The sequence below is a fragment of the Ylistrum balloti genome, unplaced genomic scaffold (genome assembly GCF_031769215.1).
Source record: "Ylistrum balloti isolate Yb309-2 unplaced genomic scaffold, AGI_CSIRO_Ybal_v1 Utg370598, whole genome shotgun sequence".
Taxonomy (NCBI): Eukaryota; Metazoa; Mollusca; class Bivalvia; order Pectinida; family Pectinidae; genus Ylistrum; species Ylistrum balloti.
Genome location: NW_026782370.1, coordinates 1,086,417 through 1,158,505, shown reverse-complemented (window position 1 = coordinate 1,158,505; position 72,089 = coordinate 1,086,417). Strand labels below are relative to the sequence as shown.

General features: G+C 34.9%; 1 protein-coding gene and 1 pseudogene across 1 annotated transcript; one reads left to right on the top strand and one right to left on the bottom strand.

The window, feature by feature from the left end:
• Window positions 1–31,462: 31,462 nt before the first annotated feature.
• Window positions 31,463–32,892, top strand: LOC132556887 (serine/arginine repetitive matrix protein 2-like; annotated as a pseudogene).
• An 11,056-nt stretch (window positions 32,893–43,948) lies between these two features.
• LOC132556866 (SH3 domain-binding protein 5-like) lies at window positions 43,949–63,928 on the bottom strand. The gene is made up of 7 exons (XM_060221307.1): window positions 63,851–63,928; window positions 61,612–61,674; window positions 59,988–60,116; window positions 59,543–59,704; window positions 58,112–58,242; window positions 48,156–48,198; window positions 43,949–47,730 (listed from the first exon to the last, which is right to left on the bottom strand). The coding sequence occupies exons 1-7, from the start codon at window positions 63,926–63,928 to the stop codon at window positions 46,408–46,410; spliced, it is 1,929 nt and encodes a 642-aa protein (XP_060077290.1). The 3' UTR covers window positions 43,949–46,407.
• Window positions 63,929–72,089: the final 8,161 nt, after the last annotated feature.

Genomic DNA, 72,089 nt, shown 5'->3' with positions numbered 1-72,089 from the left:
ATTCCTGTATCCCCAACCTATGTTAACATGTCGCAGTTGATTCTTTCTTCAAGGGCGTGTACCCATTATCACGATTTCCGTGCAAGTCGCCAATTAACGAACAAACTCGTAACACTGGTTGATGAAATTTATGGGGAAGTTTTACGGTCATCATAGTGTTCTCATTCAAAAATATTTCTTTGTGCGATATGAAGCTAGACGTGTTTGATACTCGTAAGTATGCCTGTCGGTTCCGTTGTTGTATACCTTGTTCTCATTTAAGAAAGTGACATTACTTACTTGGATAGACCAATGTTGAAATGGCGGGTGTCGTTGAAGCAGTAGGCGCTTACTCTTCCGGGACACCTGGTCTAATTATCTCTATGTTAATCGTACACAATTCCTTTGGTATTGAGAACTTAATGGTAAACTACCTCTTTATCAAAACAACAATCGAAATTATATAACAAGTATACTGATTAAAAATAGTGTAGATAGAAATAACACACTTTTGAATTATTTATTATCTCGTATTCATGTTCTTTTGAACATAAATTTGATAAATGATCAAACTTTGCTACAAGAATATGTATTCCATGTGTTATCAAATCGTATATTCGTGATAGATAAAACGGAAATGTGTGCAAATTATGTTTTCGTTATCATAAATATAAAGATTCCTTATGATAGAGAGTTTCATGAAACGGAATGAATTGCCTTTCTGCCTTTGGATGTAAAGAAATGATTTCGGTATACTTCCGATAAAATTTTGAGTCTTTAGGCATTGCATGATTCAAGAAGTTGACAGACATGCAACAAAATAGCATCGTGTAAATTTAGTAATCTTTAAAGGTGCCTGCTAAATTATTGACCTGAAACAATACATGTCACGTAATGAATAAAACTACAACACATTGCTTTTTGTCTTTCTACGCTCATCAGTAATTTGGTATTTTATTTAATTTGTTTATATATACATATAAACTGTTCTCCTGAACAGGCTTTAAAGAAAATGTATGTGCTCTAGTCTTTTACTGCTTCAAAGTGTAAGATGATGGTAAGTTTCGGACACAGAAAATTCCACCAACAGAAGCTTTGTACATATAAGAAAGGGATTGTTCTAAAGACACCAATATGAATAAAATCTTTAACTAGAATTTTAGTTTTGCTTGGTTTAATATCACTTCTCATGTTTCACCCACGTTGAATATCCGTGTTTTGTATAAACGACTAACATGGCACTAATTTAATCTTGCTCTAAATTTTAATATCGAGCTAAGCTATTAACATTGTTTGTCATACGCTAATTGTTAATCATTACAGTCAGGCCTGTCATATCGATCCAACAATTTCACTTTGAGATATTCCGGCAAAGAAATCAATATTCTGTCAGCACTATATGTACGATATGTTATGAATTCATAAATAAAATATCACAGCATATTTTTTAATTAAAAAGATATCTTTCAAAGCTTAACATATTAGCATGAGATTGACCTAATTTAAGTCATGATTCATTCTCGGATTATTGTAATCGATTTGGACTTACTGACAACACTAAATCACTAAATGTTGCGTGTTTCGTTTGCCAACAAATCGGACCGATTAACATTGCCCATACGTATGGAATTGTATCTTCGAACACATCAACTAACATTTATCCTTACAGAAATGGGATTATTTGGATGTATTCATCAATATAGCAAAAATAATATGTAAACTGACTCTATCATTGTCATCTAAGATATATTGAGAATCATTTGGGTCGCTAGAAATGACCATTCACTGATTGCATGTTTGAGTAGATTTCAACAATCTCAAGTTTAATTAAAAAATAGAAGCATCGAGGAGGATGAATCCAATTTACGTGAAACAATCTGGGAACATTGTTCGTTCATACGGAATTATCTCCATGTTTTAGATTAGTGAAGTTTCATCATGTATTTCAAACTTAGAGATTTTAAAGTTTGTATAGAGGATTGTATCTACTGATATGATGAATGTTTACCGAAGGTTTTCACTATTTTACGGTATTATAAAAACTCAATGTACTCGAACTAACGAGGTTCCACTACACTTTTTGTGAATATTCTTTTTGTAAATAATCTTCTGCAAAACCAAAAAACTCGATACAATCATAGTCCTTGTTTTCTGTTTGTATTACGTATGAAACAGCTATATGTGTGGAATATCTACCGATGTGAAATTAGAGGAGAATACTATATATAAAATATTTACCAGTGTATTAGTGACGCTTGTGTAAGTTGATATACTTAATGTTTACCATTCATACCAAGCTCCTGGCAACTTTCACATCTTTTGTTCGAACATTTGTGTGGCGTTTCGATAACTAATCAGGATGAACCGTATTGCACAACGGTATACAATGTGGAGAGTGGTGTGACAAGTTGGCGATCAGTAAAAACAGTCGAAATAGTGATAAGTGTACCATCCCATAATAGTCAAATAGACAATGCTATAGTCCATTGTTACATTGTTTCATGTTTCCAACCATCCGTGACATATTATGAATGACGTGTTACACGCCTGTAAATATTTCATCTTTTAATGAAAAACCGAATATAGGTAAAATTTTTTTCATTTTTTTTTCATTCATATACTCTGAAATAATTAGCCATTTTATAACTTGTTTCTAACTGATTCGTTCGTGTCAAGTCCCAATCTATCGACTTAACTACCAAGTCATAAACATGTCCTATCCCAATCAGCAGACTTTCGTGTCACCTGTTAATGTTTTCTGCTATCAATATAATCCGCTGATGTATCCGGTAACTCTACATATCAGTGACAGATCGCTTCACTAGAATATTACGGAAATTATTGTTTCTTGATACGGCTGTGCCAAAGTCGGTCTACCCGACATGCAACGGTGTTATTGTGGGTCTTAATAGGAATTAATTACGGGGTCTGTCTATGGAAACTGGTTCAATTGTCAACATGTTTGTTAAAAGGAACTGTTTTAAAACACATATTTCACGATAGCTTGTACATAGCGAACTATCAAAAAATGTGATGTCAGATTGCTGAATGACCATATGACGAGAAAGGCTTGATAAAACGGTTTTTTCCTGTTATTATTATCATCATTTAAGGGCAGTGGCGACTTCCTGTTTGTGATCTCTAGAACATTTTTCTTTACAAATTTAGAAAAAAAAAACTTTGACCTTTCACACTTACAAAATAATATCAGTTTTATTTTCCCGGTGTTTTGTATAGATATCTAATACCAGGTACTTTCACGATTTAAATCAGTCATTTGTACCGATAATTCTAGATATCGCTGACCAACTGCATCGTCAAACGCTGTAGACCGCACTTGCAAATACTTCTGTAAAAGGTTTAACGTAGACTTCACGGTAGACAAGTACAATTAAACATTTTTGACCGTTCGGTGCTGTCATTCTGTCACACAACCTTTACAAGCTAGAACCCATACTAACAAATTTGCCGGACGCTATCGGATGGGTGGGACGACTAATAATTCATCATTGACAACAGAAAATAAACTAAACAATTCAACGACATGCATTAGAAATTAAGTAGGATCATGATCCCAAAATGATTGGTTATACATCAAATGTACAGTTATGTAGGGCATGCTGCTTGAATGCACGTCAGTTAAAAGAACAGTGCCGATAAAATGTGAAAAGTACAGTAATATTTTACCTTTCGTTTAGATAGTCAAATTACTGGTATGTTTAGGTATCGGACATTGATTTGTCAAATTTATCAGATGGTTTGTGTTCTTTCTTTTCATTGGTGTAAGCCTGCAAATCGATGAGATATTTTTCTATATTTCACTGACAAAAATACATAATACGTTTTGTTTAGTTTTGTATTTTCATTGTGTATGTCATTATTCACGTATTTAGTTTGTTTAGAAGAGTATCCTACTTATGTCTTAATGAGAGTCTCCGTCTTCAACATTTCAACATTTCTTTGTAGATTTCCTTCGTTTGATCGATTCTAAGTTGTAGATTAGTTGATAAGATAGCATATGCCCCATTTTTTTAAATGTATTTTTTTTTAATTTTTAATGTATGTGTTTTATTTATTTGTGTATTTTGTATATGTACTTATGTTTATCTTGTACTGCTTTCAGCAACTTTGTCCGCCGGCTTTATTATGAATATTTAAAAAAAAAAAGAGATATGCATGTTCAGCACCAGTATATATGCACTTCTTGTGATTTACTAGATGGCCTAGGTTTTATCAGTGACAATTTTCTTATCTTTATGGCACAAAACCACGACCATAGCTACAGGGAAATATTTCATCAGCAACATGTAACATATCTAGAGTGCAGTGTAAGCCAAATACTGATAAAATTCCCCTTTTGTATCATAAAATTTCACCTTTCATGCAAGCATTATACTGAGTATGCTGTTCTGATATACGCTCTCGGTGTGTGCAAGTTGATGCAGACTTTGGAAAGGTGTTACGGTCGACTCTAATATATCAGGAAACGTTCTTTTTCCTTATGCAATTATAAACTTATCTTATGAGTATGGTTCTATTGGCATAAATCATTTTGTCCTGTGAGAACATGACCGTCCTTTTACATGGCAAATGTAGTCAATAAAGCAGAGGAAGCTTACCCTTCTGGAACATATGGTCGCACTCACAATATACTTTTTCAATGGTGTCTATGTGTAAATTCTTACTTTGTTCCTGCGTTAACCCGCTTCAACAATTTTTGGTTTAAAGTAAAGTGTTGTTGAAATTTCAATATTATATATACTTATTATGTATTGCATTACGGTTCTAACACCATTTTAAACTGGTTAACAGTGTCATACGATATGATACGGAGACTAGCTGAATGATGATATTGCACGAATTGGGGAAAATGTCTTAACGACTTTTGGGAATGTTGAAACACTTGACTCAAACAATGGCATTACATAATATTTATCTGAAACGGTGTAAATGTCCTAGTAGAGGATTTCGGAGACATGCCCTGTTAAGATACAGAAAATTTGCCATGCCTTCGTTTCCTGTGTGAAGACATTGGATCAAGTCTCTGTTAGGACAATCTCATCGTTAAGCTCTTTGGGATTCTGGTAGTAAAGACATTTTATGGCATTTGATTGTTGTTAGGAGTGATAACGTCTTTAGCCTTGAGTGCCTCATTAATTCAGAGCTGAAATCAATGATAGAATAAGGAAATGAGATATTCTCGAAAATTCTAACGTTTTTGTTAAGACCTTTTCATACAGAAAACATGATGACAATGATCTGCTCTGTAGAAATAAGATGAAATCAATGATGTACCTTAAGTGTTGGTTGGTTATTGTCGGCTCGGTAGCCAGGGAGGGTATTTGATAAAACCATTGAAGGTAGAGTTAGTGTTCAGGAAATCAAGTGATCGATATAAATGCTGGCTGCGTATGAAATTCATGATCAAGCATATATATCTTAGAAAACGGTTAATCATTTGAATATAAAGATATCAAACGGAAGTGCTGATAAATACACCCCGGAATAAAATTTCCACGATGAATAATTCCCGGAACAGAATGTCAAGCTAACTAACATTCTGGTAATTCACTGTATGGCTCACCTCCCGTAGAGCGTTCATGGGTTACCTAGCTAGAAGGATTATGATAAATAAGTTCTGTGTATCCAAGGCTGAAACAGACTCTGCTACAATATTATCACAGTCGATATCACAATAGCGAACAATGGTCCTAATATTTTACCAGGCAGTAATGGTCGATTGAAGTGTACATATGTTAAAATATAACCATTGAGGTAATTGATTTTCTTTTTCGAATTGTCTCGGTCTGTTACATTGTGCGTATGTCAGATAAACTGCCATAACTTTTAATTTTATACTGTAAGATTTTTTCCGAGACTTGTTTTAAATGATAGGAACAAAACAATTCTATGACTTACCATCTATCATTAATATGACATTATGGTGCCACTCTGGCAGATATTTATGTTATAGTCAGAGTTTTGTTTTACATCCTTTTCAGCACTCCTGTAAATAGTGTTGACCACCACGACCAGATACATCACGTTCTGGATCGTGTTAATTATTACTGATCAGATAATTGTAAAAGATAAGATATATCGCGTTTAATGAGTGTCACATGTGACCCAATAAAACATTGCAATTTTGTTATCTTTTTTTTATCAGCTTTGAGTATGGGGATTGCTCTTGCTTGCTGACGTTAATGTTTGGAAAGCTTTTTATCATTGAAAGTCTCCTCAAAACTATATTCACGCTAGTGTGATCCGCATCTTAATTCACTTAAGTAATTAAAAGGATCAGAATATACACCGTCGTCACATTTAAAATGATGCAATGTTGGATGTTTTTAGATTAATGATCTCGTCGCTGTCTGCTAGGATTCGAAGTTTAAACCCTTATCATCACTAAACCAGTTGTATAGTACATGTTACTTCATTATGTGGATTTGCTGTATTGGATTTCATTTCTTATGAAAATATGTTATAATCACTTGTATGTCTTTCGTAAACCTTTAAATTGTACTGAAAATGTACTTTTACGGGCACGTGCTACATTCAATTAATCTCTTATGGCAGTGGCATCTGAGGCAAGAGAACCATTTAAAAGCACACCAATGTCTGATTATTGTTTTTGTCTTGTCCATACAGATTGGTAATTAGAATAAAGTTACAGGGTGTGGGTTCAGATTGTTTTTGTCTTGTCCACACAGATTGGTAATTAGAATAAAGTTACAGGGTGTGGGTTCAGATTGTTTTTGTCTTGTCCATACAGATTGGTAATTAGAATAAAGTTACAGGGTGTGGGTTCAGATTGTTTTTGTCTTGTCCACACAGATTGGTAATTAGAATAAAGTTACAGGGTGTGGGTTCAGATTGTTTTTGTCTTGTCCACACAGATTGGTAATTAGAATAAAGTTACAGGGTGTGGGTTCAGATTGTTTTTGTCTTGTCCACACAGATTGGTAATTAGAATAAAGTTACAGGGTGTGGGTTCAGATTGTTTTTGTCTTGTCCATACAGATTGGTAATTAGAATAAAGTTACAGGGTGTGGGTTCAGATTGTTTTTGTCTTGTCCATACAGATTGGTAATTAGAATAAAGTTACAGGGTGTGGGTTCAGATTGTTTTTGTCTTGTCCACACAGATTGGTAATTAGAATAAAGTTACAGGGTGTGGGTTCAGATTGTTTTTGTCTTGTCCACACAGATTGGTAATTAGAATAAAGTTACAGGGTGTGGGTTCAAATTGTTTTTGTCTTGTCCACACAGATTGGTAATTAAAATAAAGTTACAGGGTGTGGGTTCAGATTGTTTTTGTCTAGTCCATACAGAAAGTTGGTCTATATAGATTGGTGATTAAGATATAGTTACAAGTTGTGGGATCAGATATAGTGTTATGGATGAGAGTTTTTGTGCAACAGTAATGTCTTCGACATACGTTGATATAGGACAATCACAACTACTGTCTCTTTAATATTTAAACAGTTATAACAATTACGAATACTTTTTACTTTTTATAAATTTATATAATCATCAATTTTACATTGAGGGAGCTGTTCGGATATTTCCGCAACAATGTTTTATAGGGTATCAATATTGAACTGGTAAAATCTACCACTAATTAAAACTGACAGAATGACCTTACAAAGCAACGAGAATGCGGAAAGAGGATATTTTTCATTCATTCAAATATGAGATATACGTAAGAATTGAAATTAATTCTATAATACATATGATGTTAACTCACAACATTCCTTTGAAACATTCCAACAGATCCGGATGTGCTGCATGATGGAACATATTTGAATGGATCAGTTTTCACATTTATAACTCAACCTGTTTGTAAAAGCATTATACAGTATGGCTTATTCCGACTAATTACTGACATTCGTTAATAATCTGAAATATGTCATATTATTTTTGGCGTATTCGATAATTATTTTTATTTTTGTTTTAATTACAGATGTTTATAAATAGTTTTACACAGAGCCGGTTGATAACAAGCAAAAATATCCCTGCCTATTTTGCGGTTGCTTTCACTTGGAGAAATCGAGATAAGATAATAATGTTTGTTTAATATTGTTGCTTATGGTTTATAAATAGACGGTCTTATTTTGTTGTGATGGTGGCTGATATTGTCTTATTTTCCAGACGGTCGTCGACCAGTAGATGGGAATACTTTATACGACGTGTTTAACCAAGTGTACGGAATGCAGTACATGAACGCTCGTCGCGTCCTCAACAACAAATATCGGCGCCATAACCCTAATGATGGCATGACATTGGCAGAGAGGATAAAAAATCGGCGGTATGGTAGCCAGGTATGTTGTCTTTCTAGAGCTACAGAATATAAATATTGGTGTTTATATAGATATCTAATATTGTCCGTGCATATTTTAATACTGCATTGTATACTGTAATGCCAAATAGAAAAATCCCATTTTCCTTTCTGTACCGAATAATCATTTCAATATAAGCCGTATCTGGTATATACCAGGCCGGACTATTCGGGGTGTTGGTGGGAAAGCATCTTTTATGAACAGTAACGAGTTATATTTTGTGGTTAACATTAAGTCTGGTTTGACGAGTTCTTATTTTATATGATACAATCATTCGACATTCCACCGTGTTTCTCTTCTGTGGTGTAAAAATGAACATGATCAAATGTTAAAAAGTGGGTTCGGTCCTATCTTATTTGTAATTTTCACGGCACGGTGTAAGTGGGTTGGGTCCTATCTTATTTGTAATTTTCACGTCACGGTGTAAGTGGGTTGGGTCCTATCTTATTTGTAATTTTCACGGCACGGTGTAAGTGGGTTCGGTCCTATCTTATTTGTAATTTTCACGGCACGGTGTAAGTGCCTTGGGTCCTATCTTATTTGTAATTTTCACGGTATGGTTAAGTGGGTTGGGTCCTATCTTATTTGTAATTTTCACGGCATGGTGTAAGTGGGTTGGGTCCTATCTTATTTGTAATTTTCACGGCATGGTGTAAGTGGGTTCGGTCCTATCTTATTTGTAATTTTCACGGTATGGTGTAAGTGGGTTCGGTCCTATCTTATTTGTAATTTTCACGGCACGGTGTAAGTGGGTTGGGTCCTATCTTATTTGTAATTTTCACGTCACGGTGTAAGTGGGTTGGGTCCTATCTTATTTGTAATTTTCACGGCACGGTGTAAGTGGGTTCGGTCCTATCTTATTTGTAATTTTCACGGCACGGTGTAAGTGCCTTGGGTCCTATCTTATTTGTAATTTTCACGGCATGGTTAAGTGGGTTGGGTCCTATCTTATTTGTAATTTTCACGGCATGGTGTAAGTGGGTTGGGTCCTATCTTATTTGTAATTTTCACGGCATGGTGTAAGTGGGTTCGGTACTATCTTATTTGTAATTTTCACGTCACGGTGTAAGTGGGTTCGGTCCTATCTTATTTGTAATTTTCACGGCATGGTGTAGGTGGGTTGGGTCCTATCTTATTTGTAATTTTCACGGCATGGTGTAAGTGGGTTGGGTCCTATCTTATTTGTAATTTTCACGGCAAGGTGTAAGTGGGTTGGGTCCTATCTTATTTGTAATTTTCACGGCACGGTGTAAGTGCCTTGGGTCCTATCTTATTTGTAATTTTCACGGTATGGTTAAGTGGGTTGGGTCCTATCTTATTTGTAATTTTCACGGCATGGTGTAAGTGGGTTGGGTCCTATCTTATTTGTAATTTTCACGGCATGGTGTAGGTGGGTTGGGTCCTATCTTATTTGTAATTTTCACGGTATGGTGTAAGTGGGTTGGGTCCTATCTTATTTGTAATTTTCACGGCATGGTGTAAGTGGGTTGGGTCCTATCTTATTTGTAATTTTCACGGCATGGTGTAAGTGGGTTGGGTCCTATCTTATTTGTAATTTTCACGGCATGGTTAAGTGGGTTGGGTCCTATCTTATTTGTAATTTTCACGGCATGGTGTAAGTGGGTTGGGTCCTATCTTATTTGTAATTTTCACGGTATGGTGTAAGTGGGTTCGGTCCTATCTTATTTGTAATTTTCACGGTATGGTGTAAGTGGGTTGGGTCCTATCTCATTTGTAATTTTCACGGCAAGGTGTAAGTGGGTTGGGTCCTATCTTATTTGTAATTTTCACGGCACGGTGTAAGTGCCTTGGGTCCTATCTTATTTGTAATTTTCACGGCATGGTGTAAGTGGGTTGGGTCCTATCTTATTTGTAATTTTCACGGCATGGTGTAAGTGGGTTGGGTCCTATCTTATTTGTAATTTTCACGGCATGGTGTAAGTGGGTTGGGTCCTATCTTATTTGTAATTTTCACGGCAAGGTGTAAGTGGGTTGGGTCCTATCTTATTTGTAATTTTCACGGCACGGTGTAAGTGGGTTGGGTCCTATCTTATTTGTAATTTTCACGGCATGGTGTAAGTGGGTTGGGTCCTATCTTATTTGTAATTTTCACGGCATGGTGTAAGTGGGTTGGGTCCTATCTTATTTGTAATTTTCACGGCATGGTGTAAGTGGGTTCGGTCCTATCTTATTTGTAATTTTCACGGCATGGTGTAAGTGGGTTGGGTCCTATCTTATTTGTAATTTTCACGGCATGGTGTAAGTGGGTTGGGTCCTATCTTATTTGTAATTTTCACGGCATGGTGTAAGTGGGTTCGGTCCTATCTTATTTGTAATTTTCACGGTATGGTGTAAGTGGGTTGGGTCCTATCTCATTTGTAATTTTCACGGCAAGGTGTAAGTGGGTTGGGTCCTATCTTATTTGTAATTTTCACGTCATGGTGTAAGTGGGTTCGGTCCTATCTTATTTGTAATTTTCACGGCATGGTGTAAGTGGGTTGGGTACTATCTTATTTGTAATTTTCACGGCATGGTGTAAGTGGGTTGGGTCCTATCTTATTTGTAATTTTCACGGCATGGTGTAAGTGGGTTGGGTCCTATCTTATTTGTAATTTTCACGGTATGGTGTAAGTGGGTTGGGTCCTATCTTATTTGTAATTTTCACGCCATGGTGTAAGTGGGTTCGGTCCTATCTTATTTGTAATTTTCACGGCATGGTTAAGAGGGTTCGGTCCTATCTTGTTTGTAATTTTCACGGCATGGTTAAGTGGGTTCGGTCCTATCTTATTTGTAATTTTCACGGCATGGTGTAAGTAGGTTGGGTCCTATCTTATTTGTAATTTTCACGGCATGGTGTAAGTGGGTTGGGTCCTATCTTATTTGTAATTTTCACGGCATGGTGTAAGTGGGTTCGGTCCTATCTTGTTTGTAATTTTCACGGTATGGTGTAAGTGGGTTGGGTCCTATCTCATTTGTAATTTTCACGGCAAGGTGTAAGTGGGTTGGGTCCTATCTTATTTGTAATTTTCACGGCACGGTGTAAGTGGGTTGGGTCCTATCTTATTTGTAATTTTCACGGTATGGTTAAGTGGGTTGGGTCCTATCTTATTTGTAATTTTCACGTCATGGTGTAAGTGGGTTGGGTCCTATCTTATTTGTAATTTTCACGGCATGGTGTAATTGGGTTGGGTCCTATCTTATTTGTAATTTTCACGGCATGGTGTAAGTGGGTTGGGTCCTATCTTATTTGTAATTTTCACGGCATGGTTAAGTGGGTTGGGTCCTATCTTATTTGTAATTTTCACGGCATGGTGTTAGTGGGTTCGGTACTATCTTATTTGTAATTTTCACGGCACGGTGTAAGTGGGTTCGGTCCTATCTTATTTGTAATTTTCACGGCACGGTGTAAGTGGGTTGGGTCCTATCTTATTTGTAATTTTCACGGCACGGTGTAAGTGGGTTCGGTCCTATATTATTTGTAATTTTCACGGCACGGTGTAAGTGGGTTCGGTCCTATCTTATTTGTATTTTTCACGGCATGGTTAAGTGGGTTCGGTCCTATCTTGTTTGTAATTTTCACGGCACGGTGTAAGTGGGTTGGGTCCTATCTTATTTGTAATTTTCACGGCATGGTGTAAGTGGGTTCGGTCCTATCTTATTTGTAATTTTCACGGCACGGTGTAAGTGGGTTCGGTCCTATATTATTTGTAATTTTCACGGCACGGTGTAAGTGGGTTCGGTCCTATCTTATTTGTATTTTTCACGGCATGGTTAAGTGGGTTCGGTCCTATCTTGTTTGTAATTTTCACGGCACGGTGTAAGTGGGTTGGGTCCTATCTTATTTGTAATTTTCACGGCATGGTGTAGGTGGGTTGGGTCCTATCTTGTTTGTAATTTTCACGGCATGGTGTAAGTGGGTTGGGTCCTATCTTATTTGTAATTTTCACGGCATGGTGTAAGTGGGTTGGGTCCTATCTTATTTGTAATTTTCACGGCACGGTGTAAGTGGGTTCGGTCCTATCTTATTTGTAATTTTCACGGCACGGTGTAAGTGGGTTGGGTCCTATCTTATTTGTAATTTTCACGGCACGGTGTAAGTGGGTTCGGTCCTATATTATTTGTAATTTTCACGGCACGGTGTAAGTGGGTTCGGTCCTATCTTATTTGTATTTTTCACGGCATGGTTAAGTGGGTTCGGTCCTATCTTGTTTGTAATTTTCACGGCACGGTGTAAGTGGGTTGGGTCCTATCTTATTTGTAATTTTCACGGCACGGTGTAAGTGGGTTGAGTCCTATCTTATTTGTAATTTTCACGGCATGGTGTAAGTGGGTTGGGTCCTATCTTATTTGTAATTTTCACGGCACGGTGTAAGTGGGTTCGGTCCTATATTATTTGTAATTTTCACGGCACGGTGTAAGTGGGTTCGGTCCTATCTTATTTGTATTTTTCACGGCATGGTTAAGTGGGTTCGGTCCTATCTTGTTTGTAATTTTCACGGCACGGTGTAAGTGGGTTCGGTCCTATCTTATTTGTAATTTTCACGGCATGGTGTAGGTGGGTTGGGTCCTATCTTATTTGTAATTTTCACGGCATGGTGTAAGTGGGTTGGGTCCTATCTTATTTGTAATTTTCACGGCATGGTGTAAGTGGGTTCGGTCCTATCTTATTTGTAATTTTCACGTCATGGTGTAAGTGGGTTGGGTCCTATCTTATTTGTAATTTTCACGGCATGGTGTAAGTTTTTTTCCGTTTACTTCCATTCATTAGGCTATAAACTGCAGATTTTTATTAAAATACTCCAAAATGATGTTCCATGAATCACTTTAATATAGTTTACAACATAAAATATAATATCCTTGTTTAGTGAAATTTACTGTGAGTGCTGTCAGAATGGTATCAGGTGTGTGAACTAACAATGATACCGTAATCAATCCTTTATTACAGAAATTTTACCTTGTACTATTCATTGTACTGAAAAAAATCGCAAAAGTAGCCCAAAATATCCCGAGATTTTTTTAATATTCATAATATGTATTCAATTTTAGACAAATTCGACCTGTCCAACGTCACGGAATTAAAGAGAGAGAGAGAGAGAGAGAGAGAGAGAGAGAGAGAGAGAGAGAGAGAGAGAGAGAGAGAGAAATCTCACAAATTCGCTTTTAGTTATATTGCTATCAGAGCTTACTGGGATATCATTCCTGACTTTGTAACATAAGGTAGACAACTCCTACATCCTCAGCCAAACTTAAATCTCCCAATATTTACATTTTATCATTTAGTATACTGATAAACCTATTTAAACAAAGAACTATTAAACATCTTGTGGTGAAAAAAACGTACTTTATTCAAGTGAATTTTAAGTTCGAATACATACCTTGCTAATGAAAACAACACAAAGGAATCACCATTGTCACGTATTACATATATTGGTATATATATTTGTTTGAACCAACATCTTGTAATTAGGATTTTTTTCTCAAATTTCTAATAAATTAATAGCTGGAATATCAAAATAAAATCATTTTAGGTTGTATGTTTATTAAGTATAGTTTATGTAGAACTGAACACAAACTATGTAATCAGTATCCCATTGACAAGTCGATCAGCGTAATGGTCTTACATTTTGATGCTAAACATAGAAACTAGAATTATCTGTCATTTTTTTCGCTCGATAATATGAGACATTGATTGATTAATTACATAATTACAGTGATGATGATGCCATTGCTGTGTGTTTCTGTAGATAGGCGATCGTTGTGGCAATTTGATACCTAATTATTACCAATATGTTGATAGCTTTTAGTGATCTGTTTCTTTCAATTGTATAACGGGTGTTTAATCATCCATATGATGCAAGGCGTTCTGTAAAAGTAGATATTTGTGTGAAGTTGAATTTTCGTGGTTTAAGAAAACGCTATTTCGTGGACACTTCATTTCGTGTATAAACATAGCCGAATAAATCTGCTGAAGCTAATTTTAGCAGTTCGTGGACATAAGTATCCGTTGATTTTAGATTATCCATGAAATGAACAAAAATAAACCCTCACAAAAATTAAGGATTTCACAGTATATTTCGTTTGATGTCTATGTATTAAGGAAATCCTTACAACTTGGAGCTCGTATCCTTTTAACACATAATGATTTACAGATCACCATATATTCCCCTATTGATAAGCTTACCTGCACAGTGAAATAGGAAATCAATGTATGTTTCCTGTCCCTGTTTATCTTACGGTTTCCATTCGATATTTTTGAAGATCATGAAATAGGCCAATGATATAAGTACAATGGATGTAAACACGTTTTAATTAGGCACGTTTCCAAGATATTGCATCCTGGTCGCAAAATGTATCGATCGTCATCACAGGTTTGATACCCAAGTAAGTCTTTTTTACCGATAACGAAAAAGTATGATAGATTTTTCTCGAGTAAAATTTTGTAGGAATAAGAGGAAATGTTACAAGTATACAAACATGGTATACGATTTTCTCCCTTGATTTATAAGATCGATATATTCCTTACTATCCAATGGCCGATAGTTGTCCCTTCCAAAACAGGTCTCTGTATGGGACATATTGTGAATTAGACACTAAGAGCGAGGGAAATGTGATCATTTCTATGAGATGCAAATAAGCTGTTTTAGGTCCTGGAGTCAGTTCGTAAATGTTCTAAAAAATAAACACAATCTACACTTTTTTGAAACAGAAAAAAAAATATGTCTTTAAATTTTTGATGGTAAATATGGCAGTTAATTTGAAAGGAATGGTTAACGAGATGGATGCACTGATGTAATTCTCTTTTCCCTGTCTGTGAGAAATATCTTTATGTAATTTAAAATGTAAATATATTTATTTTGTATTGATTGACAATAATCTCTTGCAAAGAGGAAATAAAGAATGTCTGTCTGTCTGTCTGTTCTAGCGAGCCAGCCAGCCATTTTATATTTATCATGTTATCAGTTTGTTGTCAAGGGGAGAACTCGGTAATACTGAATTTTTTTTCTGTGGAGAACTCAGAATTTGTAATATACACACACATATATATATAAGTATATGGCGATCAACAAGAAGACACTAGCACCGTTGATCGTCGGGTTGTAAAAGACTTACTTATGGTTTACATGTAATTATATGATATAATGAAAGTCATTGATTTTAAATCCTATCAATGTTCATCGACACAAAAACTGTGACATCAATATGCCCCATACACAGACATAGGTCGTTAACATGCTAGACACATGTAAGTTCAGTGAAGCGTATCTACTGACGTCGTTTAAAACCATGACGATGCTATCAATATTTCACGAGAAATGGTCCCGTTTGGGAGTTGATAGAAAATGCATGAGCACTGTACAACATCCACTGTTCGAATAAAAACATATATTAAATATCCCATATATAACTGTCGACTTTTGGTCTTTTACAACCAAACAAGCTATATACACCGTCACTTTGGATAGAAAGGTTTCTGTCTCCGGCACATTAGCAACAGACAGAAGAGCACTCATTTGTTCAAGGAAACCAAGATGGCGGTAATTATCTTCAAAATGTTGTTACAACGTATCTGTTTCATTAGGTTTAAATTTTTAGGTTAGAGAATTTTTAATTGTTTTATAATAAAATGAAAAACTCTAGGTTTTCCAAAAGAAGGATCATATATAATATTGGTATATGGTTTAAATATATTACACAATTGTGACAGTAAATACGTCTAAGGAACAACTACATATGTTGTTGATGGAAAACTGTGATGGCGGTTAAAACGATGTCGTTAATACATTTACGGATCAATATAAATAATTGAGGCTGACAACCAAATTAAATTTAGAAATATTTAGATACGGAGATATCATTGGCATTAATATGCATATGTATGTGTCTATATTAATATTCATGTGTTTGTATTTTCTATAGAATTTAGTAGACATATGTATGTGTCTATATTAATATTCCTGTGTTTTGTGTTCTCTATAGAATTTAGTAGACATATGTTTGTGTCTATATTAATATTCATGTGTTTTGTGTTCTCTATAGAATTTAGTAGACATATGTATGTGTCTATATTAATATTCATGTGTTTGTATTTTCTATAGAATTTAGTAGACATATGTATGTGTCTATATTAATATTCATGTGTTTGTATTTTCTATAGAATTTAATATACATGTGTATGTGTCTATATTAATATTCCTGTGTTTTGTGTTCTCTATAGAATTTAGTAGACATATGTATGTGTCTATATTAATATTCATGTGTTTTGTGTTCTCTATAGAATTTAGTAGACATATGTATGTGTCTATATTAATATTCATGTGTTTTGTGTTCTCTATAGAATTTAGTAGACATATGTATGTGTCTATATTAATATTCCTGTGTTTTGTGTTCTCTATAGAATTTAATATACATATGTATGTGTCTATATTAATATTCATGTGTTTTTTAGTCTCTATAGAATTTAATATACATGTGTATGTGTCTATATTAATATTCCTGTGTTTTGTGTTCTCTATAGAATTTAGTATACATATGTATGTGTCTACATTAATATTCCTGTGTTTGTATTCGATCCAGTGCTGTTTCACACTCAGGTATTGTAAACTTGTGTTATTAGCTGATCGATCTAAAATACAACGATCAAATATTGTATCATTGGCTTTAATTGATTCTTTCACAATCACGTGACTTGTTGATATTAATTTGCTAGTCCTGTACTACGTTGCTTTATTACATTGTTTTAACGACAATCGATATCTTATTTTTTTAAAAAGCGACGTAGTGTTTAAAAGTCACGTGGTAGACATTATCTATATTACCAAAAAGAAACATTCACCTAGTGTAGATAAACACTCAAGGTTTGTAAACATTTGTTATCAGCTTATCGATAAAAAACCAATCATACAAGCTTATCATCATCATCATCATCATCATCATCATCATCATCATCATCATCATCATCGTCATCATCATCATCATCATGATCATCTTCATCAATATCATCTAAACATAGGTAACATTGTAGACACGGGGATCTTGTGTTCACCATATAAGACATTTTGTGAACTATAGACAATATCTCCTATGCTATACAAGGAATTCCTTATGATAAATAAGATATCTTACCTGTTCAACTAAGGTAACTTTTATAGTAAATCAGATCAATTTTATATGCAAAACCATATATATCATACAAGGTATGTCATATATTATATACAATTTCTAATATATGTATCCGAATAGGATTAAATAACAGAAATAGAATACGGACTGACATTTCTTATTTGATAGATTATAAGATGGGTTGTCATAAACACACGTTAAAGCCGTTCTGACCCCGATCCTTATACAAGGTATCAGACCGTATACTCTCGATCCTTATACAAGGTGTCAGACCGTATACTATCGATCCTTATACAAGGTGTCAGACCGTATACTATCGATCCTTATACAAGGTGTCAGACCGTGTACTATCGATCCTTATACAAGGTGTCAGATTCGATCCTTATACAAGGTGTCAGACCGTATACTAACGATCCTTATACAAGGTGTCAGACCGTTAACTATCGATCCTTATACAAGGTGTCAGACTGTATACTCTCGATCCTTATACAAGGTGTCTGACTGTATACTATCGATCCTTATACAAGGTGTCAGACTGTATATTCTCGATCCTAAAACAAGGTGTCAGACTCGATCCTTATACAAGGTGTCAGACTGTATATTCTCGATCCTTATACAAGGTGTCAGACTCGATCCTTATACAAGGTGTCAGACTGTATATTCTCGATCCTTATACAAGGTGTCAGACTGTATATTCTCGATCCTTAAACAAGGTGTCAGACTGTATATTCTCGATCCTTATACAAGGTGTCAGACTCGATCCTCATACAAGGTGTCAGACTGTATAGTCTCGATCCTTACACAAGGCGTGAGACTGTATACTATCGATCCCTATACAAGGAGTCAGACCGTATACTCTTGATCCTTATACAAGGTGTCAGACCGTATAGTCTCGATCCTTATACAAGGTGTCAGACTCGATCCTTATACAAGGTGTCAGACCGTTTACTCTCGATCCTTATACAAGGCGTCAGACCGTATACTCTCGATCCTTAAACAAGGTGTCAGACTGTATATTCTCGATCCTTATACAAGGTGTCAGACTTGATCCTTATACAAGGTGTCAGACTGTATAGTCTCGATCCTTATACAAGGTGTCAGACTCGATCCTTATACAAGGTGTCAGACTGTATACTATCGATCCCTATACAAGGTGTCAGACCGTATACTATCGATCCTGATACAAGGTGTCAGAATCGATCCTTATACAAGGTGTCAGACCGTATACTGTCGATCCTTATACAAGGTATCAGACCGTATACTCTCGATCCTTATACAAGGTGTCAGACAGTATACTCTCGATCCTTATACAAGGTGTCAGACCGTATACTATCGATCCTTATACAAGGTGTCAGACCGTTTACTATCGATCCTTATACAAGGTGTCAGACCGTATACTCTCGATCCTTATACAAGGTGTCAGACCGTATACTCTCGATCCTTATACAAGGTGTCAGACTGTATATTCTCGATCCTTATACAAGGTGTCAGACTTGATCCTTATACAAGGTGTCAGACTGTATAGTCTCGATCCTTATACAAGGTGTCAGACTCGATCCTTATACAAGGTGTCAGACTGTATACTATCGATCCTTATACAAGGTGTCAGACCGTATACTATCGATCCTGATACAAGGTGTCAGAATCGATCCTTATACAAGGTGTCAGACCGTATACTATCGATCCTTATACAAGGTGTCAGACCGTATACTCTCAAGATGTCAGACCGTATACTATCGATCCTTATACAAGGTGTCAGACAGTATACTCTCTCCTTATACAAGGTGTCAGATCCTTATACAAGGTGTCAGACCGTATACTCTCGATCCTTATACAATGTGTCAGACCGTATACTATCGATCCTTATACAAGGTGTCAGACCGTATACCGTATACTATCGATCCTTATACAAGGTGTCAGACCGTATACTCTCGATCCTTATACAAGGTGTCAGACCGTATACTATCGATCCTTATACAAGGTGTCAGACCGTATACTCTCGATCCTTATACAAGGTGTCAGACCGTATACTCTCGATCCTTATACAAGGTGTCAGACCGTATACTATCGATCCTTATACAAGGTGTCAGACCGTATACTCTCGATCCTTATACAAGGTGTCAGACCGTATACTATCGATCCTTATACAAGGTGTCAGACCGTATACTATCGATCCTTATACAAGGTGTCAGACCGTATACTCTCGATCCTTAAACAAGGTGTCAGATCGTATACTCTCGATCCTTATACAAGGTGTCAAACCGTATACTATCGATCCTTATACAAGGTGTCAGACCGTATACTCTCGATCCTTATACAAGATGTCAGACCGTATACTATCGATCCTTATACAAGGTGTCAGACAGTATACTCTCGATCCTTATACAAGATGTCAGACCGTATACTATCGATCCTTATACAAGGTGTCAGACAGTATACTCTCGATCCTTATACAAGGTGTCAGACCGTATACTATCGATCCTTATACAAGGTGTCAGACCGTTTACTCTCGATCCTTATACAAGGTGTCAGACCGTATACTATCGATCCTTAAACAAGGTGTCAGACCGTATACTCTCGATCCTTCTACAAGGTGTCAGACCGTATACTCTCGATCCTTATACAAGGTGTCAGACATTATGCTATCGATTTATTCCAACCAATTTTTACATACACATATGTATCGGGTATCACTGTCAGGACAATGACGCCAATCAATATTTTGAGGACGAAAGTCCATTAAAATTCTATTTGGATAACGATATAGGGTCAGCATCATCCAACGATTTCATATTTCAAATGTAGATCAATAAGTTCGCCAAGCAGGATTAATCTTATTTGAAGTGTATTCAGTGCTGTGTTTCTTCGACAGAGTAGTCCTGCCTTGTTCACTTCGACGGCAGGATGTAGTCATGCATGAATGATATCTCAGTGGTGATAAGAGTGTTGGAAAGTCTTATCTCTTTGTGATACAGCATGGTTTTGACAATATCATCTTGTAGTGTCGGTTGTCGAAACGTTTTCAAGTGTTACCTGGGTTACCGATAGAAACAAATTTTAAATTAACACAATTGTCTTCAGAACACGACAATATTGCAATTTTCTAATGAAAAGGATTTCCATTTTCAGAGCGGAAGTGATGATTCCTATGGTAACGGGGATCCAAATTACAGTGAAAGGAACGATAGTTCCTTTTCAAGTGTTGATATAGCTGATTATGCCGATATCGACGACGGAAAGAGAACCCCTACACCGGAACCTACTGCCCCGCAGCGACACCCGGCTAACAACCACAAGGTGAGACCGTTCAGAAACAATGGGATTTTACTTGGTAACTTAGTCTATTGTCATATGCTATATCTGTACAAGTGAAGTTATTATCATTTCATATTGTACAACGAGAGAATTAAATTACCTAAATATGTGTTTTAATGTTGAGCCACTGCCGAGTCCTAGAAGGAAGAAACAGCTCAAGGATTGAGTTTACATGTAATAAATATTTTGATTTAATGTCGTTCTTATGTTGAAAGGTGATATTCACTTGTGTGTCTTTTGTACAATATTGAAAGAGAGATTTTCACGAACTACTGACTTAGGTCGTAATGAGATGTAAGTTTTGACAAGAAAATTGCTGATTATCTAACTGACAGATGATAAAATGCTATGGTAATAAAACAGGAATCCATAGGTCATGTGATGACTTTCGTGAAAAGATGTAGACATAGACATGGAAACTTGAAACATCAAAGAAACAACTTTACAGTAAAGTAAAGGATTTATTGTTATCGCCACACATCAAGTTCATTACGTCGGGGAAATATTCATATTGATTGGTTTTAACAGTACTAGAGGATCATAACAATTCAATGACAGCCAATTCTACCTAGCAAATCGACCATTTGGAGCTAATAACGAATTCATATCATACGACTGCAATAATGCCGGACTTTTTTTTATTAGTGGAATATCTTAAACATAAACATACTACCTTCGTTAATAATTAAAACATGAAATTGGTTTACCAGTTCTATTTTGGATGGCAATTATCTAGTGTTGGTTTGTAAGGCTTGTATACAGACCAGTATATTACATGAATCAATTCTGATTTCATTATGGCCATTTAACAATGAATTATGTTGACGTTGATCGAAGGAAGAATACTGCTTATCAACCTTCGTCATTGGTCAATGGCATCCATGGTTTTATGAAATCATTTCAGTATGACTTTCCAGCTTTTCTACTCTCCTTCAAAAACAAAGTGTTATTCGAGGGAGAAGTTTTTTCTATGTCACTAGCCATGAAGGACCGATTGATTTTATTTATGTCAAGGTGAAACCTTTCTACGAGGTTGCATTAAACATTTATATGATATACTGTAGAGACATATTTTTGAATCGTGATGTAGGAAATGAAACAACAAAGAAAACAACGACATTGTGATGTACCTAGAGCAAAACATGAAAAAAAAACAAAACAAAAAACAAAAACAAAACATAAAGACTCCTTGAAAATTCAAGAAGAAAAATTCTTTACGACAACGGTAATCTTCATCACCCAGTATCTCTCGAACCGCTGTAGTGTAAGTTTACTCTCTATTACCGACATATCGCACGAAAATTGCGATATTGGGGACAAGTCATTGGGTATAGAATCAAATGCTACGTAAATATCATATGTTGGGGGTGCAAGGTTGGTTGTTGCTATCTAGGAATGGGAAAACCACAGTAATGACAATGAAATCAGCACGATTATCGTACAGCAAGAAAGTTGTGATCGCTAGTATAGTTGTCGGAAAATTTCCATTAGTATAACACGTGTACACAATGTACACGGCCCATCTGTACAACATGTGTACACAATGTACACGGCCCATCTGTACAACAGGTGTACACAATGTACACGGCCCATCAGTACAACAGGTGTACACAATGTACACGGCCCATCAGTACAACATGTGCACACAATGTACACGGCCCATCAGTACAACATGTGTACGCATGTACACGGTCCATCAGTACAACATGTATGTACACAATGTACACGGTCCGTCTGTAGAACATGTGTTCAAAATGTACACGGCCCATCAGTACAACATGTGTACACATAATATACACGGTCCATCAGTACAACATGTGTACACACAATGTACACGGCCCATCAGTACAACATGTGTACACAATGTACACGGTCCATCAGTACAACATGTGTACACACAATGTACACGGCCCATCAGTACAACATGTGTACACACAATGTACACGGCCATCAGTACAACATGTGTACACATAATGTACACGGCCCATCAATACAACATGTGTACACACAATGTACACGTCCCATCAGTACAACATGTGTACACACAATGTACACGTCCCATCAGTACAACATGTGTACACACAATGTACACCTCCCATCTGTACAACATGTGTACACACAATGTACACGTCCCATCAGTACAACATGTGTACACACAATGTACACGTCCCATCAGTACAACATGTGTACACAATGTACACAGCCCATCAGTACAACATGTATGCACACAATGTACACCGCCCATCAGTACAACATGTGTACACAATGTACACGGCCCATCAGTACAGCATGTGTACACATAATGTACACGGCCCATCAATACAACATGTGTACACACAATGTACACGTCCCATCAGTACAACATGTGTACACACAATGTACACCTCCCATCTGTACAACATGTGTACACACAATGTACACGGCCCATCAGTACAACATGTGTACACACAATGTACACGTCCCATCAGTACAACATGTGTACACACAATGTACACGGCCCATCAGTACAACATGTGTACACACAATGTACACGTCCCATCAGTACAACATGTGTACACACAATGTACACGTCCCATCAGTACAACATGTGTACACAATGTACACAGCCCATCAGTACAACATGTGTACACACAATGTACACGTCCCATCAGTACAACATGTGTACACAATGTACACAGCCCATCAGTACAACATGTATGCACACAATGTACACCGCCCATCAGTACAACATGTGTAAACAATGTACACGGCCCATCAGTACAGCATGTGTGTAAACAATGTACACAGCCCATCAGTACAACATTGTACATACAATGTACACGTCCCATCAGTACAACATGTGTACACAATGTACACAGCCCATCAGTACAACATTGTACATACAATGTACACGTCCCATCAGTACAACATGTGTACACAATGTACACAGCCCATCAGTACAACATGTATGTACACAATGTACACAGCCCATCAGTACAACATGTGTAAACAATGTACACGGCCCATCAGTACAGCATGTGTGTACACAATGTACACGGCCCATCAGTACAGCATGTGTGTACACAATGTACACAGCCCATCAGTACAACATGTATGTACACAATGTACACGGCCCATCAGTACAACATGTGTGTACACAATGTACACAGCCCATCAGTACAACATGTATGTACACAATGTACACGGCCCATCAGTACAACATGTGTAAACAATGTACACGGCCCATCAGTACAGCATGTGTGTACACAATGTACACAGCCCATCAGTACAACATGTGTACACACTATGTACACGGCCCATCAGTACAACATGTGTGTACACAATGTACACGGCCCATCAGTACAACATGTGTACACACAATGTACACAGCCCATCAGTACAACATTGTACATACAATGTGTAATATACATGTGGAATACAATACAAAGAAAGTGAAGAATGGAGTAAGAAATTAATTGCTGAATTTATTTGACTCAACATTACCAGGTTTATGTAATTCCTTGGTATTTTTATTTGACTCATCATTACCAGGTTTATGTAATTCCTTGGTATTTTTATTTGACTCAGCATTACCAGGTTTATATAATTCCTTGGTATTTTTATTTGACACAGCATTACCAGGTTTATGTAATTCCTTGGTATTTTTATTTGACTCAGCATTACCAGGTTTATGTAATTCCTTGGTATTTTTATTTGACTCAGCATTACCAGGTTTATGTAATTCCTTGGTATTTTTATTTGACTCAGCATTATCAGGTTTATGTAATTCCTTGGTATTTTTATTTGACACAGCATTACCAGGTTTATGTAATTCCTTGGTATTTTTATTTGACTCAGCATTACCAGGTTTATGTAATTCCTTGGTATTTTTATTTGACACAGCATTACCAGGTTTATGTAATTCCTTGGTATTTTTATTTGACTCAGCATTACCAGGTTTATGTAATTCCTTGGTATTTTTATTTGACACAGCATTACCAGGTTTATGTAATTCCTTGGTATTTTTATTTGACACAGCATTACCAGGTTTATGTAATTCCTTGGTATTTTTATTTGACTCAGCATTGCCAGGTTTATGTAATTCCTTGGTATTTTTTCACACAAAGGCTGTTGTATAGATTTAAACATAGACGGTTTTCTCCAAAAGTGTCTTTTAATGTAACGCTGTCTGAAGTTTTTGTATGCATCACAATAAAATAACATTGATCCTGAACTTTTGTAGGTGAATTACAGTTGCACAGTGTCTTTGCGCTCAATTGATATTACGGTGCCTGTGTGTCTCTATTGCTGAGGAATGTAAAGACTGACGTCATTGTGTTAAATTAATTCTAATATTCCTTTGAGTGTATTTTGTCAAACGATAGATTTTTTACATAATGCACCTAGTTAAAACATGTTCTTTTTCAATTGAAAAGTACAGAATCCATAATATCAACCAATACTTAATGATTCTATATTTTCTGCTACAATATAAAGGTAAATGAACACATGTACATTTCTTTACTTTTAGTCTCTTACAGAAATTTAAACGAACATTTTTAATATCCGACCCTTTGGAGGACCACAAAATTCACGAACATAACATGATATGCTGCTTACAGATGTATCAAACAAATGTAATATTTGTTTTACAATTTTGATTTGAACACTTTGAGAATGAAGCAGACATTGCTTTACGTCCTGGATCAGATAACTGCCTGTGGATACTGCTAATATTATTATTGTACTTTAATAAAATCCCGAGATATTTAAACTGAATAACACAAGACACTGATTTGCCATTATAAGTCAATGTTTCATCATTATAAATTTTTGTTTTATCGATATTACTATAAGTTTCAATTGCTCAGAATAGCACGCATGATTATCTAGCAACTCTCGTAAACATGTTTCTGAGAATAACACAAGGTCATCTGTGTACAACGTTATGGTTAGGCTCAATTCCTCAACATCACATTGACTATTCTATTTGAGATAAACAAATTATATATTGAAAAAAAAGTGACAGGGATAAAATTTCTCTTGCATCATGGAAAAATCTGAATAACAACTACCATTTTTATATATTGACTTGTTAACCTGCAATAGTTTGCCTATAAAACTTAATTTAGACAATCTATATCGTAAGTTAATCCTATCAAAAACGAGCATCCACACTTCTGAGGCCAGGATGAAAACTGAGCACATGTGATAATATCATATGGCTTTCATCAATTTATCAATCTTCAATGTTCTATATAGATGTGACCAATTTAGCTACACAACTGAATAATACCACTGAAACTATTGTGTCCGAGTCCGAGAATATAACGGTGTTATTACACTGTATAACAGACTGAGTATATGACGGTGTTAATACACTGTATAACACCCTGAGTATATGATGGTGTTATTACACTGTATAACAGACTGAGTATATGATGGTGTTATTACACTGTATAACAGATTGAGTATATGATGGTGTTATTACACTGTATAACAGACTGAGTATATGATGGTGTAATTACATTGTATAACAGACTGAGTATATGATGGTGTTATTACACTGTATAACAGATTGAGTATATGATGGTGTTATTACACTGTATAACAGACTGAGTATATGATGGTGTAATTACATTGTATAACAGACTGAGTATATGATGGTGTTATTACACTGTATAACAGACTGGGTATATGATGGTGTAATTACATTGTATAAAAGACTGAGTATATGATGGTGTTATTACACTGTATAACAGACTGAGTATATGATGGTGTTATTACACTGTATAACAGACTGGGTATATGATGGTGTTATTACACTGTATAACAGACTGGGTATATGATGGTGTTATTACACTGTATAACAGCTGAGTATATGATGGTGTTATTACACTGTAACAGACTGGGTATATGATGGTGTTATTACACTGTATAACAGCTGAGTATATGATGGTGTTATTACACTGTATAACAGACTGAGTATATGATGGTGTTATTACACTGTATAACAGACTGAGTATATGATGGTGTTATTACACTGTATAACAGACTGGGTATATGATGGTGTTATTACACTGTATAACAGACTGAGTATATGATGGTGTAATTACATTGTATAACAGACTGAGTATATGATGGTGTTATTACACTGTATAACAGACTGGGTGTATGATGGTGTTATTACACTGTATAACAGACTGGGTATATGATGGTGTTATTACACTGTATAACAGACTGGGTATATGATGGTGTTATTACACTGTATAACAGACTGGGTATATGATGGTGTTATTACACTGTATAACAGACTGGGTATATGATGGTGTTATTACACTGTATAACAGACTGAGTATATGATGGTGTTATTACACTGTATAACAGACTGGGTATATGATGGTGTTATTACACTGTATAACAGACTGGGTATATGATGGTGTTATTACACTGTATAACAGACTGAGTATATGATGGTGTTATTACACTGTATAACAGACTGGGTATATGATGGTGTTATTACACTGTATAACAGACTGAGTATATGATGGTGTTATTACACTGTATAACAGACTGGGTATATGATGGTGTTATTACACTGTATAACAGACTGGGTATATGATGGTGTTATTACACTGTATAACAGACTGGGTATATGATGGTGTTATTACACTGTATAACAGACTGGGTATATGATGGTGTTATTACACTGTATAACAGACTGAGTATATGATGGTGTTATTACACTGTATAACAGACTGGGTATATGATGGTGTTATTACACTGTATAACAGACTGGGTATATGATGGTGTTATTACACTGTATAACAGACTGAGTATATGATGGTGTTATTACACTGTATAACAGACTGGGTATATGATGGTGTTATTACACTGTATAACAGCATGGCTATATGATGATGTTATTACACTGTATAACAGACTGGGTATATGATGGTGTTATTACACTGTATAACAGACTAGGTATATGATGGTGTTATTACACTGTATAACACCCTGAGTATATGATGGTGTTATTACACTGTATAACAGACTGAGTATATGATGGTGTTATTACACTGTATAACACCCTGGGTATATGATGGTGTTATTACACTGTATAACAGACTGGGTATATGATGGTGCTTTATTGCATTGTAAAATAACCCGAGTATATTGATATATGTCTGTTTGTTTGATAATATACAAAGAGTACAGTACAATCAATGTTGGAAAATATTTTGTGACCTTTGAACTAATGTAAACATCATTTATATAGGTCTCTCGAAAATTCTGATCAATATTTCTTTGATTTGCTACCGACCATGATTCGTGTGAACCGAAACACATTCCTGCAAATTGTGCATAATACATAAGCGAATACATGTAGTATATTCCAATACAAATTTATGATTGGATTTAAACTGCATCATACAACTGTTTCGTCTTTCTATGACTTGTCAGTGATGCTGCATCATACAACTGTTTCGTCTTTCTATGACTTGTCAGTGATGCTGCATCATACAACTGTTTCGTCTTTCTGTGACTTGTCAGTGATGCTGCATCATACAACTGTTTCGTCTTTCTGTGACTTGTCAGTGATGCTGCATCATACAACTGTTTCGTCTTTCTATGACTTGTCAGTGATGCTGCATCATACAGCTGTTTCGTCTTTCTATGACTTGTCAGTGATGCTGCATCATACAACTGTTTCGTCTTTCTATGACTTGTCAGTGATGCTGCATCATACAGCTGTTTCGTCTTTCTATGACTTGTCAGTGATGCTGCATCATACAACTGTTTCGTGATGCTTAGAGCGTAAATTGAAAGAAGTGAAAAAAAACAAGATGTAGAGATGTACTAACCCCGAAATTCAATAAATATCAAATCTGGATATTTCAAAGAACGTCATGTGCGTGTGGACATTCTGAACAGTGCCATTATTTGAATGGATTAAAGTATGACCTCCAGGTTACAGTTAACTTTTGGTAAACGCGACACTATAACAGTATCACACAGTTCGATGACGTACGACGTAATTACTGGTAAACGTGACACTATAAAGGTATCGCACAGTTCGATGACGTACGACGTAAGTACTGGTAAACGTGACACTATAACAGTATCACACAGTTCGATGACGTACGACGTAATTACTGGTAAACGTGACACTATAAAGGTATCGCACAGTTCGATGACGTACGACGTAATTACTGGTAAACGTGACACTATAAAGGTATCGCACAGTTCGATGACGTACGACGTAATTACTGGTAAACGTGACACTATAACAGTATCACACAGTTCGATGACGTACGACGTAATTACTGGTAAACGTGACACTATAAAGGTATCGCACAGTTCGATGACGTACGACGTAAGTACTGGTAAACGTGACACTATAACAGTATCACACAGTTCGATGACGTACGACGTAATTACTTGTAAACGTGACACTATAACACTATCAATCACACAGTTCGATGACGTACGACGTTATTACTGCTAAACATGACACTATAACAGTATCACAAAGTTCGATGACGCACGACGTAATTACTGGTAAACGTGACACTATAACACTATCAATCACACAGTTCGATGACGTACGACGTAATTACTGTTTTTTTCTTTCCTTTCTCAGACCTCGCCGTCCACATCTCGTCATCAAGACATGGAAGGGACTCCTAATAACAGGGTAAGGGTATTTATGAAATGGGGGCTTAGAACCTTTGGTGGGTTGAATTATGAAAACAATGTAGATTGAAGGGGTCCTAAAAACTACGGAGGCTGATTTTTCAAAACAGGGTAATTAAGATAATAGACAGGCGTCCTACAAACAGGATGACTGTAAAGGTAAATAAATCAATGAATGAAATTCTAGAAGGAAGTTCTACAAACAGGGTAAATAAATTATAGAAGGAAGTTATACAAACAGGGTAAATAAATTATAGAAGATAGTTATACAAACAGGGTAAATAAATTATAGAAGGAAGTTCTACAAACAGGGTAAATAAATTATAGAAGGAAGTTCTACAAACAGGGTAAATAAATTATAGAAGGAAGTTCTACAAACAGGGTAAATAAATTATAGAAGGAAGTTCTACAAACAGGGTAAATAAATTATAGAAGGAAGTTCTACAAACAGGGTAAATAAATTATAGAAGGAAGTTATACAAACAGGGTAAATAAATTATAGAAGGAAGTTATACAAACAGGGTAAATAAATTATAGAAGGAAGTTATACAAACAGGGTAAATAAATTATAGAAGGAAGTTATACAAACAGGGTAAATAAATTATAGAAGGAAGTTCTACAAACAGGGTAAATAAATTATAGAAGGAAGTTCTACAAACAGGGTAAATAAATTATAGAAGGAAGTTCTACAAACAGGGTAAATAAATTATAGAAGGAAGTTATACAAACAGGGTAAATAAATTATAGAAGGAAGTTATACAAACAGGGTAAATAAATTATAGAAGGAAGTTCTACAAACAGGGTAAATAAATTATAGAAGGAAGTTCTAAATACAGTTCGGAGAAATTATAAAAGGGGCTCCTTAAATAGTGAAAATATGTAGAAGAATCTTGTAAAATAAGGTAAGTTGAATAAAGGAACAAGTGGATTTACATTGATACTTTATATTTGCAGGTTACAGTATCGAAAGTACATTTAAAACGATGACAAATTCTACATCCATTTTATTGAAAATTTCATTAGAAAACACATTCGATATCTCGTTATTGTAGCTATTAGTTTCCCTATTCTTAGAGCTAGAATTACCTTCCTATTGTCGAGAATGCAGTGGAAGTTTATCCTAAAGGAATATCTTATTTTCTTATTTCACAAAACGAATATCTTATACTGTTTTACCGAGCCTTTTAACACGTTTTACATGTATGGAAAAGCTCTGTTAGGATCCTTTATTTTCTCTTGTCATTTTCATGTATATTTATGTCCTTATTCGTAGACTTAATTGGGCGTCATAATATCAAAGACGTCGATGTGAAAATGGCAAAATTTTCAGGAAATTTCAGGAAATGAGATGCAAATATTGCACCATTATCAGCAGTGATATCATTGTGCACATTGCATTATATGTAATGCATTGTTTTATATAACTTTCTTGCGATGTTTTGTATCAAACCTCCTTCTAATACATGATAGTAATGGCAAACATATAAATTTTGTTCTTTCAGAGAAAGCCGACAAGAACAGACTCTAGACATTCTGTCTCCTCAACGCCGCCATTACCGCCTATTAGATCTGTAACTCCAAAATCCTCTCGAAGGTCCCTGTCGTCTGAGCAGAAACAGCAACGCACCGTCCTCCCTCCAATCAAATCACAGGGTTCAATACAACGGGACTATGACGATCCGTCACGTGACGGTATAATACCACCACGTGACACAAGTAATTTTGACCCAGATGTCGGAGTTGCTGTTATGGTTGTCGGAAATGAGAGACTGAAGAGTAAAACTCCTCCACCTTCACATACTGAAAAGAGGCGAAAATCGAGATCACCAAGTCCAAGGAGGAGGTCACGGTCACATTCCAGAAGACGCAGTGACGTTGATGTTCACGTGATCAACCATGTGAGACATCACAGGTCTGAATCAAGAGAAAGGCGGAAACCTGTCGATGATAAACGAAGGAGGTCCTACAGCAGAACTCGAAGGTCAAGGTCGAGATCGAGATCGAGATCGCGAAAAAAGAACGTGATTATCCATAATGTTAGAGGTAGGTCGAGGTCGAGAAGTCGAACTAGATCTCCTAGAAGGAGATCACGATCACGGTCACGGTCAAGGTCAAGATCTAGGTCAAGACGAAGGAAGTCCAGGTCAAGGTCTCGAGACGTACATGTCATCATGGCACAAAGTCATTCAAGAGGCCGAAAAAGTCGATCTCGTTCCCGTGATAGACACCGAAGTCACTCAAGGGGTCGTTCAAAAAAGAGGCATAGCCACCGGAGTCCGTCAAGGTCACGATCACGGAAGAGGTCTCATTCACGATCAAAAGTTGTGGTAGCTGCCGCTCCCACAGAGCGATCAAGACCGAAGTCACGTTCAAGGACTCCAAAACGTAGGTCGAAGAGCAGGTCTAGGTCTAAGAGCAGGCGTCACCGATCGCATTCAAGGCAAGGGAGAAAGTCTCGGTCACGTTCAAGGTCAAGATCTCGAAGTGCAAGCATAACGGTTGTTGCGGCTCCGTCGTCAAGAAGAAATCGATCTCGGTCAAGGACACCTGAGAAAAAGAGACGGAAGAGTCCAACACCTACGCGGTCTAGCAGAAGGACAAGTCCGAAAAAAAGTAGATCTCGGACTCCTGAACGACATTCGAGAAAGTCAAGCAGACGCTCGAGTTCGAGGAAAAGTAGATCTCGTACTCCTGAACGACATTCGAGAAAGTCAAGCAGACGCTCGAGTTCGAGGAAAAGTCGGTCACCAACCCCTAACAGTCGATCTCGATCACCTGAAAAAAAGACATCAAAACCCCCTCCAGCTTCTCAGCCAGCTAAAAGACGGTCACCAGATATAGCAATATCTGCGGCAACTGCGGTTGCTGCATCTGCCAATAACAGATCACCAGAAAGAAAATCAAGAACATCGAGCAGGCGGTCTAGTCCTAAAAACAGATCACCGTCACCTGCAGATTCGCCGGATCCAAGGCGATCATCTCCGAAAGAAAGCCCACGGAAAAGCAAGACTCCCAAGCCTTCTGCAAAACCGCCACCAGCGGCAAAACCTGACAAGGCTGATTCTCCTTCTGGTCCAGTGCAGGCGGCTGTTGCGGCTGCTGCTGAAGCAGGGCCTTCCCAGTCCCGCCCTCCGTCAAAGCGTCCACCGTCTGACAAAAAGAACGATGACTTACCTGAATCTTTGTCAGGCAAAACCCCAAGTGAGGTGGGTTCACCTCCTCCTGCTACGAACATGAAACAGACACCTAAACCGAAAAAGGGGAAGGCGCCACCTAAAAAATCCAAAGAAAAGGAGGACACGGAAAATATGATAGCACAACTGGACAAACTGACCGATTTCAATCTCAAAAATCTCTCTGGGAACGGCGGAGATGAAGCAGAGCCAGAGGTAGACAAGAAATATCTGGAAAAAATGAATGATCCAGATTTTCAGAAAAATCTTAATGCATTTTTGTCGTCATAAGTATAGGACATTGGTTTGACAGTGAGTGTACTCCAAGGATTAAAATTGAAATCGTGTTGAGCATGGATGGAACTATAATATTGATGTAACGGTTTGTTTTCGTGATCCGCCTGAGTACTATAGTGAACTAAGAGATATTCTGTAGGTACACCGAGTCACAGCTTATAGGCATGCGTAAGTTTTTATAACCTTTGCAGGTTACCACACTTATAACACAATGGATTTCGGCAAGTCATTGTGATAAAACATTTGGATAAAAGATTAGTTGTTGTTGTTGCTACATTGTCAAAAACATTAAGTTATATGTGTAATACGAAATCTTGATTTAAGAAATGTTTAACTACTTGTAGTAATTATGCACATGATTTCTAGTTTGTTCGATTAGAGTCCTCCACATAAAGTTCGTCTAACTTATTGAATTAGATCACCTGTATGTCTAGTGTGTTATATTTTTATCATATGATTAACAGTGTAGATATCAGTATTGGAGTATATCCGTAGTACTTATGAGATACATATATATATGTGAGTTTGTGTTGAGGTCTACCCTAAAAATGTCGTGTTTCGAAACTCGTTTGCCCTTTTGACTTGGTGTTTCGAAACACGACATTTGTCATGTTGTGTTGGTTTCATGTTTGGAAACACATTGGTCTTGTTTACTTCGAGTTTCAAAAAAACTACGTTGAACATTTGCCCTGTTGATCTCGTGTCAAAATACCTTTGTCTTGCTGACTTCGTGTTTCGAAACACATTTGGTTTGTTAACCTCGTGTTTCGAAACACAACATTCAATATTTGACATGTTGAATTCATCATTCCATCATTTCATCGATACACGAAGTTTCTACAAATTTCATTCTATATGTTATAGAAATATTCGAAGCTCAAATGCATTGGCAAAAATTAATTGATTTAAAAAAAAATTGAGCACTTTATATCTACATATCACAAACGGTCATCTTTAAATATAACAACTGCTAGTGGTGTGAAATTGCAGTATTACAATGATGACGTCATGATGATGGCCAACGAATGAGTATGTATCTTGTTAGTGATCGAATTTAATGAATTTGTGTATATATCAATTTATATGGGAATAGAAAAAGCAATGTGAAGCTGTCTTAACATATTTTTGTATATATATGTACATCTGAATGGCAATTCTCCACATACACGTGTGAGATACCTTAGTATTTTAATGAAACAACGTGATTAAAACAAGATATTACACGTGTAATATACCTTAGTATTTTAATGAAACATTGTGGGTAAAACAAGATATTACACGTGTGAGATACCTTAGTATTTTAATGAAACATTGTGGGTAAAACAATATATTACACGTGTGAGATACCTTAGTATTTTAATGAAACATTGAGGGTAAAACAAGATATTACACGTGTGAGATACCTTAGTATTTTAATGAAACATTGTGGGTAAAACAAGATATTACACGTGTGAGATACCTTAGTATTTTAATGAAACATTGTGGGTAAAACAAGATATTACACGTGTGAGATACCTTAGTATTTTAATGAAACATTGTGGGTAAAACAAGACATTACACGTGTGAGATACCTTAGTATTTTAATGAAACATTGTGGGTAAAACAAGACATTACACGTGTGAGATACCTTAGTATTTTAATGAAACATTGTGGGTAAAACAAGATATTACACGTGTGAGATACCTTAGTATTTTAATGAAACATTGTGGGTAAAACAAGATATTACACGTGTGAGATACCTTAGTATTTTAATGAAACATTGTGGGTAAAACAAGATATTACACGTGTGAGATACCTTAGTATTTTAATGAAACATTGTGGGTAAAACAAGACATTACACGTGTGAGATACCTTAGTATTTTAATGAAACATTGTGGGTAAAACAAGACATTACACGTGTGATATACCTTAGTATTTTAATGAAACATTGTGGGTAAAACAAGATATTACACGTGTGAGATACCTTAGTATTTTAATGAAACATTGTGGGTAAAACAAGACATTACACGTGTGAGATACCTTAGTATTTTAATGAAACATTGTGGGTAAAACAAGATATTACACGTGTGAGATACCTTAGTATTTTAATGAAACATTGTGGGTAAAACAAGACATTACACGTGTGAGATACCTTAGTATTTTAATGAAACATTGTGGGTAAAACAAGATATTACACGTGTGAGATACCTTAGTATTTTAATGAAACATTGTGGGTAAAACAAGATATTACACGTGTGAGATACCTTAGTATTTTAATGAAACATTGTGGGTAAAACAAGACATTACACGTGTGAGATACCTTAGTATTTTAATGAAACATTGTGGGTAAAACAAGATATTACACGTGTGAGATACCTTAGTATTTTAATGAAACAATGATTAGTAGGTGTATGCTTACATTGTTTTAAATCTATAAACTGCTGTCCTGAAGAATACGAGCTGTTAAGATTGTTTTCCTGTCATTCATTGTGATCTCATAATTAAAATACTTACGACGTTTATCTGCTAAAATAACCACAGAATAATGGGCATATGATTATGTATAGTACATTATTCTCTATTTAATGAAAGGAGAAATATTTATATATATTGTATAGATATGCTTGTGTATGATATTGTCAACAGGACATCAAATTATTTATTTTGTTTACTTTCAACGGCAACTCCTTAATATTTTAAATATAATATAACTCTAACGCTATGCTTGAAGACTTGTTTTTTAATTCTTAGTTCAAACATAAATTTATCAAAAACGTCGGTGTGTTATAAAATTTCTGTGATTATAAATATTGCTAGAACTTGAGATGTTCGGTTTAACATTGCGTCTGCTTTTTAGTTATAAATCCCAGTCATTAATAGTAATATGCTGGACCCAATTTTATTTGGTTGTTTAAGAAACATCCATAGGAATAATAGCCCCTTTTATAAAATATAAAAACTGCTGTGATATTATCGAGAGAGAGAAAAAGATGTACTGTAGATATGTATCCCTCCCTCCCACAATTCATTCGATCAACTTTGTGTTGCTTAGCTGATACTATAGATCTGAAACTTCTATTCGTAATAACATATCCAGACAATCAACTTAGTGCAATAAACCCGGGTAGTGACTAACCATGAACTATCGGCATTTCCCGTAACTTGCTTCCCCCAAGTACCAATAATTCGGTTTAGAGTTTTCAGAATCAGCCTATAAATTATGAAAATTTTGATTATTATTTTTTTATAGTATTGTTCAGACCAAGAATGTATTTAAAGGGCTTAACGGACGATTGTATGTTTTCCCTATGTTATTAAAAGTTGATACCATCAGGGTTATTTTCAATTGGTTCTAATTTTAGATGGACGGAGAAACTCGTAGTCCGTTTCACAAATTTCCGTGGAAAATTAATACCTTCAGTTTTCTTCTAGGCTTTGGTGAATCCACAAAAATTGCACCGTTGAAGATAAGAGTCTGTGCAGTATTTCAGGATGACACAAACGTATACACTTGAAAATTGAAGTATTTTGGTTTTACTAGGTAAAAAGGCATTGGAAAACTCGTGAATGTTTATATAGTACTTGTGTGTGTGTGTTAAGACAATGTAACACAGCGTTGTGATAACAGGTATGTTAGCACGAACAGACCGGGTAGGAATATCTGTAGAATATCCCGATGCATATGTATGATGTTAACGGAAGTATGACAGTATTATAAAATGCAATAAGGAAAGACTTCGAAGTTATTTCAGAAACCAGAATTAGACTGGAAATTTCATTAGTTTTTTTTCACGGGATGTATATATTTTTTCTTAATGCCTACAGTTATTTTAATGATTGTAACAGATAATTATAGTTATAATGTTTGTTAAAATTGCCTGTTTGTCAATTTCTTATTTTAAAAAAAAATCATCACTTCTATGAAGAATGACCAACTAGAGTTCTTATGTCTGAAAATCATGGAATGCAATTCAATTGGTGACGATTTGATTAATAGAACTGTTCTCTGCTAAATTTATACCGTCAAAATAATAGTTTCCACCTGGAACCGGAGACAACCTGACCATACATATTGTTTCTACCTAAGACCGAGGACAGCCTTACGACAGATTTTTCTACCTAGGAACGAGGACAACCTTACGAATGATTGTTTCTACCTAAGAACGAGGACAACCTTACGACAGATTGTTTCTACCTAAGAACGAGGACAGCCTTACGAAAGATTCTTTCTACCTAAGAACGAGGACAGCCTTACGAAAGATTGTTTCTACCTAAGAACGAGGACAACCTTACGACAGATTGTTTCTGCCTAAGACCGAGGGCAGCCTTACGACAGATTGTTTCTACCTAAGAACGAGGACAGCCTTACGAAAGATTGTTTCTACCTAAGAACGAGGACAACCTTACGGCAGATTGTGACTACCTAAGACCGAGGACAGCCTTACGACAGATTGTGTCTACCTAAGACCGAGGACAGCCTGACAATAGATCGTATTCCATCTAGGACCGATGATATTCCGACGATAAATCGTTTTCCAATTGGGAGAGAGGATGGCCTTTGATGATAGATATTGTTTTCCGACAACTCTTACCTTGAGAACGTTACATTTCTTGTTTTTCAAACCAGGTATTTACATTGCAGGTGAAGCTTACTCGTCAGGTGTACCACCCTTTGTTCGTGTCTATAAAATATTTTTTCATGAGATTTTTTTTATGAAATTGAAATTGTGGCGATGGAACAAATACATAATTTATCTTCGAAAACATTTAATTCGTTTATTTAATCAAGTTGTCGTGAAATTGCATTCCACAACTTTCATATTATTTTTTGTGCTGGCATCAGGTATTTCAACAGCATTAGCATTTCCAGTAAGAGTTGACCGAAAGGTTAATCGGTACACACTGTGGATGAGTAGTATTACAGTATAAAATGGATTTTATCGAATGATGTTGTTAATTTATTGGCTGTTTTTGTAATAAAAAAGGTTTGTTGAATCTGCTCTGTGTTTAGATCAATATCCTTAAATTCTTTCTGATTTATGTATTAATGCTTGTACATTTGTAATACTAATATCTCGTCAACGAATTACAACACATGTTCGTTTATACGTAACTGGCGCCCGTCCGGCTGATCGTGACTAGATACTGATAATGTCAAAGAAATATTTTTATTGACATTTCAAAGGATTTCTTAGTCAAACAAACCCTAAATATGACTTCAGAAACCATAATTGTTCTGTCAAAATTCGTGCAACAAACAATCAGTCAGAAACGAGATCCTGAAAGAACAATGTCTGGACGACAGATGTGGAAAAAATCCTCATTTTCACATGGACTCAAAACAATGGGCACCTTAACCCATCCAACTTACCACCCTTTCCTTGATTCAGATCAATACTGTTATAACCAACGTAATCCTGAGCCAATGTGTGTTAAAACACTCAAAACTGGAAATAGGGGGAAAGAGCAGAAAAAAAAACTTGGATATATAAACATGCATACAACTCCCTAATGATTCTTTCAGACAATAAAGATAATGGCGTGAAACAATTCTCTCCGCCATATCGATGTTTTCCCTGGTACGTGATACTGTCGTCTGCTCGCCGGTTACCATACCTGTGTATTGATCGACACCAGCAATTCTGTAGCACTATTGTCGTCAAGCTTCATTTAGTAAACAAATAATAAAGGCCGTGTGAAACCCATTACAGAAATATTCAATATTTTCTCATTGTTCCAGACCACTAAAGTTCTGTTCCGGCTGCAAGTACTGTTCCATATAGGTATGTATACAGAAATTCGGGTTTGAAAAAAATATAAAATGTTGGTAAACAAAAATAATTAATACACATTCCAGAGTGATCATGTCGCCCACCATTGTCTGATCTTTATTTGCTATTTGAAAGTTGGATCTTTTCCCTTTTTTTCTCTCATTTCTGCTCTTAATGCTCTTACATAAAAATTTGAGAAAGATCTATACAGTACTTTTTAAGAAATAGTGATAACAAACTTTCGAAGCCAAAATCCAACATGGCCGTTTTTGGGCCTTTTTTGTTTGTTTGTTTGTTTTTTTCTTATCAGTATCAAAATCAAATGTACACAACTGGGGATCAAGGGAAACTTCTAAAGAAATAGCGATAACAAACTTTCAAAGTCAAAATCTTATATGGCCGCCTTTCGGCCACTTTGTTTGTTTGGACAGTCCCAAAATTAACTAGGGACCAAAGGCAACCTACATATACAATCTGAGAAAGATCCATCCTGAACTTCTCAAAAACTAGCGATAACAAATTTGTTTAGGACAGACCATGGACCACTGACGCAAGTCAATTTTATTAGCTCACCATCTGATGGTGGTGGGCTAAAAACAGTGGAATAGTTTTAAAGTCTCAATGCAATCATCAATTTTACTTTAAAAAACCAGCCATGGTATACTGAACATCAATATAATGTTTAATGTTATTATGGACGTACAGCAGTTGATTTCATCATACGCCTGTTATCTACAAAAGAGTGTGTGACTTACTTACCCTCTCAACTCCTTGGAGAAAATAGACCCAAGTATTAGTATGGTCAATACAATTCGTCACTAGTTATCTGTCGGGCAGAGTATTGTTATACCTGACCTTTAGACAGGCACAGGAGAGCAACAAAACTAATCCTTCAGTTAAGAAGTTACTTGCATTAATATGTCGTGATTTTGTCCAGGAAGCAGAATGTGCTTGCCCTGCTTAAACACAACTTGTATTTCCTTTCTACATTTAAAATCCTCTCCAGAAATCTTTCCTTTGATCTCATATTTTGTTTTCATTTTATCAAGTTTAAACTTAATTATAATTAATTTTGTTGCAATGTCAGACTTTTTACACAGCAGATCACGTTATCATTTGGGAAATTCACTTTGTCAGTAACTTTCAAGTCAAGTTCCATGTCATGTTAAGAACAACCAGAAGACATAGAATGAATTAACAACTAATTATTTTATTATTTTCAGATCTTGATATTAACATTTTACAAACACTAACTCAGACTTACGTAGACAGCTTCTCTAGATAATATTACCCGTCCATCCTCAGTACTAAACAGATTCTCTCTTTAAACTAAAATGATTTTAAGCTAACCTGGAAATGAGGTCATCCACATTCATTCTATTCAACAAATTGACCTAGACCTAGATCACTGACCTTGTGTACTGGCCCATCTTATGACCTAGACCTAGATCACTGACCTTGTGTACTGGCCCATCTTATGACCTAGACCTAGATCACTGACCTTGTGTACTGGCCCATCTTATGACCTAGACCTAGATCACTGACCTTGTGTACTGGCCTATCTTATGACCTAGACCTAGATCACTGACCTTGTGTACTGGCCTATCTTATGACCTAGACCTAGATCACTGACCTTGTGTACTGGCCTATCTTATGACCTAGACCTAGATCACTGACCTTGTGTACTGGCCTATCTTATGACCTAGACCTAGATCACTGACCTTGTGTACTGGCCTATCTTATGACCTAGACCTAGATCACTGACCTTGTGTACTGGCCTATCTTATGACCTAGACCTAGATCACTGACCTTGTGTACTGGTCTATCTTCTCTCGACCACAGAATAGTATATACATGTGTTTTGTTGCACACATACTGAGCTGACTTCAATAGATGTATCACTTATTTAAGGGTATATGTTGCATCATTGTGATTTAAGCATCTCCTTTCCAAAAGATTTAACATAAGAATCATTTAGGCATTTTGTATCATCAATATTGAATTAATGTTAACTTATGTGGTGAATAAACCTTACACAAGAAACGATGCATTAACAACACTTAGTGTACTGCAAATTATAGAACCTGAAAAAAATCAAGGGAGGTAACCAACATGAATCACATGAACAAAACCCCAACAGGACCAAAAACATTTATCAAAATTAAAATCAAACATGATTATCTTATACGGATTTAGTGACAATTTTATGAAGCATTTGTGGGTCTAATTGGGTAAAAACTATTTTAGACAAACATTAACAATCACTTTAAACAAATGTCTCACACTTACAACTAAACAAACCAGTAAGTTTTTATCAGATTCACGATTCTATAAAATGGGGAATTTGAATCTGAATCATTCAACTAAACTGCATCTGAAATATCTGGTTATCTATTTGTGAAAGAAACAAATTGTCACTCATGTTTTTATCAATAAATTACAACTTTTTTTTAAAACATAAATTCAGCAATCTCAATACAACCGCCATGTTTATTGTAACTAATCACAGCATTACACTAATCAATGGATGGCATGCTGACAGTGTCACGCCTTTAAAATACTCACATCATAATAATTATATCAGGTCTGGTAATCTGGAAATGGATCATATATATACAAACTGCAGCAAACTTTACATAATAAAGTCATAAAATGGATAACGAATCATGTCAAGTTACAATGATTATTGACAAACATTCAAACGACTCTAAAATTTTAAGAAAAAAAAAGATTTTGTTTCTTCTTGAAGATTTTTGTTGTAGGAAAAGAATACCTGAATACCAATGGCTCCATAACCAATAAAAAGATAAACTCAATCTAGAACAAGCACTTTTTTGTTCATTCAGCGAATTTGACTTTGAATGGTTGAAATGATGATAACTTATACAGCCGGAAATAAATTACAAGTACTTACCCATGGCAGTGACCCGAAATGTAATGGACTTCCAAATTAAGTTCAACATCAACGAACTGTACATGTTCAATGAAAATACTTCATAAGCAGGCAATGGAATACAGTTTTGTAAAAATTCATTCTATGAAAAATCTTAATAGATTTTTATGAGGGTTACATTTGAACTCTAACACACAACTTTCTTACTATGCTTACCAAGAACTTCAGTGGCTGACACTATGTGATTCACCTACGTCACTGAAATAGATTCTCTATTACATTTTCTGTCAAATAACAAGAGATATTTTTTTGAAAAGTAAGGAATTTATGATTTCTAGAAATATTGTTATTCTTACTAACTGTTTACCAGCAGAATGCATTTTATAATCATACATAGTATGACATAGCACTGATTCCTGTAAACAGAAAATGTGTGTTTTCTAAAACTAAAGTGTATCATAGAATATCAACACATTAACATGTTGACATATTGGCATGCCTTTAATTTATGTAATAAAAAAAAACATACAGAAACTGCAGTTATATTCTAGAGCCAATATATTGTAAGTTTGATGGCGCTAAAATGAAAACACTGCTAAAATAGCTACTATTTGAGTATCCCCCACCTAAGGCTATCGGTTTCTATGTGAGCACTATATATTACATTTAAAATATATTCTATATTTCATATAAAGTTTCCTAATCACAGGAGGAGCATACTATCAATGTGATTCAAGCATCAAGTATCTATCTATTGTAACCTCACCATAACATTATATATTATGCACCTGACAACAATAGGAAATAATATAAAATGTTTTAAAATATAAAAAAAAAAACTTTATGATGTAAAGTTGTATATATGCTGTGTTGAACTTTTCATGAGTCAATTAAATAACAGCTTTGAGTTTTTTGTTTTGTTTTATTTGTTTAAATTTCAGATACCATTGTCAAACTTCAATCGGTATCCAATCAATAGCCAACTTTATAATACATTCTATTTTGATTTCTATTTTGACTTAAATTTGCCATTGTTGATAAATGCCTGTTTTATGATTATAATTATATTTCACACCAAATCATGACTAAATGACCTTCGACCTTTTAAAGACATTAAACTAGTTCTGAATACAAAATCAAATATATATTTTAAACACCTGTAAATACAATAACTTAAAAAAAATAACTTGCACCAATTATCATTGAGATATCAAACTAATTCCTTCAAAAATGTATTGGTACAATAATCATGTTATATTGAAGAGAAATATAGAATCATTTATTTTATGTACTGGCTAGTTTACAGTTTACCCTGCCATTTACAGTGTTTAAATATTTGTTTATACAGAAGTCAATATTTAAAATGCTGCTTCGTTCATTAAAAAGAAACGTTACTACAAAAACTTACTGGCGAAGTGAAACCATTCTAATGTTACGGTCCACAAGTTCAAACATAATGGCCTTAGACCGATTGTAAGAATAATCTAGGGTAAGATTTGTCAGAATATTGAAGATTCAGATTTGACGGGTTGTGATAATACACAGGGATCAGATTTGACTGGACATCAGAATCAAGAAATCTTGCTATCATAAGTAAGTTCAAAGTAGAAATATGTGTTCAACTGGTGCAAATGACTAATTAAAGCAATATAGACATAACCCTTCAATAAAATAATATGTCCATACAAAATGTTATATTTATATATCATTGGATTTATCATATAGTTCTGGTAATTTTTTCATGCCATTTTTCTGCTAAACACCTAAATAACAAATGCATTACATTGTAATAAGGTGTTCATCTCCCCAGGAAACAATCTACGTGGACAAAACAAATTAATACTGATTAAATCCCAAACATCTAAAATCAGTCAAAAATCAGTGGCTGAATGACTTCAATGTCTAGTACAACTGACGTCTCTGAGTGTCTTAACAAAATTGTCTAATTATAATGACAAACTTATTGCAAAAGACATCACTGAACACAACTTTTTTTATGAACATAAAAACATGATGATGAATTATCCAAAATTGCCGTAATATTTTTAATTCTAACCAATAATGATTTCCATGAAGTGATATCTACCATACAACGTCTTTATTATAGATCTTCTGATCATGTAAGAATCAAAAAGCCTGCATCATACTAAACTTTTAGGACTTATCTTACTAAATATTCTCAACTGTTTCTTGCTTCAATATCAATACCAGGCAGTCTTTTTGAGAAATCTCAAATCACATCAACCTACTGATAAGTCAATTACCACAAAGCTTTAGTGTCAAAAAAGAGGGCAGATACCATCAGGGTTGAGTGTCAAAAAGGAGGGCATCAGATTTGAATATCATATCCTTATTCCAAAAATGAATAATAATAAAAATAATCAAACTGATAAACAGTATTGCTTATTCATTTTTTTGTTGAAATTCACAGAAAATTTTCAACATCAAACATTTTTTTTGACAAAATAATCTTAGTACATGCATATAAATATATATGTAAGAGGAATTAAAACAAAGCAGATCTATGAGACAGATATACATAATATCAAATACCTTTTTATAATTCAGTGTACAATAATTAAATACCAATAGGATATTAAGTAAAGATTGATTAACAAGCACATATTCAGAACCAACACAAATGCCAAACTCGGAAGAATACATGGATGATGACAAACTGCCTTTATACTATGACAGAAATGTCAAGACTTCTATCTTTAAGCTGCAAACATTTCTTAACAAAACAAGAATTACTTAGAGTGTTGTAATACAAAAAATATATTTTTTATCATAATTGATTTTTGAACATTTTACTTTACATACAGTGGATTTTTTGAGGATTCAAACATTCCATGGATTTTCTTTTTCGAGGATTCAAACATTCCACGGATTTTTATATCCAAATACGTCAATAGACTATGTGTATCAAAGCAAAGAAAAAAAAATCTGTTGTTAATGCATATATGAAACCTGGTTAATCAACCACAGCATCTAGGACCTAGATATAAAGGAAATACAGGTAAATCTAACACCTGGTCCTATCTGGGTCCAGGACCTAGATATAAAGGAAATACAGGTAAATCTAACACCTGGTCCTATCTGGGTCCAGGACCTAGATATAAAGGAAATACAGGTAAATCTAACACCTGGTCCTATCTGGGTCCAGGACCTAGATATAAAGGAAATACAGATAATATTTAACAACAAAATGCAGTACCCCGGTAATCAGATCTTTTCTTTCATCAGAAATATTGATAAAACTTAAAAGGGAATAATGTGTTGGAATATAGCAAAATTAAAATTTCAATACAAATATAAGAAACTTTTTGTTTTCATTTGCATCTCTTTGAGATCAATTGAAGATGGCACAATGTTATTTCAATGTAAAGGCATATCTCATCACTATCTTCATTAATCCACAGAAATTTGACAGATGCATGTATTCAAGATCAAATCTTGATTACTGATAGTAGTATCCATCTCAGGAAAAAAAGAAATGAACACAAATGTACATAAAATACTGTATATGAGTACTCATGTACCTACATACTTACAATAGTTAGTGGAGATTGCAGAAACCTTCATTTCTAATTAATACTAATACAACATACCCTGTCACACCAACTGATCACACCCTGTTTAAAGTGTTTACTCTAAATCCTAGTCAAAGATCTATAGTCAAACATGCTTTAACATAGATACCTATGTTCATTTACAAAAAGTTTATCTGCCTCTTAGACGTATCAGGTGAGCATTTTCCTACTCTGTCAAATGCAAAATCGATTTGTCTTTGCCTCATTTCCATATCAGACTTCATTAAACACAATCAACTTTTATTTCTTTCAGTTATAAATAATTATTTTTAATTTTTTAATAAATGTGTTCTTTGATTGGTTGATTTTGTTTCATATCAAAGTACATATATAGAAAAATTTTCCTTGTATTTTCTTCCTTTTTGTTCCATGATTTTCCACATTATTGTCCTTAATTACAAAAGTAAGGCTACAAAAGGATTCTAGTCCAATCTTAATTGATTCTCAAAGATATTTATAAATAAAAAATTCCTGAATTAATTTTAATTCCTGATAAATGAGATAAGTTCTCAATGAACTGAGATCAAAACAAACTAGCAAAAAAAGATTAAACAAAAAGGGATGTTTTTTAATATATTCTGCACTGGAGTTGGTAGCTTATGTTAAAAGCAATTCTTCAGAAAACTGATATATGGAAACAGTGTTCATTAGAATTTCTTGTTGATGACAGACAAAAAAAATGGCAAACATTCTCTTCTGTTTACAAGATCACCAAGAGTGAACAAATTGTGTGTTCAACTTGAACAACTACATATCTATAACAGATTATAAAGCACATTTTAAAGAAATTTTTCAGTAGAACAATTTTGGTAGGAAGTCAATAACAGAAATACTTGCCACTTCACTAACTCACAAAACTGATGGGATTGCACGGAGTCCATTTTAACATGAATTGTCTTTCTTTTTTAAATATTTACAGCTGTTTGTTTTTCAACTTTAAGCAGCAAAGTGTCTAGATCTCTACATCGTTAACTCCCTTGATGTAATTGGTAGAGGAGAATAATCTAAAGACGATGATTACGGAGGCAAATGGTTGCTCCATTACAAATTAGTGCTATTTTAGTAAGACATCTATCTCATTCCAATTTCCAGGCTTTGTTTTGATTGATAATTTGCTTAAAATAAGCAGGAAACCCAACCACCAATAGAAGTGATTTACGTTTTACTGGAATAGCCCACAGTTATATATGCAGGCACACTAACACCTCATATTTTCTTTATTCTTGAGCCAACTCTTAACCAAAGCTTGTCGTGTCTAATGTAAAACATAAAATCAAACAGTTTCGAGTTCCTCGGCTGTATCTACTGGCTCAGAACTCTGTAGCTGAGTGTCATTTTCCTGAACTTCTATCTGAATGTCAGTTTCCGGACTAGATAAGGGCAGAGTTTTATTGGAGAGACTCCCTGGATCGTCGTCATTTGTCAGTGTATTTGACAGTGACACGTCACCATTTGTGAGAGATTCTATAACAGATGTGTCCCCCTTGTCAACAGGGGGATGAATATATTGCTCAAGATGACTCAGTTTTGGTGGTAAACTCATACGATTCCAGTCCTGTCGCTTAAAAGTCGGACTATTATCATCAGTCGAAGCCTGATCAGAAAATTCCAGTGTTAAGAGTTCCACCTGGTCATCGTCCAACATTGGTCCAGTGCTGGCAATGCTTTCTGTGTCTGACCCATCCTCACCGTCAATACCCTGACCACCCGGGGCTAGGAATGACCCCTGACGACTTGGAGAGTTGGACATGGAATTTTCCCTCCATGTCTTTTCTGTTGGGCTACCAAATGGATTATGTTTGGGGAACTCAACATTCCTTTGCACTTTTGACTGGTCTTTCGAGAGTCTTCGTCTCTGACCTTTTCGGGTTGGTTGAATCTCGGTTGCCTGATATCGTTGAGTTAAAGGGTCCATAGCTGCATCGATCTTCAGAATTAGCCCACCTTGGAGTTTCCTTCGTCTCCCGGTAGGGGACGATTGAGATCGTGCTCTTTGTTCTTCTGCATAATCACTTGGAGAAGAAGATAACACACTGTTATTGAAGTCTTTGGGTATACTAGATTCTCGTGACAAACTCTGTCGAAGGGTGGTGAGTGTAGCTTGTTGACCCTGTGTCGTCCGACTATTTGGCAGTGCTCTATATTCCTCATCGAATGTTGGCACAGGAAAATCTTCTGCACCACCTTCTGTTTGACTGATATGTCTCTCTATGGCTTCCCTGTAGCTGGGGTTGCGAGATTTATCGACACTTTGATGTATGACAGATGGAAGAGTATAATTAATATCTTCATGATAGTTTGAATGTTTGGCATGACTAGAAGTGTTAGTTGCCTGAGATAAACCCTGACAACTGCTAATGTGACTTGTTCCCTCACCTTCCACAGAGTTCATACCCTTGTCACGGTTGGGTGGAGGTGACGGCGACTCTGACCCTACCCCTGCCTCCCTCACACCCAGCTCCTGCTGTTTTCGTTTTTCCTGTCTTTGCTGATGTATATCGTCACTGATGAGCTCCAGATTTTTCAAAGCATCTGAATATGTTGCTTTAGCAAGTGAAACATCCTCCTCTAGTATATGAATATTTCTCTTCTGATCCTGAAATGTGATGAATCTTATGAATAGTGTACCATACAGTATATGCCACTAATAAAAAATTTCCACTAAGTATAATCCCTCTCATTTACGCACATAAGTCTTAAGTGGATATTCCTTGTCATCTTATTTTGCGTGACCCTGAAAGATTTTTACAGCTATATCTATAAAAAGGCAAGCAAAAAATTGGAAATCCTTTTCTTATTCTGATGCCAGATTTAACAGTATTGCCCCTGATAGATTTTTACAGCTATATAAATATAAAAAGGCAAGCAAAAATTTGGAAATCCTTTTCTTATTCTGATGCCAGATTTAACAGTATTGCCCCTGATAGATTTTTACAGCTATATCTATAAAAAGGCAAGCAAAAAATTGGAAATCCTTTTCTTATTCTGATGCCAGATTTAACAGTATAACTTTCTCCATACCTCCATAGATTGATTGAATTTCGCTTTCATTTCGAAGTAAGGTCTGAAACAAGAAAGAAAACATCTCTTATAAATGCAAAAGAAATATTCTGTGTATCTTACCTAAGAACTGCAGTTGTTAGTGGTCATTAGAAACAAAATATACCAACAGAGCAACCTCTAGGTCTGACGTGGACCCATGAACACCCCAATACAAGTGACTTTGGCTTCAACTGACCATTGTTCGACAACCAAACTTATACAGAACGGTTGAGATACATATTTCTGTCCACAGAACGTACTCAGGGGCGATAATTTTTCTGTCACACTTTTCTATCATAAAATATTGAAAGTTGTTGTTGTCAACTGTTTTCACATCCTATCATCATCAATGAGCAATGAAATGCATCAAAATAATCATATTCAACTATGATCTGGGTTTTCTTTACCATCCTTCTTGACTATTGACTATGTCAAAGTGTGTGTGATCTGTCTTTTCCTTTAGGAAAGACAGTCATCTTTCCACATCTTATCTTTCATTTCAAGAGCAAGTGTTGGAGAAACTGACATCTTTTTTTTTATCATTTTTTATCATAAATAACATAACAGAGGAATGTTATGTTGTTCATAAACCATGTATCATGTACACCTAACTCGAAATAATAATGTACAGAAATATTAAATACTGCTAGATATCAGTGAGACAATTAATTATTCACAGCTGAGAAAACCCAGAAGACAAAAACTTAAGACCCACATGACAGGCAGCGGACAAGCACCTAAAACTTTGTCTCCACAAATTTTCTATTTGAGGTAAAAATAAGAAATAAAAAAAAGAAAGAAATGATAATCCCAAAACCAAAACAAAATGACCGCTGTGAAAAAGAGGGAGATGACAAAAAAACAGGAGAGTTTCCCTCAATAATTCAGGTCGCTGAGAACCAATCTATCATTGTCATGAAATCCTACATCAAGACTAATAAAAACTTTTTATTTCAAAACAAAGGTTCAATTATACAGAATTCTCATACCACAAATATCAGCTGAGTTTTCATCACAGTCAAGAGGTGAAATCAAAAAGTGTAAAGTTCTTTTTATTATACAATCTATTATAAAACAAGAGTATCAGTGAAACTGCTCTCCAATAACAGCTTTATTGGACCAAAACTTTTAACAAAGGGCAATACTTCTGTAATTGAGGAGTTGATGGCTCTGAATTTGGTATACTGCTCATTTTTTTCGTATGACCAATGTAACCTCAAGTTTCCTGATCCTAGTTTTAATGCAAGCAAAGCTATGCTCATGACAAAAAAAAATCAGCACAGGGCAATAACTCTGTAACTGAGGTGTCATGAGACTTGAAAATGCTACACACTGACTTAACTACACTGCAGCTTATTTTTGTATGACTGATGTATATATCACATTTCAATATCCTTTATGCAGGCAAAGTAATGGCTGCACAACAAAATTTAAAGAAGGGCAATGAAAGCAAAGATATGCCCTGAACAAGATATTTTAAACCAAGTCCAATAACTCTGTAATTGAGGGGTCAAGGGCCCTGAATTTGGTACACACTAAAATGACTTAGTATATTTATAATCGATGTATACACTAAGTTTCGTGATCCTTGCTTAAATGTGGTCAAAGTTATGACACCGTCAAGAATTTTTTATCAAAGGGCAATAACTTTATAATTGAGGGATCGAGTTTCATTATCCTTGTTAAATGCAAGCCATTTAATGTGCTTTAGACACAAAATTTTAACAAGGCCAATGACTCTCTAATGAAGGTGTTGTGGAACCTGTTTTGGTATGTTGCTCATTGTGTCAATGCATACACAAAGTTTCATTATCCCAGCTATATGCAAGCAAAGTTATGCTCTTCATAGGTCAGTGTCTGTCGGATAAAAAAGTCAAGGATGTAACAGGATTCTTACTAGAAGGGGTAATTTCCACCACCAGCTGACTGAACAAACTAAGGATACCGAAAGGAAAATAACAGAGTAAAAGTCAACAGTCCAAGAAGCAAGAACTCTCAAGGGAGATAATCCTTCCCTACCCAGGAAAACTAGCACTTTGGGCCATACATTACAATACATGAGCATTAGATTATTGACATCAATTTGAAGCAAGTAAAATTTAATTTTTCAACCTTAGTTATATTTTAAATCCATTACTATATATATGTAGCTATATTAAGACCATAGTTTTGTTTTACTTAACCATGACCAAGGTTTAATTCAAAATATAACAGTGAACATCAGCAACTATTCAAAAAAAGAGATAAAATTTTCATCATAAAGCATTCCAGGGATGGGATAATTATAAATCCATACAGAGTAATATTGTACAATTAAGTCAGACTGTATTTATTGATGTATACACAATCATAAATAACAGTACTTCATTACATGTTAAGGAATATTTTATCTAATGAATTAGAGGGAAAGCATTCCAACAGACATATCTTATAACTTAAAAGCCTAAGGTGACATTGATATCAATAAGCATGCTTTGTAAGCTCTAGTATCCTGTATCTCAGCCTATCTACCCTCCCTTTCTCCTCTAAACCACAGAGGTAAATATTGAATATTCCTATACCTCCATGTATATTCTTGTCAACACATTTAATCTCAAACACATTTTTGTTGTTCTAAATATATCATGTATTCCTATCCGAGAAGTATGATTTAAAAAAAGGAATATATTTGAGAAGTTCAATAACATGTTGAAATTTCTAAAATGAGTCAATGTGATAATTTGAAATACATGTATATTCTGCATCACCAATATACAATGGGTAATGGGAAAGACTGCGACCCTGTGGGATGATAAAATCTATATCATAGCTGGCATGCTTAGGATAAAACTTACTTACAATAAACACAATTCATATCTGTTCACTATGTCACCCATTTGTAGAAAACTCCTGCGAATGGACATACTGGGGCAAAACAATGGAAAAGGGAGGTAAAAACGGGCAATAACACAATAAAATGAGGTCTTTATACAAAACATGTGAAGAATATTGATTTAAGGTGTTGTTTTATATGTCCATATTATTTCAAACGGATATTTCTAAAATATGTAGCACCGCCACAGATGTAAGGATTTTATGGTGTTCTGGCAGGGCTGGGTTTAATATCAAAACAGAAACTAAATTATTCCAAAGTTAAATTTCATATTGAAGTGGGTGAAGTAAGGTTTACAGATTTTCACGTTATCATCAAATCAAATTGGATTCTGAACAGATATGATTAACATATTTAGTGAGGACCTTACTTAATTATCGTAACTCGACATCACATACCTGATTTCAAAAAAAAAAGTCAAAAATAAATTTCTGACTAGAAAAGCACATGATGACAAAGAATTCTAACAGTGTAATAATGTGTGGTAAGTAAGGCCTGAAACAGTGTAATAATGTGTGGTAAGTAAGGCCAGAAACAGTGTAATAATGTGTGGTAAGTAAAGCCTGAAACAGTGTAATAATGTGTGGTAAGTAAGGCCTGAAACAGTGTAATAATGTGTGGTAAGTAAGGCCTCAAACAGTGTAATAATGTGTGGTAAGTAAAGCCTGAAACAGTGTAATAATGTGTGGTAAGTAAAGCCTGAAACAGTGTAATAATGTGTGGTAAGTAAAGCCTCAAACAGTGTAATAATGTGTGGTAAGTAAAGCCTGAAACAGTGTAATAATGTGTGGTAAGTAAAGCCTGAAACAGTGTAATAACGTGTGGTAAGTAAGGCCTGAAACAGTGTAGTAATGTGTGGTAAGTAAAGCCTGAAACAGTGTAATAATGTGTGGTAAGTAAAGCCTCAAACAGTGTAATAATGTGTGGTAAGTAAAGCCTGAAACAGTGTATTAATGTGTGGTAAGTAAGGCCTGAAACAGTGTAATAATGTGTGGTAAGTAAAGCCTCAAACAGTGTAATAATGTGTGGTAAGTAAGGCATGAAATAGTGTAATAATGTGTGGTAAGTAAGGCCTCAAACAGTGTAGTAATGTGTGGTAAGTAAGGCCTCAAACAGTGTAATAATGTGTGGTAAGTAAGGCCTGAAACAGTGTAATAATGTGTGGTAAGTAAAGCCTCAAACAGTGTAATAATGTGTGGTAAGTAAGGCATGAAATAGTGTAATAATGTGTGGTAAGTAAGGCCTCAAACAGTGTAGTAATGTGTGGTAAGTAAGGCATGAAATAGTGTAGTAATGTGTGGTAAGTAAGGCCTCAAACAGTGTAATAATGTGTGGTAAGTTAGGCCTGATTCAGTGTAGTAATGTGTGGTAAGTAAGGCCTGAAACAGTGTAATAATGTGTGGTAAGTAAAGCCTCAAACAGTGTAATAATGTGTGGTAAGTTAGGCCTGAAACAGTGTAATAATGTGTGGTAAGTAAGGTCTGAAACAGTGTAATAATGTGTGGTAAGTTAGGCCTGAAACAGTGTAATAATGTGTGGTAAGTTAGGCCTGAAACAGTGTAGTAATGTGTGGTAAGTAAGGCCTGAAACAGTGTAGTAATGTGTGGTAAGTAAAGCCTGATTCAGTGTAATAATGGGTGGTAAGTAAGGCCTGATTCAGTGTAATAATGTGTGGTAAGTTAGGCCTGAAACAGTGTAGTAATGTGTGGTAAGTAAGGTCTGAAACAGTGTTATAATGTGTGGTAAGTAAGGCCTGAAACAGTGTAATAATGTGTGGTAAGCTAGGCCTGAAACAGTGTAGTAATGTGTGGTAAGTTAGGCCTGATTCAGTGTAATAATGTGTGGTAAGAAAGGCCTGAAACAGTGTAGTAATGTGTGGTAAGTAAGGCCTGAAACAGTGTGATAATGTGTGGTAAGTAAGGCCAGAAACAGTGTAATAATGTGTGTTAAGTAAAGCCTCAAACAGTGTAATAATGTGTGGTAAGTAAGGCCTGAAACAGTGTAGTAATGTGTGGTAAGTAAGGTCTGAAACAGTGTAATAATGTGTGGTAAGTTAGGCCTGAAACAGTGTAGTAATGTGTGGTAAGTTAGGCCTGAAACAGTGTAGTAATGTGTGGTAAGTTAGGCCTCAAACAGTGTAGTAATGTGTGGTAAGTAAGGCCTGAAACAGTGTAATAATGTGTGGTAAGTTAGGCCTGAAACAGTGTAGTAATGTGTGGTAAGTAAGGCCTGAAACAGTGTAATAATGTGTGTTAAGTAAAGCCTCAAACAGTGTTATAATGTGTGGTAAGTAAGGCCTGAAACAGTGTAGTAATGTGTGGTAAGTAAGGTCTGAAACAGTGTAATAATGTGTGGTAAGTAAGGCCTGAAACAGTGTAGTAATGTGTGATAAGTAAGGCCTGAAACAGTGTAATAATGTGTGGTAAGTTAGGCCTCAAACAGTGTAGTAATGTGTGGTAAGTTAGGCCTGAAACAGTGTAGTAATGTGTGGTAAGTAAGGCCTGAAACAGTGTAATAATGTGTGTTAAGTAAAGCCTCAAACAGTGTTATAATGTGTGGTAAGTAAGGCCTGAAACAGTGTAGTAATGTGTGGTAAGTAAGGTCTGAAACAGTGTAATAATGTGTGGTAAGTAAGGCCTGAAACAGTGTAGTAATGTGTGATAAGTAAGGCCTGAAACAGTGTAATAATGTGTGGTAAGTTAGGCCTCAAACAGTGTAGTAATGTGTGGTAAGTAAGGCCTGAAACAGTGTAATAATGTGTGGTAAGTTAGGCCTGATTCAGTGTAGTAATGTGTGGTAAGTAAGGTCTGAAACAGTGTAATAATGTGTGGTAAGTAAGGCCTGAAACAGTGTAATAATGTGTGGTAAGTTAGGCCTGAAACAGTGTAGTAATGTGTGGTAAGTAAGGCCTGAAACAGTGTAATAATGTGTGGTAAGTAAGGCCTGAAACAGTGTAATAATGTGTGGTAAGTTAGGCCTGAAACAGTGTAGTAATGTGTGGTAAGTAAGGTCTGAAACAGTGTAATAATGTGTGGTAAGTTAGGCCTGAAACAGTGTAGTAATGTGTGGTAAGTAAGGTCTGAAACAGTGTAATAATGTGTGGTAAGTTAGGCCTGAAACAGTGTAATAATGTGTGGTAAGTAAGGCCTGAAACAGTGTAGTAATGTGTGGTAAGTAAAGCCTGAAACAGTGTAATAATGTGTGGTAAGTAAAGCCTCAAACAGTGTAATAATGTGTGGTAAGTAAAGCCTGAAACAGTGTATTAATGTGTGGTAAGTAAGGCCTGAAACAGTGTAATAATGTGTGGTAAGTAAAGCCTCAAACAGTGTAATAATGTGTGGTAAGTAAGGCATGAAATAGTGTAATAATGTGTGGTAAGTAAGGCCTCAAACAGTGTAGTAATGTGTGGTAAGTAAGGCCTCAAACAGTGTAATAATGTGTGGTAAGTAAGGCCTGAAACAGTGTAATAATGTGTGGTAAGTAAAGCCTCAAACAGTGTAATAATGTGTGGTAAGTAAGGCATGAAATAGTGTAATAATGTGTGGTAAGTAAGGCCTCAAACAGTGTAGTAATGTGTGGTAAGTAAGGCATGAAATAGTGTAGTAATGTGTGGTAAGTAAGGCCTCAAACAGTGTAATAATGTGTGGTAAGTTAGGCCTGATTCAGTGTAGTAATGTGTGGTAAGTAAGGCCTGAAACAGTGTAATAATGTGTGGTAAGTAAAGCCTCAAACAGTGTAATAATGTGTGGTAAGTTAGGCCTGAAACAGTGTAATAATGTGTGGTAAGTAAGGTCTGAAACAGTGTAATAATGTGTGGTAAGTAAGGCCTGAAACAGTGTAGTAATGTGTGATAAGTAAGGCCTGAAACAGTGTAATAATGTGTGGTAAGTTAGGCCTCAAACAGTGTAGTAATGTGTGGTAAGTAAGGCCTGAAACAGTGTAATAATGTGTGGTAAGTTAGGCCTGATTCAGTGTAGTAATGTGTGGTAAGTAAGGTCTGAAACAGTGTAATAATGTGTGGTAAGTAAGGCCTGAAACAGTGTAATAATGTGTGGTAAGTTAGGCCTGAAACAGTGTAGTAATGTGTGGTAAGTAAGGCCTGAAACAGTGTAATAATGTGTGGTAAGTAAGGCCTGAAACAGTGTAATAATGTGTGGTAAGTTAGGCCTGAAACAGTGTAGTAATGTGTGGTAAGTAAGGTCTGAAACAGTGTAATAATGTGTGGTAAGTTAGGCCTGAAACAGTGTAGTAATGTGTGGTAAGTAAGGTCTGAAACAGTGTAATAATGTGTGGTAAGTTAGGCCTGAAACAGTGTAATAATGTGTGGTAAGTAAGGCCTGAAACAGTGTAGTAATGTGTGGTAAGTAAAGCCTGAAACAGTGTAATAATGTGTGGTAAGTAAAGCCTCAAACAGTGTAATAATGTGTGGTAAGTAAAGCCTGAAACAGTGTATTAATGTGTGGTAAGTAAGGCCTGAAACAGTGTAATAATGTGTGGTAAGTAAAGCCTCAAACAGTGTAATAATGTGTGGTAAGTAAGGCATGAAATAGTGTAATAATGTGTGGTAAGTAAGGCCTCAAACAGTGTAGTAATGTGTGGTAAGTAAGGCCTCAAACAGTGTAATAATGTGTGGTAAGTAAGGCCTGAAACAGTGTAATAATGTGTGGTAAGTAAAGCCTCAAACAGTGTAATAATGTGTGGTAAGTAAGGCATGAAATAGTGTAATAATGTGTGGTAAGTAAGGCCTCAAACAGTGTAGTAATGTGTGGTAAGTAAGGCATGAAATAGTGTAGTAATGTGTGGTAAGTAAGGCCTCAAACAGTGTAATAATGTGTGGTAAGTTAGGCCTGATTCAGTGTAGTAATGTGTGGTAAGTAAGGCCTGAAACAGTGTAATAATGTGTGGTAAGTAAAGCCTCAAACAGTGTAATAATGTGTGGTAAGTTAGGCCTGAAACAGTGTAATAATGTGTGGTAAGTAAGGTCTGAAACAGTGTAATAATGTGTGGTAAGTTAGGCCTGAAACAGTGTAATAATGTGTGGTAAGTTAGGCCTGAAACAGTGTAGTAATGTGTGGTAAGTAAGGCCTGAAACAGTGTAGTAATGTGTGGTAAGTAAAGCCTGATTCAGTGTAATAATGGGTGGTAAGTAAGGCCTGATTCAGTGTAATAATGTGTGGTAAGTTAGGCCTGAAACAGTGTAGTAATGTGTGGTAAGTAAGGTCTGAAACAGTGTTATAATGTGTGGTAAGTAAGGCCTGAAACAGTGTAATAATGTGTGGTAAGCTAGGCCTGAAACAGTGTAGTAATGTGTGGTAAGTTAGGCCTGATTCAGTGTAATAATGTGTGGTAAGAAAGGCCTGAAACAGTGTAGTAATGTGTGGTAAGTAAGGCCTGAAACAGTGTGATAATGTGTGGTAAGTAAGGCCAGAAACAGTGTAATAATGTGTGTTAAGTAAAGCCTCAAACAGTGTAATAATGTGTGGTAAGTAAGGCCTGAAACAGTGTAGTAATGTGTGGTAAGTAAGGTCTGAAACAGTGTAATAATGTGTGGTAAGTTAGGCCTGAAACAGTGTAGTAATGTGTGGTAAGTTAGGCCTGAAACAGTGTAGTAATGTGTGGTAAGTTAGGCCTCAAACAGTGTAGTAATGTGTGGTAAGTAAGGCCTGAAACAGTGTAATAATGTGTGGTAAGTTAGGCCTGAAACAGTGTAGTAATGTGTGGTAAGTAAGGCCTGAAACAGTGTAATAATGTGTGTTAAGTAAAGCCTCAAACAGTGTTATAATGTGTGGTAAGTAAGGCCTGAAACAGTGTAGTAATGTGTGGTAAGTAAGGTCTGAAACAGTGTAATAATGTGTGGTAAGTAAGGCCTGAAACAGTGTAGTAATGTGTGATAAGTAAGGCCTGAAACAGTGTAATAATGTGTGGTAAGTTAGGCCTCAAACAGTGTAGTAATGTGTGGTAAGTTAGGCCTGAAACAGTGTAGTAATGTGTGGTAAGTAAGGCCTGAAACAGTGTAATAATGTGTGTTAAGTAAAGCCTCAAACAGTGTTATAATGTGTGGTAAGTAAGGCCTGAAACAGTGTAGTAATGTGTGGTAAGTAAGGTCTGAAACAGTGTAATAATGTGTGGTAAGTAAGGCCTGAAACAGTGTAGTAATGTGTGATAAGTAAGGCCTGAAACAGTGTAATAATGTGTGGTAAGTTAGGCCTCAAACAGTGTAGTAATGTGTGGTAAGTAAGGCCTGAAACAGTGTAATAATGTGTGGTAAGTTAGGCCTGATTCAGTGTAGTAATGTGTGGTAAGTAAGGTCTGAAACAGTGTAATAATGTGTGGTAAGTAAGGCCTGAAACAGTGTAATAATGTGTGGTAAGTTAGGCCTGAAACAGTGTAGTAATGTGTGGTAAGTAAGGCCTGAAACAGTGTAATAATGTGTGGTAAGTAAGGCCTGAAACAGTGTAATAATGTGTGGTAAGTTAGGCCTGAAACAGTGTAGTAATGTGTGGTAAGTAAGGTCTGAAACAGTGTAATAATGTGTGGTAAGTTAGGCCTGAAACAGTGTAGTAATGTGTGGTAAGTAAGGTCTGAAACAGTGTAATAATGTGTGGTAAGTTAGGCCTGAAACAGTGTAATAATGTGTGGTAAGTAAGGCCTGAAACAGTGTAGTAATGTGTGGTAAGTAAGGCCTGAAACAGTGTAATAATGTGTGGTAAGTAAGGTCTGAAACAATGTAATAATGTGTGGTAAGAAAGGCCTGATTCAGTGTAGTAATGTGTGGTAAGTAAGGCCTAATTCAGTGTAATAATGTGTGGTAATTAAGGATGAAATATTGTAATAATACATGGTATCTAAGGCCTGAAAAATTGACCTATGATGAAGAACGAAAACAATAAAATTATGTGACTATGATGAAGATGATTAAGCTAGCAAAGTAAGATGAAAAGATGTTAAACTGTCCACTGGGAAAAAACAAATTCACAACATTCATTATCCACACGGTGTACAAGTTTGAATTTTTTCCTTATCTGCACTGTAAATAGATTGGTTTTATTTTTTCATCACTTACTTAGACTTATTGATGGCTCTTTTCAAATCTTTCTGAAGAAATTGCACCTTGGTGTCAGCCTCATTGAAGTTCAATGTTGTTCTCATGTGTTCCTGCTCACTCTCATTTCTCTCCTTCTCCGCCTCATTTACCTGTTAACAGATATGGTAAAACTTTTACCAGTGAACAAGCATTCAGTCTGCAATAGTAAATAGTGATAGATGAATATGATTGAAGTAACAAAGTGAGACCTATAATCAATATTTCACAGTGCTATTTCTCTAAAATGATCCTTATCCAAATCATTCACCACCTGAGACTGAACGAACTGGCGATGTACAGAATAACGTCCTCTTTGTTATAGTAATAAAAACCTTCCCAAGACTGATCCCTCTCCATTCTGATAACTGAACCGATTTTGTGTCCAAATTGATTAAATATACTGAAAATCACTTCTGAAAACCAGCCTTACATGTACAATCAAGATAAACATTATGTATTTTTATTTTCAAATTACAAATTGAAATATGTTGAACAAGTTCATCATTTCATTCAAGATACCGATAGAGTGAAATAAGTACTGATGCTCCATTAGAAAAGTGAGGGTAAGTGAATAATGCACATAGAAAGGAAACATTAATCGAATGTTGTTTCAAAAGATGGGTTTTCATATTGATCAACAAAAACACATCAAATATATAGGTTGGTAACACTTTCAAACAAGCCGACCATGCCATCAGGGGTAAGACAGGCATTATGTAATGTGACCTCTGAGATTACCGGGCAATGTGCAGATTTCTTTTACGCTAGGCCTAAAACTGCAGAGCTGATACAAATATCAGTTTTTTCTCCTTACCAAAATAGTTTCACTCTATATAAACATTTTTCTGTATTCAGTTGGACAAGTGTAGTGTTAATGCTAAATCAAATGGAATGCTTAATGTAATACACAGAATAGAATTGGTTCAATTATATCCGAGTCTGGAAAAGGTCAACTTGCTTCACTTCTACAAACCAAACCCTCCCTAAACCTGCTAAATATTCATGTCCTATGCATGGTTGGTATTGACAAGTTCCACTATACATGTAAAAAGACCACTGGTTGATATTTCATTATTCATAGATAGAACTTGCTCTGTGAAAGTTGCTATCAATTCATTATTCATTTCAGTCTGTGTCTAAGAATAGTAAAATAAAATATTCAAGTTTTAATAATACTGCTGTAAGAAAGTCTTCAACCAAACAATATGTAAATGTTTATGTCAAATCAATGGTTGGTGATGTTTGCCAGGATGAAAAAAAGTAAATCTGTTAGATACAAGACCTTGATAAAAAAATTGTATTTTTTCTCAAAAATCTGTTACATCAACTTTCCCATATTCATGAGGTGACAATATTAAAATTGGCATAAATTATGTTAAGCATCACAAGTGATTGCATGTGCCTAGTAACCTTCATAGTTGCATGGTTAAGCATCTCCTGCCAGGCGGGGTCGGAGGGCTCCTCTCGACACATGTAACCTTGTTCTGCTAGTTGTACCATCTCCTTGGCTGCCTCGTGCATGCTGCAGGCCCGTTCAAACCTCAGGGCAGTTTTCTGGGCCTCAATGTGAGCCTGGAGACCAAATAAGATATCGGTCACAAGCAGTCATACATTTCCTAAAATTGCATACATAGGTATTCTAATTTAAATTTTCTTCGCATATTAAGTCACTGCATATTTTATCAAGTAATAAAAAAATAGACATCTGTCTGTATCAAAGAAAATTTTAAAAGATCAAATGGAACAAAAAACTTGATTTGGAAAGATGCAAGGAATATGTCAGAGAAGCTAAGATTTACAACAAAATCCTTGAATTTGTTTTGATATGTGAATAAAGATGCAGTGAGCAACTCACATCTTTCACTTTCACCCTGGCATCATAGTAGGGCCTTGCTTTTTCCACACAAGCTCCCAGTTTCTTAGCCAGTGTGTTAAGTTTCTGTGTAGACTCAGACAGAGCCTGACGAAAGCCTGCTCTTCCATCCTACAAACATAAAATAAAATTTTCACCTACAATGTATATCATATCTTAACATTTTCACCTACAATGTATATCATATCTTAACATTTTCACCTACAATGTATATCATATCTTAACATTTTCACCTACAATGTATATCATATCTTAACATTTTCACCTACAATGTATATCATATCTTAACATGGCTGGTTTCACATTATATTTCTAATTCATTATATCATAACTTTTTGACCCTTTGTTGGCCAAGACTTGACTCAACTTCAAAAAAACATTCTACAACAGCTTAACTGGATTTTTGTGAGCTAAATATATGTGAACTGGAATTTTGATGAGCTATATAATTAAATGTGACACAGACGTTTTGATGAGCCACAATATTAAACTGTAAGTTCAACTGATGAGCTATACTTGACTTTTTTGCAAAAAAATAAAGTTTTCATCCTCAAAACCCATTTGAAAATAGTAGAATGAATATAGCAAGATTTTCCTCTCTTTGGTGATCTATCACTTACAGGATCCTTTCACTGCCTACATATCTATATCCTGTACAAGTGAGAAAACAAGGTAACGTAAAGTGTAACGTTATCCCAAGCGCCTCGCTGTTTAAAAGAATCAATCATATATATATATTAATAGTACAACAAGTTTCATTTCTATCTCTTATTGTTAATTGTTCCATACAAGATGTTGAAATAGAGAACTTTGACTAGAGTACTAACTTGATGTCTGTACAAAGTTTTGAGTACCAGGTAATTACCTTGAACACTTTTAAGAGAACTAGTTTGAAAAAACTGAACTTTGTGATTTGGCCTACCTGTGTCCATGGTAACAGAAAAAGTATTTAAATGGAGAACTTCCCCATACAAAAGAAACTTTAAGCTTAATAAGTGTAAAAAGTTTTAAGCAATGATCTTGAATGGTTTCAGAGCACTGGTCGAGAAGAACTAAAATTTATGATGAGGGTTATCTGTTTCCATGGTCTAAGAATTTTTTTTTTAATTGGGCACTAATCTGATGTATACAGAAAGCTTTGTGGAGTTAAGTGAGATGGTTTCGAAGTTGTACCCTGGAAAGGAAAGTTTATACTAATTTTGTGTTTTTTGACTATGTTTCCATGGTTACAGAAAAAATTATAAAAAAGAAATGTCATCAGTAGCAAAAACCATAACTTGGGCACTAATCTAATAATATATACATAAAGTCTTGTGGAGGTGAGTTGAAGTTAAAGCCCTTGAACAAATGCACACATACACGGACTGGGCCCAAATTAATATCCCCCCACAAAAGTGTTCCATGGGGGATACAAAATGGTGTTTTGTTTTAGCTTTTAATGTCTAAATAGATTTTATAGAATGCTGAATTTCGATTTTCACTGCTTTAAGATAATTAATTAAACTTTTTAAAAAGATGTATCTAAAAATTACAAGCTTACATGTGTGTGTAAATCTGTTTATCATGACAAAGTGGAAAATAAGTTATTACTATTTATCATTCTTACATCAAGTTCCAGCTCTAACTTGTTGATCTCTTCAGATGCCTTATTCAATTTCTCCAGCTCCACCTGTCAAATAGAACATCAATATTTATTACAACATGTTACTCTCCATTATAACTTACTTAGATCTTGCCAATATTTCCATATATGCATTCTGTTAAATACATGCAAAGTTTAGTTGTAATTACTCTTTCACCCATTTCACCTTAAAAACTGGCTGCTAACATTTTAGGTAAAAGCTGAAATGTCCATTATTATGCTTTAAGGTCGCATTTACAAATAAGCAAAAAAAAAAATAATAATATTGATAAAGTGGTAAAATTTACCCTGGTTGAATGTTTCCCCATAAACAATGATAAGATTTTACCAACAGCCACACCAATGTGACACTTGATTGCTCAGATGAAATCAACATAATCATGAAATAAATTTCAAGAGGTTGTAGTCACACCAATCTGTATTTCTTCTTTCTTGTTAACACTATTTATTTATGACTTTGTATCTTGAAAAGACATTTTATATATTCATCTATATATAAAAGACAAATATCTATACATCTATACATGTACCAGGCAGTTTTACAAGTACAAATTTGTCTTTACCAAACAAAGAAAAAAAAAATCTAGATCTATTCAATAACAGCACAATTTCTTTTTTGTTGAAGATACACTTTATCAACTTAAATCACTCATTTTTGTTGGCCCAAATTGAAAAATGCAAGGGGTCTTACTGTTGGAGAAAACATAATACCTGGGAAAACTTGTGTGGTCAGGCAGGTGAACCCATACCTTTTCACATCCCTTCTGGGAATCAAACCCTGAATGTCTAGGTGAATGCGTTACCACTGCACCACCCAAGAGGAGATGTTTGTTTATGATGTCATGACAAGGTATAGCAGTCAAGAGTACAGGTCATCTTACTAGTCTCAGCTAGTGAGAATTTCTCTTCAGTAAAGTAATAGACGGTCCAGCTTGAGAACAAGGGGTCACTTGTTCCAACCCCAGCAAAAGCTATAGATGAATGACATATTTCCTTTGAGCATGTTGTAATCTTCAGGGGTCAAACACAATAGACTGAAGGGAAAATATGGCAGGTCTATTTTAATTGTACAAGGGAATAAGGTTGCACTCTAGCTTCATAAGAGGGCCCATTCAGTAGAGCACTCATATGCCAGGGGAGGCACACAACTCCTATAAACCACTTAATATATGACCAATTAGTGTGTCAAGTATGATTTGTTAAAAGTTAAAATGTTTTTTTTTTTATTTTGGTTTGTAAGAAAGCTTGATCCATCTGACTTTTGTTGGTTAAAAGAATCTGAATGGTACCAGTCATTCTGTACCATGACCTGTTTGTGCCAGTTGTTTGTAACACAGTTAGGTAGTAAGAACAACAGTTGATATGTACCATTATTTGGGTTGTTATATACCACGAAATACACCAGTTTTTAACACTTTACATACATTTTCAAATTTCATATTCGGCATATCACTGGATTAAATGGGTGAGAAGTGTTCTTGATTATATTTTATGTACTCTCTTCAGATATTTGACGGAATTTATCACAACTACTGACTTCTCAGTGTTATTATTGTACATGACACATGATTTAAAAGTGCCTTCGATAAAAACAATCTTTGCTGGCAATATCAATTATATGTTTGTCTTCCCAATATTTTCATTATAGTTTATGATATACAATGCTCGTGAACACCTTCACGTCTGATTAAGGAAGGCAACTGCAACACTTCTGCTTCTATCAACCAAAATGTAAAAGGGCAAGCGAAGTTACATTGAAAATAAGTTTGGTAAAAATTGACTTCACTGTTTCGTACATAACGACTCTGGCATTTATTTAGTCGGGATATATAGTGGACCGTATTGAATTGGCTCTGGTACAATCTGAAAAAAAATTTATACAACCAATGTTTGGTACGACACGAAGTCGGAACAGTCGTAGTACGGAACAACAGGTGGACCCTTAGATATTATAAGTAAAAGCAGATCCCTAATTTGGTTTCATCGAATGACGACCTAAATGCCAAACAACGTTTCAACTTTAATAAAGGTTTAAATAAATTCAAAGTGTCAGCATACAATTACAGTTTCACACATAAATCGATAACGAATTCGAAGCAAGATAATTGTATCTAGTGCTAAGTAAGAATTTGAAGAAAATATATTGTAAGATGTGTTTTCATGTATTGTGACTGAGACTTTCTGGCTGTTGTAGGGCCTGTACCTGGATTCTAGGATCGAGAGTTTCTTCGTCTAAATCGTCGATGCAGGCAGGAGACAACCGACCTTCATAGTCGGCCATCTTTGCCTGAAATTTTCGTTGTTGATTGCATTAATCTAGATCCAAAATCATTTTTTGTAGTTACTAACATTCAAAATACTTCATTTCATTTATGCAGAATCTATTTATAAAAATGAATTTAAATTTCGATTGAAGCGATTTTTGTTCACTATTAGGGGAGTTACTGGTTTTGTATTGATTTACATGTAGTTTTGAGAGTTTTTTGGATATAACCTAAATTACAGTCGTTGTAGTACGAACTTTCTACGTAATTAGATGTTTTCAAAAAGTGAACTGCGTTAATTATTTTACGTTTTGTTTACCCGGAAGTAAATACTTCACCTACTGAAGCTCCTGAGATAAGAAAGTAGAAAACCCCACGAAAATCAAAACTGGACACTAACTCTTTAGAGGTGAGTGTTGAAACTATTAAAAGAACGTATTCTGTAACAACCACTTAAGGGGATGATTTAGAAGTTCATCTTAACCGTAAAAAATGGACTAAAACCACGTGCTTTCAGGAGGCGTACCCGCCCCTGGAGGCATTTAAGATTTTTATGTTATTTTGTCAAATTTGAGTCGAGTATTACAGAATATCACAGTGTCGTTTACTGTGCAATAAATGGCATGATTACGTTTTTGTTTTTTTATTTCTCCACGTTTGTTTACAAATATGTTTTTTATGCGACTTTACAGCTAGTTGTCCCGAATTATCCCAACCTTATATTCATTCATCTTTTCTTGTTGGTCTATCGGTCGATAGATCCGATATAAAAAAGGTCGTTATAACGACAGAATAATTCAGACTAATATCAGACCAATTAAAGAAGGCGAATCTTACAGCCAGTAGCTGTATGTCCGAATCCTACAGGTGTTAGTTGTATGTCTTATAAAAGGGATGTATATTAATATCGTATTAAAACTAAAGGTATTGAAAATAGAAAATTCTTCATCACAACACTTTTGCTCTTCAGTCGTGGTCAGATTTGTCCTTTTTAGAATGTAGTATGAACATTATATTTCCGACTTATATTATATGTAACATGTAATCAATGCAGATAATACTAAAAATATCATAATGTTTCAGAAAAAATGTGAAAATTTATTATGTACTAAACTCAATGGGGAAATGCCATCATTATTCCTGTGTTGACTAAAAGGACTTTATTTTTAAAAATATTTACCTAATTTAAATAGATCTACTAAATGTGTTCAACATGGTCATCTAACTTTCACTGCTGTAATGTAATCAGCATTTTATATAGTTTGATTTCTCTACACAATCTAAACGTTATCAGCATGTTGATTATAAGTTATATATAGATATGACTTTACATATATTATCATGCCAGTTTGAAAGGTAATTAAACTACTGTGTATTAATTGATTATGTTACCATAAAATAAGGTCATATAATATGTGTTTACCAATACATTGAATGTATAACAAATTACAAGTATAGCATACATTGTGCTATATATATGGAAGTATATACATATATAATGCATTAGTCCTTTATTTTGGAGTTGATTAGTACTGATTTCATCAAAATCACTTGTGAACACCAAATTATCAAACTGTGAAAATAGTATATTTTCAATAGACTCAAATTTGGTGGTTTTACAAAAATATGCATTTTCGTCATCACTTTATTTCATAGAGAAATTTTATTCATGAGATCCACAAGTACTATGATCTATGTCAATGTTGATTGGCCATTCAACATTTTATGGACATAAAAAATTGTGGATTAAGAGTAATATGAATTGAACGAAAATAAAAAAAAAATTATGAAAATTTATCATTTTGCAGCAACAAACATTGTAGTGGGCCCATGAAATTGATGTTGATTAAACTTCATCATATTCATTTGTAGATTAATAAAAATCTTTTCAGGCTTTGTAAAGGTATTTTATTTCTTTTGTTTAAATTGGAAATGACTATCAGATAGTCTTCATGTAACATCATGTACAACTGTTCTTGTAGTAAATTATAATCACAGAAACCAAGAAAAATTAAAGATAAGATTAGTTATGATATATTTCCAAATATTTTCTGTTTTCCTCATTATTAAAGAAGGAGTGACAAGAAAAATTTATAGTGTCAGTTCAGGTTATAGCTGTTGTGTAACAAATAAGTATTTTAACTGATAATTGTGTGACAAATTTTGGCTATACTAGTCAGTTATATGTATAATTATCTAAATTAAGATATTGTTTAATTTTTGTAATCTAAACTTGAATATATCATTGGAAAGTACACAATTAGGAGGTTAAATCTTTTATGTTAACATAATGTGTTGTGAATCATCTAATTGTTTTAGTTAGATGATGACAGAATTTCTCTTTAGTCCATTCATAATAATGTGGATTAGTTATCTTAATTCAAGTGGTCATCTCCTTAGAACTGACATTCAGAAAAGTATTAGGTACTTTGTAAATAATAACATTCTTGTCTGAATTCAAACTCTGTGATATTTCCTGGCTATGCTTAGTGTTACTGCATTAGTGCATGAAGACATTTTGATGGTCATTATGAAATATGAAAATATGAATAGTAATTTGAAAAGGCTGAATGAAAAATATGTTTTAGTGTGGTTAATGACTTAATAAATTTCACAAGTTGAGGGTTGTACAATGCACAGAAAGCATCATATTGAATACACTTGATTAGAGATGTATATGTCATATTTTCTGGTTTCCCCACAACTTGTTCATTTTGATATGGGAAAGTGGGCTGGGAATATGTGTTTTCAGGGAGAGTGTTTATCGAAGGATTGTTGCGAAAATTGACAAATCACATAACATATTTAATCTACAAATCCTGGATTGGACAATTTCATGAACTTTTCTTTATTGATCTAGGAAGGGATGGGTCATTTTTTGTCATTTTCAGGCATAAACTTCAGCTTTAAGAATGTACATCAGCATCAGGTTATTTCATTTGTATTATCAACCCCAATCAAGAAGTCAGAAGAAAAGCTTTGTGATGTGTGTTTTGATACTGGATATGCTGTAAAAGAGAATCATACAGGGGTCATACATCTAATTCACCTGTATGTTACATATCTAGTTAATACACTTATAAGTAACAGACCAGGACCTCCCCTATAATTAGTATCGGTCTGAGCTTTAGCAGGTCATTGTTATGACAGTTTTACAGCATAATAGAAACACCATACCCTTGGGGCTATACTCTGCGTCTCCTAGAACATTTACATTATTATGACTGACAATGTGAATTTCAAAAGAATAGAGCTGAACACATTTGTAATGACCCTTCAGGTATAAAATTTGATCCAGATAATATGTCAGAATGAAAAAAAGGGCTTCCAGTGTATGTTTTTTATTCGTGTACAATAAACTATATTTTGTGCTTAACATGCTTACTTTGTAATACTTTGTATATGTTCTATACATGTATACTATTAAGTACCTGGCAGGTATACAAATGTACATATATAGAAAATAAGAATATTTACTGCTCATATATATGATCACAACTTGAATACTATAAAATAAGATATTTATGCGGAAAAAAATCATTAACAAGACATAACCCACTTGGTCATAACATTATAACGTCATGAAAAATTAATAACAAGCAACCTCAACAGGAAGCAGGCTAATGGAATACCATAAGTCAACATTATTCTATTTGTACAAATGTAGAAATTCATGTACAATATTTTACCTCATGGCTTTATGAAAAGAGTAAGGAAATCAGTATATAACCATGTACATGCAGTAATTTCATATTTATATTACATCAAAACATAAAAGATGTATTAAATAACTCATATATGCAATAATACCTCATGGCTGTAGTGTGAATTAGATACCTACCAATATTACGAAGAGTGTTTACATTATAGCTAGGAAACAGTTGAATGATGTATTGGACAGTAATCTTCCTGTGTTTTTACTGAGTTTTAACACATATGTTTATACAATTCAAAGTTCAAAAGTGGATTTAATCAAGGACAATGAAATAGCATTGGTAGGAATTTTCACAAAACTGCAACAGAAATGGTTTTGGCTTACATCCATTTCGATAATCATAATGAATTGAGAATTCCTAAAAGTTCTGTTAACCTTTCCATCCATATTCATGATGTCTGTCAATGTTTTGATAATATTACAAAAACAGTATGTATATGATATCTGAGGGTCTAGGGTTTTGATTCCTACATGGGTTTCATATAACATAGGTCATTAATTACGTTGAATGCTTCAACCAGGATTCAAACCTTGGGACATATGGCTTACTTATCTAACGCTCAACCGATTAAGCTTAAGAGAAGTTCTCTCTAGCTGAGCAGTATATTGTGGTTATATTGTGTTTCTATGGTTGCATGAATGACATATCATTTAAGAAATAATGGATGTTTTATAAAGTTATAAAGGTTTTGATAGCTCAGTTTGAAGAGTGTATGCCTATGTTAACTGAGGTATACTTTTTAACATTCTATACCCTTGACATTTTGTGTTTCTCAGGAAGCTGAGAAATGGACAGGGTTGTGCTGTCTTTGTTGTGTCTTTTAGCAAGACACTTCACCCTAAATGATTCTGTTAAGACCAGTTATTGATAGTCATAATCAGCTACGATAAAGAAAGTGTTCTACATTCTTGATTTCATACTAAAAAGTAATGCTTGGTACATGTATGTATAGTTTCTTACTGGATCAATTGTTTTTATTGACATCTGGTTGTTTACAAGTATAGAAATCAAAATAATCTTAATTTGAACTTCATTTGATTGTAGATATAATCATGTTACAGTATTTATATTTAACCTAAATATTACTCTACCAGGCGAATCCTCTTACAGTATTTGTATTTAGCCTAATTATTACAATCAGGTAAATCCTGTCACAGTATTTATATTTAGCCTAATGATTTACAGGGTAAATCAGCTAGTACTTATATGATATATCTAGCTATATGTGTATTATGTTGCTGTAGTTTTTCCTTCTGAGAGTTTGTTTGACCTCAGATTTGGTGATGTAAGGGTATGATCCATCTAACAGAAGATGTACGAGCACTTAACCACTGCTAGTTTTGGTAGATGTTTTGACCTAGAATTTCAGCGTTGTTAAACGTAGGTTTGATGTATGTTCCTATTGAAATTTCTTATTTGGCTTTTTCACACAATAGATTTATAATAATTGTGTAGTAAAGGTGGGTAGTGCGTATAATGTGAAATAAATTTTGATAGAAGACTGTATGTATTAGCTATTTATGAATACATAAACTTCTTCAGTAGTAAATTACCTGATATTTCATTACTTTTGTTAAAGGAAGAAATTGAAATTTAATTTTTCGAAGCAGAAATATAGTCAAAATAAGGCTGTAGTTCATATGTACTGACATATATATATATATATATATATATATAATTACTTACCTATATGTCTGTTATAATCTGTGTTGATGTATGAGTCAGTAAGGCTGGTTTTGTATGGGTGATAATCTTTCAGAGTTATAGCTTTTATCAGGAATTTTATAAATAAAATAAGACAAAGAAGTCATCACATTGTTGATGCCATGTTCAGTCAACTTTACACCGTCTTAATTTCATATTTCTTTAATTCACATTTTGACACAAAAATCCAGGTGATTTGAATACTCACTACAGAAATATGAATCTGCTATGATGGAAAGTAAAAGAATCTTGTGAATTTTATTGTTTTAAATAATAATATAATAATTTTTCAACAAGGGAGGTAATTTGGATTGCATAGAGATGTAAACTGTATTGATAGTTGCAAATACAGGTACCATGTACTCTGGTACATGTATATAGTTTAAAATATATAACTTCTGTGCTTCCTTATGATAATCTTTCCATTAACATATAGACTATTTAAGTTGTACAAGGATTTACCAGTCCTCAGACTCTGGTTGGTGGGTTGGTCACAAGTTTACCATTTCCATTGATGTTACCTTCAGACCTTCATGTTTTAAAGTCAGTTTTCATTGCAAGCAAGAAGAATATTAGTGTAAGGTTTGAACCTGAATTACTTTAAAATTCGAAAGACAATATTTTGAATAAAATATATTTTGAACAAGGGAGATAACTATGACATCATAAAGACTCCATTAATTGAGAATTTTTGAATACAAACTCATTTTATTGAATAAACAGTGGTTTTTCCATTAATGTGTATTTATAGAAATATTTATATCTAGAAAGAAAATATTCTAGTATTAAGTAATTAAGACCTGTATTACCTTCCCACTCTCTTCCCTTACCCCTCCTTCTTTTAAAGATTTATGGAAAAGACACACATTCAGTGAGTAGCTGTTTTCAGTACAATTTTATCATAAGGTACCTGTTTGTGTGTGTGGTAGTTTACTGCAAAACAATGAATCAATCCACACTTGAATTGTTTTGTCCTTCTTAGTCTTGTTAGTAATACAAGGGCCCAAAAGTGAAAATCTAGATGGCGAGAAAATTGATACTTAAAACATCTTTAGATATGGAAAGTAAAGCCAACTTAAGGTCTTTACAGGAACAGATGTAACATGTATGCTTATATCTATTTCAAGATTTATATAAAATACTGAATGTTGATGCTGTTTAAATGTAACCAACTGCTTCATTAAATGAAGGTCTTTCTATAAGTAATTTTAATCACTAGATGTTAGCATTAGTTATAATAAAAGTCAAGAGTTCATCACATGGAATAAATAAGTAGATGTAGCTGTAATTCTCAATTAAAAATATTCAGGTAATGTCACAGTGGTACATGAATTTGTATGTAGATTCGATAAATACAAAGTGGTCACTGACTTAATTAATGAGGTCTACGTATATTCACTTGAGTTTAACACTCAGTGTACGTGAGACAAGACCGCTGTCGTAGTATAAGCATGTTAAGTTATTTAAGGCCTCGCATGGCTATGAGATATTAGTGTTGTATATATATGTTGTGCTGAGAGCTCTGATCTGGTGTTTGTGCATCAGATACACCAAAGGACAAATCTATATTCTTTTAGCTGGATTTTATTTAAAAAGGATACTTTTTTGTAAAGTCTACAAATTAGGTAAGTGAAAGTTTATCATCTTAAACATTTAATAGATAAAGTGATAAATAAAGTGTATATTTCAGTGAATTGAGTGCTGCTAGTTTGACCGTACGACAATGCCTTCAGGTGTATCAGAGACAGGTATTTTGTTGTGATGTGGCATCTACAGATAATTATCTGCAAATGTTATCTTGTCATGTTTTAAATGTCTCTTATATTTCATTGCTGACTCATACAAAATTCTCCAGTTACATTTGTGAATAGTATCGCTATGGTTTGATTTGACCCTCTCTCAGGGATATGGAATAAGTCTCGTATCTAATATTCCAATATGGACGTGACATACAGGTAAGTGTCATCTTCCTGACTAAGATTTTGAAACATTGTTGATAGAAATGTCCCTCACTTTTTCACACGACTTAACACATATATTATGATTAGGTGTACAAAAGACACATGAGCAATAAGTACCTTTTAATACAAAAGATTTAGATACCATAGAGCCAAATAAAGATTTAAACTGCATCATATAGCTGTTTTATCTGTCTTATAGGTCAATCAGTAATGGTTATGGCCTTGTAAATTTTGAAACCAAAGAGATGACCGAGAAAAATCCAAATCAATCCCAAAAATGTCAAAATCTAGATTGGGAGGTGCATTTCAGAAGAACATTAAATACATGTGTGTAGTGTCAACTGCATCACTATTTGAACTCATAACCAAAATAATTTTGCATTATGTCTATATGGACTACATTAATACTTAAAATTCCCTGTTGTTAACTATCAATATTTTGACTGGAAATAAAACAAAACGTTAATGCATTGCTTGAGTAAAAAACATTATCATGGCGTGATACTGATGATTGGATTTTTTTAGATTAGATTTTCTTAACATACACTGATGATAACACACGAGCTTCATTTCCTGTTTAACCTATCTCAGTCGCGGGATATATCCCATTTCCATTGATTCTTGTCGCAGGTGTCCCAGATCAGGTAATGGGTAGTCAATCAGCTGCTGAGTCCAGACCTGATTATACAATAAATGTGATCAGAAATAGTCCACCATAGACAAAATAGTGAACACTTGTGTCAGTGATCAACAGATGTGGAAAGTGTTTGTCACGTGTCTTGGCTCTCTTCTTGGTT

What these genes read in the sequence shown, in the direction of transcription:
- LOC132556866 (XM_060221307.1), bottom strand. Translation starts at nt 63,928, where the DNA reads ATGGCCGACTATGAAGGTCGGTTGTCTCCTGCCTGCATCGACGATTTA. An exon ending in CTCTCGATCCTAGAATCCAG is followed by an intron (nt 61,675 to 63,850) that starts GTACAGGCCCTA and finishes TCTATTTGACAG; the next exon opens with GTGGAGCTGGAGAAATTGAA. An exon ending in CCAGGGTGAAAGTGAAAGAT is followed by an intron (nt 59,705 to 59,987) that starts GTGAGTTGCTCA and finishes TTTGGTCTCCAG; the next exon opens with GCTCACATTGAGGCCCAGAA.